We start from the raw sequence: 72,089 nt of genomic DNA on the forward strand, positions 1-72,089 counted from the left end.
TGGTAGCTGAAAGTGCATCTTCGGCGACCAAATCCGATTTTGGTCGACAAAAGTTAAGTTTTTTAGCAACTAAAAAATAATTAGTAGCCAAAAGTATAGAATTAGCGACTAAAAAATATTTTTAGTCGCCAAAAGTGGTCTTTTTTTTTATTTTGGTAGTAAATAGTTTATTTTACATAAATTATGTTCAATAAAATAATTATGTTTATACATATACTTTTATATTAATATGGATGTATGTACTATATAAATAATATATATTGCATATATAATCATGTGGTGCTATAGAGGTGTAGTGGGAAGAGTGTGGTGTATAAAGTTTATGGTGCTGAAGGTTGGCGGTTCGAGTCTCCGCAAGAGCGGATCAAATTGTTCTACAACAAATTATCGTCATGAATGACACTTGATAGCGTCACGAATAGTGCCTACCATGACATTAAAGTGTCACTGAAAGGTTTTAGTCTTGATGGTGTAGTGATACTTACAAGTGTCACTAACTCTTTTTTTAATGGCGCTTGATAGTGCCACAAATAATATCTACCATGACATTAAAATGTCATTGAAAGTTTTCAGCCATGATGGTGCAGTGGCACTTGCAAGTATCTACCATGGCACTCGTATCTACCGTGGCACCGATAGAAGTGGCACTTGTTCAAAATGCCACAAGACCAAAAAATGTCATTAGAAGAATAGTTTTGTAACACTTTCAAATGTCACTAAACTAAGAAAATGTTGTAGTGAGCACATTTTATTTTTTTGTTTAATTGAAGACATGAGATTAATAATTGTATATGTAAGAACATAAAACTCAATTCTTATAGCATTTATATTTTGGAACAAATATTCAGTTCTTCACTGTATCTCATATCTATTAATAAAAAAGATAACTACAACTAGTTTTACGGTAGTGATATTTAAGTTGAAATTCAATTCAAAATCAATTAACACATTCAATTTAGAGTGTGTAGGGTGTGTTTGATTGGACGGACTAGATAACGGGTGATTAGAATCCATCGGGCTTGAATCCTAAGACTGTGAATCCTTTGGGCTATTTGGTTGGATTGGATATGTATCCCGTGCTTGTTTTCTCATAGGATTAGAAATTTGGAAAGGACTATTATAGCGATTCCAGTTTTGACCCGACCTATCTTGTATTTTGGACTCGGGTTTTATGATTTCTGAATGTTGTTTAAGTCTTTTCCTCCTTATTCTTGCTTAAGTTTGGTTTTTGGATTTGTAGTGGTCGTGTTTGGAACAGGTTGGTTGCTTGGTTTTCAAACCTTATGTTGCCTAGATTTTTGCTCTTCCGCTCGAGCAACACTTCTTGCGCTCAAGCGGTGTAGCCCGACTTTCCGCGCTCCTTTCGGAAGGCGAATAACCCTACAGTTTGGACTCCACTTACGGTTCTGAATCTGATTTTACAAGTGCAACGTGAAATAGGGAAAACACAAAAAGAGTTTAAATTCGTCAATTCTTTTTTGAAAATCAATGTTTGAATCAAATGCCAAAAATAGACTTCTTTGCTAGATTACAGAGTTGCCACCTAAATATTTTTGAAAAATTTAGAAAACCCAAGACTCGCGCCAAAGGCCATTAGTCCGTCATCACCAAAGTGTCTCGGCTCGGGAACTTAGGTACGAGAGGGGAAGGTCATGAATTGAGCACCCCACTCGCTCGATCAAAGATCGGCCTCTACTAATCATGATGTATTTTTTATTTACATTATATGCTCTTGTTCTGATTTATTAGCCATTTTTACTATGTGATGCATACACAAGGTATAGACTAGTTTGCAAGATTTGGAATACTTGATTTCATGTTTTGTTTCGAAATTTTTTTGTGGATTTGCCACTTAAAAAAATGGGCGAAAATGGACATTAATGAAGCCATCCCAATTTAAGCAACTAACCTTCATCCATAAGTATTCAAACAATTATATCATTTAAACAATTAGTCTCATGGTATTCATGTTTTGACATGGCAACACAAACATTCAATGCAACATGCTAAAACAATAAAAGCTCACCTAGTACTCCGAGCCAAAATAGGTGAAAGAGTTAGAAAAAATATGCATGTTCCTAACTTATGCAATATGACGAACGCAACGCACATATTATGTATTTTATAGCCTCGGCTATGAGCATGGCATATGATTGCATTCAAGACATGCGAGAGAGCATGTATTCAAGTAATGAGTTTGAACATTTGTTATTGGGTTAGGATGATGAGCGAAACCTTGGATGTATGTAAGACAATGGATGCAACACATAAGAATGCTAATGAAACGTGATGTCCTATACTAACCATCATAAGCAAGTAAGTAAAAGGGAGAAAGACGTGGAGTTGGAAGACATACACATTATTACAACATCGCCCATGTGCAAGAGGGTGCGAATCAAAGTCCGAAAGTCCGAATTAAACTAATTATTACAAAACTGAATGAATAAATAAACAGGACTAATTAACTAGCTAACTATGCTATTACAACAAGGATAACCACGATAAATAAACTCGCAATTTAAACTAATTAACTACAACAATTACAAAGGGACAATAATAATTATTACAACATTAATAATTAATAAGACTAATTACAATAAAATAGTATCGAATAAATTAATTACAATGATGATCATGGTGTAAGCGAGGATGCATGCGCATGCATAATGTTCAAGAATAGCTCTGTCCGCTCCAGGCTTACTCTGTTTCATCTCAGCCACTACCCTCTGTTTTATGCAAAAATACACTGCTAACCAGACATTGAGGACCGGCTGGCCCTCAATGAAGCCCGATCGGGCCTAAAGAAGGCCAGTAGTGCCTCAATTTTGTGCAAAACTTTATTTTGTGTATTTAAATGAAAACAGTGCAGACAGAGTGTTCTGGACTTTGTTTGTCCCTCTCACACTTCTCTGTCATGGGAAAGCCTTGAGAGAATGTTGGAATTATTTCCAAAACCATCAATGAGCAAATTGATTGCTCGATGATTTCGATGCACAATTTTGGACAAAAATCAATAAATGGAATGAATAACAACCACCCCTCCCTCTTGTCATAGAGTGAACTCAAAGAGGGAGGTAGAGACACTTCAAGATCCATTAAAACATCATGAATTAATGTTAGAAAACTCTTGACACAACGGATTCGGCATAACGTCTGGCCGAACCCTGTAGCACTTGTGCCCTTCAAAACTTTTGGGAAGTGCATTTGAGTCCTTTATTTTATTTTGAAAATTTTTGGTGTTGTTGTACCTTAGTTTTGGAGGTGTATAAATTGATTTAAACTTGTTGGGATTGCTCGTCCACGCTTGTTCGCGTTGAAAAGTTGTTTGGAAACTTGAAAATCATGTTCTGGGGTCGACACTGGTCTTGGTGGTGTCGACACTTTCTCTTTAAGTTGGCCACAAGGGTCGACACCAATCTGAGAAGGGTCGACCCTTGTTCTGAATTTGCTCACTGCATTTTGGTGTTGACACCTGCCTGAGGAAGGGTCGACACTTGCTGTGCAGTCAAACTTAGTGTTCTAGTTTTTTTTTGGGGGTCGACGCCTGTGTTGCAAGGGTCGACACCTGCGACGTTTTTTCCAAAAAATTTTTTGTCGGTTTGGACCTACTTTTTGGGGGTTTTGACTAGATATTTTGGGTTGACTTTGGGGCTTATTTCTAATTTTACCTAGTGCTATAAATAGGCTCACACTTAACCCTTTTCTTTATTTTCTTCTTCTCTTTTCTCCCTTTAAACCGTGAGGCTCTTCCATTCTCTCCAAAATCACTTTTACTCATAGATCTTTAGATCTACTTTCTTGGAAGCATCTCCTTGCCTTGCTCCTTTGAGATTAAGTGTAGAGCGTGTCAAGAGTTTCGTTTTGATCCAAGTAGAAATTGGTTTCGACAACTTTGGAGTTTCAACCTTTTTGCTTATCATCTCTTCTAGGCTTGAGGTAGGGACATTCTTGAGTTATATATACAAGTTTTGCTATTTTGATGATGGTTTTAAGAGTTTTCTTCTAGTTCCTTGTTGATTTCAATCTTGTGTTTCAAAAATATAGAGAGTTTTAAATGTGGGTTGTAACTCAACTCTTTTATTAATCCTAGAGGGTTTTCTTTTGAGTTATATATATTTATGCAAGTTTTTAGTTGATTTTGTAACTCTCCTTGAAATTTTCGAAAATGGGTTTGGTGACTCAAGGGATTGATGATTTTTGTAAAACAAACTCTATCTTGTGTTCATTTAGAGATTTTCTTGAAATTTTGGACTACATGAGTTGAGATTGAAGTGTATGATTAGATTTTATAAAAGAGATGATCAATGTCAGGTTTTTTGTGAAAATCTAGAAAATTGGGGCTTTTTTGAAAACATGGACAATTCATGGAATAAACTTATTTTCTTGTGCTAAAATAGGTGAGTGAGTGTGGAATTCACGTCTTGATAAGAGAAGTGGTAATCTCCTTGATATAGGCAAATGGAGGATTTACTTTTAAGTAGTTGTTAGATGCATGAAAAATATTTAATTGTGAAATGATAATTGTTGTGCATTATGAATTGTGAGAATCAATGTTTGAAAAACATTACATGCAGTCTTGGTGAGACTATGTTGCTAAGAATTGTGAAAGGTGAAATTGTGGCTAAGTGTAGATAACATGTGGTTATCTTGGGAAAGAGCATTGAAGAGAGGTAATGGAAAATGTGATTGTTGACATTATTGTAGAGACTTTGGAAATGGGGAAATGTTATGAGTTATGGAAAAGCATTGCATTGCATATTCATTCAATCTTTATTTTTGCATCGTAAATTTTGATTGAAGATATTTATTTCATGAAAGGAAATAACGTTGTGATATGAATTATGGAAATGTGTATGGGGTAAATAAGGTGGTAAGTCTGCTTAGAGGGTGTAGATGAATTTGATAACTTGGCCTGAGTGTACATGGTGAAAGACCAGAAAATCGCGCGAATAGGTGTCGAGCCTTCCGGTTAATACCGGTAAAAATGACTGTTTGGTAGTACTCGTAGAGTCTACTTGCAGACACCAGCCTAAGGATTACTAGTGTCATATTTACCGCCCTTATTGATTAAAATGGGAAGTTTGAAATGTGTTGAGATTGCAAACTTTTATTGGAAAAATTGAAATCTTCAAAAAAGCATGAAATGAAATTTCTTTAAAAGAGCTTGGCATGGCATTGACATTGCATTTTCATTGAGAATTGCATAACTGTATATACTTTGTTAGAATTCTCTATTGGGCTTATGCTCACCCCTATGGGACATTGGTGCAGGTAAAGACGTGGTGATCCCGCCAAGCTGAGGGTGCGGATAATTGTAAAGAGTACATAGCTCTTATTTTGTTGTGATTTTTTTTTTTTTTTTGTGAGTCAAGGGCTAATGTCTTTGGGTTCGAGAGACCATTTTGTGTAACCGAGCTATTGCCTTAGAAGATGTAAGCCCTTAAGGGCATTTTATTGTTTTGAGACTAGAGGTTACACATGCTATAGATTCATGTGTTCTTTACTTTGTTGGATGTATACCGCCTGTGGAACTTTTGTATTAAACTCGTTTATTATATATGTATGAAGATGGAAGGATTATTGTTATTGTTTTAGTGAATGTTTATTAATGTGGGTAGTTCATGTTGAATTATTTTCGGGGCGTTACAACTTGGTATCAAAGCTACCGGGTTTGAATACTTGGGACTCACGGGAAGTGGTTGTTATACCACAATGGGTTTGTTTCGCATGATTAGGAAATGTTTTGTCTATGTGATTATGTGATAGCATGCTTATGTGACTATGTGGGTATGGGATTAGACTTTTCTGATGTTATTTGTGCCTATTAGATTCCTTGAGGTCTTATTAGAAGGGTACCTGATCAATACTCATTCTATTAAGAATTCTTGGTTTCTTGTGAGACGAATCTCATCACTAAAGGATAATTCGTATGTGTTTATGTGACTACGTGCTTATGTGGAATGAATTGAATTGTTTGTGTGTTAGAATGTATATAATTGTATTAGTTTAACGTGTGAGACAAGTTGCGAGGACATTTGGAATTATGTGCTAAGTTATCTATTTTGTTTTTTAATTAGGATGTCGGAAAGGATTCGAACACGAGGAAATAGAGGACGGATGGGTAATAGGAGTTTCGATGGGGGCATGACGGTTCCCTTAGCACCTGTCGTTACAACATCGACTGTCGGTGAAGAAGTTGCGCGCGAGGTTGTGAGAGCGATGCAAGATGCTTTAGCTCGCAATGAGAGGGACAACGGGCATACCCTCAAGCTTACCAAGGAGCTTCTTCGCTCCAATCCACCGGAGTTTTCGGGAGAGGCAAGACCACTGGAGGCGGAGAGTGTGTTGGAACAGATTACCAAGACTCTTGTCATACTCAGAGTCGAGGACGAGGGGTTGAGAGTTTCTTTGGCGACCTTCCAATTGAAGGGGGATGCGAATTATTGGTGAAAGTATGTGAAAGGTACCGTAGGTGCCACGTGGGTTGCATTTACTGAGGCCTTCTTGGCCAAGTATTTCCCTCCTTCTGCTCGGGAAAGGTTAGGGGAACAGTTTGTTGAGTTGCGTCAGGATGTTACTCCTTTGGCTCAGTTTGAGATGAGGTTCACTAGTTTGTCGAGATTTGCTTCAGAATTGGTGGCAACAGAGGAGCGCTGTTGTTATGAGTTTGAGAGGCGGTTACGTGATGATATCCGAGAGAAGGTGGTTGGATCAATGTGGAAGAATTATTTTGATCTGGTTGAAACCTCAAAGCATGATTTTTAGGCTTTTTTTAAACTCTGAAAATCAGTGTAAAGAACAAAGAAAAAGAGTGTAAGAGTAAAGGTTTGAGCTATAGGTAAAGGTGTAGAAAGAGAAAACTTTCTCTACCCTTTTGGTAGCTCTTCAAACCCAAACTTAGACACTTAAAATAGGATCAAAACAACACAAAACAATAAAAAGTAGATAGCAAATGAAAGAAATGAAAGCAAGAGAGAAGATAACAAGCTTATATCTTCAAGGGAGTAAGCTTTTTGTTTGTGATCAAACTAAGCTCCAACACACTCTGAAGCTTGAATTATGGGGTTCAAAGCTCAACCAAGGTTACTAGACTAAGGTATGAAGGTGTGTATGGTGTATGGATATGAGTTCAAGGTGGTAGGTTAACTCAAAGTGTTGCTTGCACAAGAAGAATGAGCTCTCAAGGTGGTATATAAGCTTTCTTGAAATTCTTCAACCCTCAAAAGAGAGGTATATGGTCATTTTTATAGAATTTGAGCCAGAAATATCATAAATATCTTCAAAAATGGACAGCTGGCAACCTCCTACCCAAAACAGTATTTCTCGTTACCAAGGCCCAATCGGCCCTCAATAGCCACGGCCGGCCCTCAATAAGGCACGGTCGGGCCTCAATGAATTCCCTTATTTTCTGTTTCAGTCTCAACACAGGGTAGCACAAGGTGTACAAATGAATTTCTTGGGTATAATCAGTGGGAATATAGAAGGTTTGAGGTTGTTTCGAAGCTTAAACAAGGCTTATTCGTTGACACCTAGAACCACGCACAATACCATTTTCATCATCGAGTGTACTGGACAAAGCGCTCAAGCCTTGCGGGCGGTCAAAAATGAGATGTTCACAAGCGGACTTTGCAACTCTCAGTACTTTTGTAGGTCTGCAAAACGACTGAGAGACTGTATTCTACGCACGAACGGCGCTTTCTACGCTCGAGCGGGCTCAGCTTGAGTGGCCATTCCTGCACTTGAGCGTCAGTTTATTATCTGCAAAACTACTAGATGTGTGTATTCTACGCTCAAGCGTCACTTCTTGCGCTCGAGAGGAATAACTTATTGTGTCTGGCGCTCGAGCATTAACTCTTGCGCTCGAGCGGACTGTGCGTATATCAGTTCGTAGCAGCACCCTTTTACTTTACTTTTTTTCACATCTTTTTCCCTTAAAACCCTAGATCTAGAGCCCCTCTCTCTCTAAAACTCACACTCTCTCTACTTTTTCACCTAGATTTAGTGGTTTCTACACCCTACTCTCCTTGATAAAAAGATAAAGCATCTTAAAGGCTTTATTCTCATCCGAATATAATTGGATTTCAGCATGTTTGAGGTGTCTTCTTTCTCTCTCGGCTTCTAAACTCTAGATAGAGATTTTTTTACACGCTCATATGGTTTTTAACTTTGTTATTCGTTGTTGTGTAAACAATGTTTGGATTTGGAGGATTTTAGACAAACCTAGGGTTTTGGTTTAAAATCAAAAGAGGGTTTTTTTTGAAGAGATGTAATGGAAATGGGTATGGAAGTAGATATGAGTTTGCTTTGTGCTAAAATAGTTGATTTTGGTATTTGGGATGAACTTGGGAAAAATGAGAGTTTTGTCCTAAAATGATCATATGATTATTTTGGATAAATAATGAAATTGGTGTTGAAAGTATGAAATTGAGAGGTTACCTATATGAATGGTGTAGTTAGATTTGTTTAATCTCTCACCTAGAGAAGTTTGGATAATTTATCTGTTGTGAAAATTGTGTATCTGTTTAGAAATATCTATCTTGGGCTATCGGTGGAGGATAACTATGATTGTTGTAGAAATTGCATGAGGATTAGGTGAATTGAAACTAATCTCTTAGCCATTATCATTGAATATGATTATGATTTATATACATTGTATATATATGATGTTTGAGATGAGAAATGGGATGGACTCCACTAAGCTAAGTTAGCTTGTGAGTTCAGGGTGAAAGTTCCGAAAACCGCGCGTATACATGGGTGTCGATTCTTGCTGACAAAATTTTTATAAAATGGCAAGTGAATGTATTTGTATGTCAATTATGCTAGTTGGAGACCTATGGGGTGTATCCTCTGTCGGGTTGACTAAATAAAGTGAATGTAACTAATGAACTGAGATAAAATGAATTGAGATGTAAGTTTGGCATAACATGGTTTTGGAAGAGATTTGTCATTAGGCATTGAACATATACCTTGTACTTATATCTTTGTTAATATCCATATATTGGGTTAGATTGTTTCTATTGGGCTTTGGCTCAGCCTATTTGGGAAAAACCATTTTCAGGTGTTGGAGATATGCCTCCTCCAAGACAGTAGTTTGGGAGGCCTAGAGCAAGAGCTTCTTTTTTATTGTACCTATTTTGTATAGACAATGGCTTAATTATACTGAGTTAGACTCATTTTGTTGTAACCAAGCAGTGACTTGGAAAGATGTAAGCCACCAAGGCATATGGCTAATTATAAAGCTTCCTTTTGTTATCATCTCGTAAATGTATACTAAACTCTGATGAATGCAAGCATGTCGTTTCACTTATACTATTGGTTATGAGATGGGCTGATTGTATTTATTTTGGGGCGTTACAATTTGGTATCAGAGCGTATCAGATTTGAATACTTTGGATACGTGAGAAGTGGTTAGTACCATAATGGGTTTGTCTCGCTTGCTAGAGACTTTAGTATGAACGATATGTGCTTATATGATAACATGCTTATGTGATTATATGAGTATGAAATTTGATTTCTAGGATGATGATTGAGTCTACAGGTTTCTAGGAGTCTTATTAGAAGAGCACTTGATCACTGTTGTTTTTAATTGAAACTCTAGTAACGCCACATGACGGTCATTATCTGAGAGTGAAATTCGTATGTGTTTACATGACTCTGTGCTTATATGGAGTGAATTATTGTTGCCCACCACATTAGGATGCAAATGAGTTAGCTTCGACATATTTGTAAATGTGCTAATCTCTTTTGTTACATTTATTAGGATGCCAGGGTGTGGACGTGGTGGTGGTAGGTGTAATAGGCCTAGGAGGCACAAAGTGCCTTTACCGGATGATATTCTGGCGCAGGAAGAAGGGGTTGGTCAGGCTTATGTGGCCGAACTAGTTGGTCAACAGGCCATGGGTGCCTTGGCTCGTGAAATGGCCGAAGCATTGAGGGAATCTATGGACATTCTCAGGGCTGAGAATCAAGTCCAGGCCCAAGTAGCAAAGGCAGGGCCATCTTTTCTGAAGCGAGAGTTTTTCCGGTCAAATTCAGATGAGTTTGTGGGTGATCCCAAAGAGCCACTGAAAGCAGGTTAGTGGTTAGAACAGATAGTGAAGACGTTCGAGATGCTTGGCATCGAGGACAACGGGCTGCGAGTGACCTTGGCATCCTTTCAGCTGAAGGAAGATACGGGTTAGTGGTGGAAGTATGCGCGTGGACGTATTGGGGTGACTTGGGAGGCTTTTGTCAGCGCCTTTCAGGACAAGTTTTTGCCTTCAACTGTTAGGGAGAAATTGAGGGATTAGTTTGCTCAGGTTAAGCAGTTGAACACACTGGTAGCCGAGTTTGAAGCAGCTTTTACTAGCCTCTCTAGGTTTGCACCAGAGTTGGTAGCGACTGAGGAGCGCCGTTGCTTGGAGTTGGAGAAGAGGTTAAAGACCGAGCTTCTTTTCAAAGTTGTTGGTTTGATGATTAGAGATTGTGGGCTACTTGTAGAGTCGACAGTTCATCTTGGGACCGTGATGCAGATGGAGGAAGAGAGGATGAGGGGCTCTAGGAGGAGTCAGGATGTTCAAGGGGACAACAAGAGGCAAAGGGGTTCTACCCCACAGCAATCCTAGGGAGCACAGTCGAGGTCTACCTTTCTAGTGCCGAGTTCGGGTTCTATGAGAGGTGGTCAAAGAGATTTCACTTGTTTCAAGTGTGGCTAGTTGGGCCACAAGTCTTCAGCTTACCGCAAAGAAGAGGAGGGCAACGATTTGCATCGTCTTTGGCTTGCTCTTAGAGCCAGAGTCAAAAGAGAGGGCAGTCGCTCAGTTGTTATGAGTGTGGGTAGGCAGGGCACCTGAAGAGATTTTTCCCACAATTGAGTGGCATACCCGGTGCTTTTGGTTCGAGACAAACACAGAGCCACCAGCTGACACAGTCAGTACAGGCCTCGAGGGTCAATTAGGGAGCCTTCATGGCTTAGTCAGTGCATTAGGCTTATGCTCCGAGGGGTGAGCAAGTTAAGCAGAGACCGGCAAGGCTTGTGTATGCTGTTACCGTGCCAGATTTAGTACAAGCACCTTCAGTAGTGAGAGGTACCTTTTTGTTTTGCAATTCAGTTGCTAATGTATTGATTGATACGGGTGCATCCCATTCATTTATCTCGTCTGCATTTGCATTGGTTTTGGGGTTAGAGTTGGCTTAGTTAGCATTTCCTATCTTTGTAAAGCCACGTATTGGGGGTGAAATTATTTTGAAGAAGGGATGTCAGGGTGAAATTAAATCGGTTTATGCAAGGCTTAAACCAAGAACCAACCCAATCTAATTTAATCCAAAAAGGTCGGTTTGGTTTGGTTCTTCAGCTCACTGGGTGATTTGAACACCTCTAACTTACACCTCTGACTAAAATTTAAATCTAAATATGATAATTTATTTTTTATGTTATGTGGCAGTTACCGTGACATTTTCTGTTTAATTTTAAACACAAATTAGGTTTAGAAGTAAATTAAAAAAAACTTAAAACATGAAAGGCTAAAGTGAGAAAAAATAAATTTTAAAAGGCAAAGTGAGAATGTCCAAATATAAATAGGGTAAAGTGTAATTTTACTCTTTTTTATTTGTAGGTATTTTTAATAATTTCATAGAGAACTTGGCATCATCCGTTTTGTATTAAAAGCTCATATGTGGTTCCAGTTTAATACGTTTCTGGATGATTAATTGATTAAACTAATGCCATCATTAATTTTTAATTTTTACTAACTAGAGAATAAAAAGTTTAATGAAAATTTCAAGTGTTTTAGAATTTAATAACTAAAATAATAATTAGGTCCATAATATTTGAAATTTTATTATTTTTTCAAATTCCTCAAAAAAAAAATCTCACCCTGCTCGTGACTTTTGTCAAAACCAAACACAACAAAAATAAAAAAAATAGACAAAACGAATTCCACTGCCGGGACTCGAACCCGGGGCTCTCAAATGAGAGAGTCGATTAGCCATATCTTGAAGTTTTTTGCTACAGTGAATTGATGTTTCAATTAAGCACATTTTATTTTTTATTTACTTGAAGACCTGAGATTAATAATTGTATATGTAAAAAAATAAAACTCAACTCTTATAGCATTTACATTTTGGAACAAATATTCAGTTCTTCACTGTATCTCATATCTATTAATAAAAAAAGAAGATAACTACAACTGGTTTTAGGATAGTGATATTTAAGTTGAAATTCAATTCAAAATTAAGTAGTACATTCAAGTTAGAGTGTATCGGGTGTGTTTGATTAGATAGACATGATATCGGGAGATTAGAATCCATCGGACTTGAATCCTGTGACTGTTAATCGTTCGGATTATTTGGTTGGATTGAATGTGTATCCCGTCTGGAAAAGATTATTTTTAGTGAATCCAATATTTGGTTAGACAAATTGGATAAAAATAAATGAGCAAAAGACTATTTTAACATTTTTTCAATTGTTTACTAAGTAATAGCAATATTAAACATATCTTTAATATTTTAATTATTTTTAGCTAGATTAAATAAAATTTTATTTTATTTTATTTTTTGCACAATTAAATAAATTTATTTTTTAATTAAAATTTTAAATCAATTTGTTTTTAAAAATAATAATAATTAAACAATGAAATTAAATAAAACATCTATTAAAATTTAAATAATGAAATTAAATAAAATATAAAAATAAAACATCAATAAAATATCTATAAAAAATTATTTAAAAATAAATAAATAAAACATCAATAAAAAGTTAAATAAAATTATTTTATTTTTAAATTGAGACATTTAAATTTTATTGAATTTTGCTAAATATAATACATAATTAAATAATAGCTGGTCAAAATGGTCATTTCACCACCTAATCCCAACAGTAAATAGTCCATCCAAAATTGTCCCACACCTCGCCCCCCGGGATAGTATAATTCCCCATATGAGGGATAAGGAGTCCAACCGGACTCCATGTCCGGCGGACTGAAAAAAAAAACAAACACCGGATTGGATGCTTCCCCTGAATTACAATCCGCACAGTAAATAGTCACCCCTTATCCCCCCAATCAAACACACCCTAAAGGTGTTCATGGGTCAATTTGGTTCGGTTTGACACTAAATTTGGAACCAACCCAATCATGACCGGTTCCAAGATTTTAGACCAAGAACCAAATTAATCATGCACTAGAACCAACCCAACCCAATCCAACTCAATGTAGCTTGGGTTGGTTCGGGTTGAAATCACGGTTTCACTATATTTAAAATCAACAAATCAATCAAAAATAAACAATTAAAATATACAAGTCTTTAAAATTTAAACTTAACACAAACAAAGAGCAAAAGATTGTTTAATGCAAATCAATATAAATTAAATCAAACTAAAGCTTAAATATAATTCAAATAAATTGAACCATTAATGCAACCGTTATAAATTAAATTAATTGCGAATGCACTTCTTGCTTTTACTTAATAATTATTGTATAGGGAAAATTGTGAGGTGTAATTAAGTCCATTGTAATGGAACAATAAAGTAACGAAATGTCAATATAAATAAAATTTTAAAATTTATTTATATATGTATATATAAATAGATTCGGTTTTCGGGTTTGTTTGGTTTATGCAAGGCTTAAATCAAGAACCAACCCAATCCAACTCAATCCAAAAAGGTCGGTTTGGTTTGGTTCTTCAGTTTACGGGATAATTTGAACACCTCTAACTTACACCTCTAACTCAAATCTAAATCCAAATATGATAATGTATTTTTTATGTTATATGGCAGTTACCGTGACATCTTCTAGTTAATTTTAAACACAAATTAGGTTTAGAAATAAATTGGAAAAAACTTAAAACATGAAAGGTTAAAGTGAGAAAAAATAAATTTTAAAAGGCAAAGTGAGAATGTCCAAACATAAATAGGGTAAAGTGTAATTTTACTCTTTTTTATTTGTAGATATTTTTAATAATTTCATAGAGAACTTGGCATCATCCGTTTTGTATTAAAAGCTCATATGTAGTTCCAGTTTAATACGTTTGAAGATGATTAATTGGCTAAACAAATGCCATCATCAATTTTTAATTCTTACTAACAAAAGTATAAAAAGTTTAATGAAAATTTCAAGTGTTTTAGAATTTAATATCTAAAATAATAATTAGGTCCATAATATTTGAAATTTTATTATTTTTTCAAATTCCTCAAAAAAAAAAAAAAAAAAAAAAAATCTCATCCTCCTCGTCACTTTTGTCAAAAACCAAATACAACAAAAATAAAAAATTGGACAAAATGAATTCTATTGCCAGGACTCGAACCCGGGGCTCTCAAGAGAGAGCCGATTAGCCATATCTTAAAGTTTTTTGCTACAGTAGATTGTTGTTTCAATTAAACACATTTTATTTTTTATTTAATTTAAGATTCGAGATTAATAATTGTATATAAAAAAATAAAGCTCAGCTCTTATAGCATTTACATTTTGGAACAAATATTCAGTTTTTCACTATATCTCATATCTATTAATAAAAAAAAGATAACTATTGGTTTCGATTTGAATTTTGACCTACAAACCTTTTTTTCAAATACATGTTTTAAAAAGGCATTTGCTTGAAAATTGAATTGTGCAAAAGTAAATCTCAAGTATCTAGCACTTGACAAGAAATGTCTCATCTATAAAGCCAACTATTAATCTCCAAATTTTAACAAGTTTACTTGACTCAACTAGTTGCACAAAAGGAACTGGCGGGACCACCACCTTTCTGATCATTAGAAAATTAATTTAGTACAGTTTTCAGAAATTATTTTTAGATGGCTTTTTGTTTAACTTTAATGATTTTTTTTTTTCATATTTTAGTCATATTTTATTTTACTTTTTAGACACATCAAGATTAGATGTATTTAAAAAGTAAAAAAAAATAATTAAAATATGAAAATAATTCACTAAAAATAAACGAAAATTCGAACAAAAATGCTCGCAGATTTTTGTTCGAATTTTTGTTTTTTTAGTGATTTCTTAAAAATATTTTTAGTCAATTTATTTTTTACTTTTTAGATTAATCTTGATTATGTGCATCTAAAAAGTGAAAAAAAAATTATTAAAATATGAAAAAAAAATCAATAAAAATAAATTTGAACTTATCTAAAAATAGTTTTTAAAAAATCAAACCAAACAGACACTTCCCATTAGTCCCATACTATTTTCAATATTAATAAAAATAAAATAGAGTTTTACTCTCCAAAATTTACAGAATTTTATAAATTTTCTCAATTTGCCACTATCCTCAACCCTCAACTTTTATTTTTTATTTATTTTTTATACCCTGTAATCCAATATTCTTATTTTGTTTGTATGTGTTCATCACATTGGAGAAGTTTCCAGCCCTACTGATGAGAAAGTACTTCTCCAAGCCTACTCGAGTAGTATTTTGTTTGCATGTGTTTATCACATTGCAGAAGTTTCCTGCCTCATGGAGAAAGTACTTCTCCAATCCTACAACTAGGAGAGACCTTCTTATGAGTCACCTTTGGCCACCATGACGAACCTAAAAAATTTATTTTAAGGAGGGTCATAATAGCGAATGGTAAGAATGCTTACGTAGTATAAGGACTAATAGAATATTTTTTTTAAAAATTTAGAAAATCTTTTATATACGATATAAAATAATTTATAAAATATAAGACTAATTAGCTAATTGCGAGAAGTTTTAGGAGGCCATGACCACCCCTAGCCACTCCCTATTTTTGTTTATGTTGGTTTTCAATCATGTTTTGAATCTAATATCTTTCATTTATGAAATTCTTTCCTTTTTTTTGAAGGCTTATTTATAACCAACAATTTTTTAGTCCTTTAGCGACTTCAATAGCTCCAGTATAATTCTTGTGAAGAGATTCAATTTCCTCACTCATGACCATATTTCACTATGCTGATTTTGTACTTGTGATGGCCTTACGAAATGTGATTGGCTCTTGATCCTCAATATTCATTGTCACACCAAGTGTATAATAAGCAAGAGTTGCATTGCATATCTTTGAGGCTAATTAATCTTCCTTCTCTCTTTGTTCCAATTGTGGTGTTGCACCATTTAGATCTTCCACTTCTTCTTCTTGCTCCATCAAGATGTCTTCTTGTGAACTTCCTACAAGTTCATTCATTTTTTTTTCTTTTTTCTTTTTATTATTATTATTTTTTATCTCAAGCTCTACCTAATAATTAATACCATGGTCTTTTGCAACATCAATACTCTTATCATATTCAAATATATTGGCATCAAGCGCATAAAACAAGAATGAATATATATAATTTTTAAGATCAAAAGATAGAACCAACGCAAAAAAAAAAAAAAAAAAAAAAAAAAAAAAAGGAAGAAGAAGAAGAAGAAGAAGAAGAAGAAGAAGAAGTAGTTAATATTTGTGGTTTCGAGTAAAAACAAGATCCCCAAAGTCATCACTTGTGGAGCCATCACAATTGAAGAAAAAAGTAATTCACTCTAAATGTGGTTACTTGATGCACTTTAATAACATGATGTATGAAACAACAATTTTCTAATCCACTAAGGTTGTATTTGGATAAAAAAAAAAATTGAGTAAGGGTTTGTGGAGGGAAAGAAAATAAGGCTTTTTCTTTCTTGTTTTCTTTTTCTACATAAATCTTTACTCAAATTTTTGATCCAAACAAAGCTTACGAGGATCTCAATTGTGATCATTTTTACCAAAATCATTATTAAGGTCATGCTTGAATATTGGATTTTGTTTTTGGTAGAAACAAGAGGAAAGAAAATAGAAAGGAGAATGAAACTGTAGATGAGAAGGTGCCTTATTTGATATTGTTTTCTTTTTAAATGTTTTTGCTTCTCATATGTATATATATATATATATATATATATATATTTAATGTTTTTAGACACCAACAAATTAAAAATTAAAATTAAAATAGTTAATTATGCCACAAGCCCTAAACTTTTTTTCATATCTTTTCAATTAAGCCCATAAACTAAACTTTTATTCAATTATCATTTTGATTTTGTTCAACAGAAATATCATTTCCGTTTTATTTAACAGAATTAGCTGAAAACATAAAATTCTTAACTACTCTCTTATACAATGATAAAATTAATTTGAATTATTAATTGAAATAAATTTCTAACATCCTTAAAAATTATTAATTGACTTGATAATTTATTAATAAAATAGACAATTTGTTATGAAATTAGAATTTTCAAGAGGCGAGTTGTAATTTTTAGAATCACATGGGGCAAATCGTATTTTGGAGCTATTTGTTGCAGCTTTTGGAGGTGATTATACCTTATTTTGATTTGGGAGTCTGTGCTAGACTGCTTGGTGTAACTTTTATTTATAGCTTATTACGCAAGAATAGCTTAAATAAGCTGAAAAATGCTGATTATTTGAAAGATGAGATAGGGGTGCTTTTAGCTTCTGTTTTTTTATTATTAGCTTTTAACTTAAAAAAATCTCCACCAAACAAGGTCTTTAAACTGTTAAGTCCCTTATTTTGTCAATTCCGCGAACAAACGCAGTCTAAATTGTATTGTTGAGTGTCATTGCACCTGTCAATTTTCATGGACCGCTCGAGCTGTGATTTGTGCGCTTGAGCGTAGAAAAGGATCATCCAGTTTAGACGTGGCGCTGAGATACTAGGAGGTCACTTTTGCTACTCGAGCATGCACTCTTGCATTAGAGCGAAGTGACAGGTGTTGAGTTTATTACAACCGCCTTACTGGACACACTGCTCGAGCAGTTTTTGCGACCCTGTTTGTTTTTAATTGCCTCAGTTTGCTCATTTTAGGATTTAACCTGTCTAGCATCTTCTCTGATGAGATAAGCTGTACTATTCTATATTGGAGGGTGTTTCATAGGTCGTTTACCTTGATGGATTGAGATTGATTGATGGATCAACAAGCGCGTTATTGAAGATCATCAAGGGATTTCATTCATTAAAATTCAAATGTTAAAAAGAGATGTTCATTGGTAGATTTCGAAGAGCTTGAGTTTGAAAGCGTTGGTGGATTCTGAAATAGCATTTCGTCACAGATTCAACGTTGGCGAATCAATTCTGAGGTGAAGACGGTGTTGGAAGAGGCACAATGAGTTTGGTTTAATTTGGGTGTAGATTCGTTAGGTAATTGAGGATTCTCTTGTGTAATTCCTTTAGTGGATTATTTTTTAGCTTCAGCTTGTGATTTTTTATTACAATTGGAGGTACTCCAATTGTGATTTTTTCACGTTACATCGTTGTGTCGCTTTTGATTGCTTTATTATAGATAATCTAAATCACTTTTGTATTGGTTCGATGATTTAGGTTATTGTCTAATTTGTTATTTGTCTGATTGATTTGAAATTGTTATATTCATTGATGCAATTGAATTTGAATGGCAAATCACAATCTCAAAGGTTTTTTAAGAATTACGTAAACTAATTTCAGGAGGTATGTTTATAATTTATCCTTATTTTTAATATAAAATTTAACAATAATTTATAACTTTAAAATTCCATGTGAATCCTTCTCTATGCTAAACTAATAAAATTGATAAAATTAAACTATAGCATGTAGCCGATTTTAGTTTTTCAACCAACAAAATTAAAATGTTGGGTTCCATACTAAGTTTTTCCTTAGCTGAAGCACTTATATTTTTATTCTTATGGTGGTCTTGCGTGTTTGATGGAAGTCTTTCATATGTTTTAGACTTGCACAAAAAAATTCTACTTCTAGTAAAATTATTTTAAAATTGTCCCGCTTATTTGTAATTTCTCTTAAAATTAATAATTGAGTTTTAAGATGAAAATGAGATTGATTGAAGCCTATCTAATCAACACTTCAAAGGGGGAAAAAGTAGACTACATATGACAGAGATCAACGCGTTTTTCAGAAATAATAATAATAATAAAAACAACAAAACATGGCCTAAATCTCCTCATGCAGGATAAGATTGGCCCTAGAAAACTAAATATGAATGAACATTTTATTCTCTTCTATATTGGTGATTGGAGAGAGAGGGACTTTCAAAGGACCCAATTAATATTGCCATCAAAAGTTTTTTAAAATGAGCAGGTAGTGGGTAGATGTTGAAGGAATATTTAATTAGTAGTACGTTAGTAACCAAGGAACATTTTATACAACAATAAAAAAAATAAAAAAATAGAATAAATACTTGCATATCCTCCGCCAAATACCTATATTTATCTAATTAAATACAAAGTTGCTTTCTTTGCAAATAAAGAATCACTTTATTAAAAGTGAAATGAAAAAGAGTCCAACAAAATCTGATTTCTTAAAATTTTTATTACTCATTGTTGGAACATCAATATTATAAACTTTTGGCTCTAGTTGATTTTGGGTCCCCCTCTATTATTTTCTTTTCTGTTCTTTTTCCAACACCTCTCTCTATTCACCATTGTTCAAATCCTCTATTTTCTCTCCCTTTTGAACAAACGAATAGAAGCAATAAAAAAAAAATAATAATAAAATAACATTAGGATGCATGACACTCACTTCCCTTGAGGTTTAGAAAAAGTATGGCCGGTTCTATAATTTTGATATAATAATGTCAATGTAAATAGATATTAAAATAAATAAAGATAAATACATATTTTTATTAAGAAATACTGTTAGCACCATAAAATTATAATTTTATTATTATTTATTTTTTATATAATTACCGGACATGTGGCATCCTCTTACTCATTTGGAGGATATGAGAAGTTATGAAATGTGAACAGATGATGGAGAATAAAGTGGAGAACATGGAGCATGAATTAGAGGTTAAAGGAAGTTATGAAGGCATTGAGGGATATGTGGCATTGTGGGAATGAAGATGAAAGAGTGGGTAGTTTTAGGTGGTTATTTGGTAGTTATTGCTAGAAGTTTTTTCCTACAAATATTTGCCTATAAATAGCCATTAATGACTACATTATAAAAAAGATCCAGAATTCAAATCAAAGACAATTGATTTCAATATTTCTTGTCATTTTTCTAATCTTAGGAGTAGTTTAATATAGATTTATGTTTCAAAGCATTTATTTTCAGCATTTCATTTTCAAAGCATAGGAGTAGAGGTAAGTAATTATTACTTTAATTGTTTATTCAATTATCTTTCTCCGTCTCCCTCATTCTTATTTTAATTTTTCTTTCTCTACACTTGGCAATTTTGAAGTCCTCTTTGTTGAGACAAAAGAATCGTCAACGCAATCGCTTGATAATTGGCTTGAATTTAATCTGTAAAGATTTTTCAATCCTTGCTGGCATGCTCGCATTTATAATATTTTCCTTCATAGGAAAAATAAGCCAACAATTTTTGGCACACCCAGTGGGACTGCCAAGTGTAAGAAATGACAAACGATTTGGATTTCGCCATTCGAACTTGTCAATATGAAATATATTAGCGTGAAAGAAAATTTTTGGATCTTCAAGAAACGATCCATTTTCTTGATGAAAAAAATTTCCAAGTTGTTTCTTCATTACCATATTATTTGGTAAAAGAAAAAATACACCACTTAATTAGAGTAACTCATCAACTTGATGTGGAAATTTGTCAATGGAGACATGAGTTATTAACCATTTTTGTCAAGTTTTTAATGACTAAATTTTGTGAGATTTTACAAAATGTTTTTAAGTCATTTGTGACTGAAATTAGTGAAAATATAATTTCATCAATGGCTCGGGGGGTCGAAAAACCCATTTTTAAAAGGCCAACTTATGAAAATAACTTTGATAAAAAGTATGTTGTTGAGCCAAGCATGGTTAAAAATGATGTTCCATATAGAGCTCAAGGGGTTAAAAAAATCATTCTTAGAGAGTCACACTATGGAAATAACATGTCTATGAAGGATTTTCATAAACCATTAATGGCTAAAATGGAACAACCCATTAAGCCAAAAAATGATGAAACTCACATGGAGGATTTTCATAAGCCGTTAGTGGCTAAAATAGAAAAATAGCCCCATTTGTCAATAAATGATGAAAGTTATTTGGATAGAGAACATGTTCTCAACCCAAACGTGGCCAAGAATGATGAAATTTTAATGTTCATGAATTTGAATTTTTTGAAATTGTTCAAAATGTCAAGTTGTTTGAATTTTTAAGGTCATCTTGTACTATGGTTCTTGGTGTTCAAAACTTGATTTCGATTTGTGGATCACATCAAAATATAATTATGATGATGTGGCTAATAAAATTAACAAATTGTTCTTATGAGTTCGAAGCACTAAGAACAGGGGACGACCATTTAAAATGCATGAACTTGGCTGGGAAAAGCCTATGCATTTAAATAAGTGGTTAAGAATGGCTTATCTTTTCAAATTGATGGCCAGTTGTTTGTATGTACACAATCAAATCATCGAAGATATATTCGAAACATCAAGAATTGTTTCGAAAGTTGATTACTTCACCTTCGAAGCTGTATAAAGCTTTGAAGATACATTCGAAGCATCAAGAGTTGTTTCGAAAGTTGATTACTTCACCTTCGAAACTGTATAAAGTTTCGAAGATACATTCAAAGCATCAAGCCTAACCTTGAAACTTCACTGTAAGTATCATCATCCTATATCAATGCTTTCAACCTTCGAGGGGTGATGTTGTTCCTTCAGAGTTGTGCCGCAAAACCTTCGAACGATGAATTTGGTCTTTTATACCACCTTGGCAGCTTGTTATTGATCATTTAGTCAAAATTTCATGCCCATTCAAAGTATTTTATTGGTGTTGTTATATCATTCGAAGTACTTTGTTACTTAAATTAGTCATGTACTTGGTTTGGCCCTTCAAAAATTCAAGTAAACATCATTTTTAAGGGCCGAATGGGGTAATGTTAGCACCATAAATCTACAATTTCATTATTATTTATTTATTATATAATTGCAGGACATGTGGCATCCTCCTATTCATTTGAAGGTTATGAGAAGTTATGAAATGTGAAAAGATGATGGAGAATAAAGTAGAGAACATGGAGCATGAATTGGAGGTTAAAGGAAGTTATGAAGACATGGAGGGATATGTGGCATTGTGAGAATGAAGATAGAAGAGTGGGTAGTTTTAGGTGGTTATTGGGTAGTTATTGCTGGAAGTTTTTTCTTACAAATATTTGCCTATAAATAGCCATTCACGGCTACATTGTAAAAAAGATTCAGAATTCAAATCAAAGACAATTGATTACAATAATTCTTGTCATTTTCCTTATCTTAAGAGTAGTTTAATATAGATTTATATTTCAAAGCATTTATTTTCATTTCCTTTTCAAAGCATTTTATGCACTTTCTTTTCGAAGCATAGGAGTAGAGGTAAGTAATTATTACTTTGATTGTTCACTCAATCATCTTTCTCCGTTTCCCTCATTCTTCTTTTAATTTTTTTTTCTACACTTGGCAATTTTGAAGTCCTCTTTGTTGAGGCAAAAGAATCGTCAATGCAATCGCTTGACAATTGGCTTGAATTTAATCTGTAAGGATTTTTCAATCCTTTCTGGCACGCTCGCATTTATGATATTTTCCTTCATAAGAAAAATAAGTCAACAAATACATAATAATATCATTTTTTTAAAATTATTTGTACGATTAACAGATTATTGATAAAAAGAGTTTAAGTATTATGTGAATTAAAATCTTGAACAATGTTAGTGTAATTATGTAAAAAAAAATGTGGAATTAACTATATTTTCTTCAAACAATAGGGAAATGAGTGTAATTTATCCAAAAAATTATCAATAAGTTTCTATTTTATTGTGAAGATCACTGTTGAGTTCTATAAGTTCATTATGGACAACTTAGTTCTATTTTTTTTATAAATTGTTCCTGAAATATTCAATTTGAATTTTATTTCAATTTTTCCCTTATCATTTAATAAAAACAATAATTTTATAAATAATTTTAATTTACTTAAAATTAAATTTATTAATTTAAAAAATTGTTAATATTGTATTGAACAATATCATAAACAACAATTGCATTACAAGAACCATGAAATTCATCATTTTTTATTGTTAAATACTATGAATTTTTAATGATAAACAATCCAAAAAAAGCAAAATTTTATTGAAATTTCATTAATAGAATTATGAAAAATAATACCTTTCTGAATTCATATATTTATCAGAGAGTGAGACAATAGATGACTCTTATATTTATGAAAAATTGAAAAAATTAACAATATTTTTTTTTATAAAAAATTAAAAAAAATTTATGAATTTTTGTTTCATATTCTAAGGAAGAGGGTTAAAATATGCTTTAAAAAATGGGTGAATTACACTAATAGTCCCTATAATTTGGGACTTATATCACTTTAATTCCTGACTTTTCAATTGTAACACATTTGATTCTGAATTTTGAATCTTGTTCCAAATAAGGACAATTGAAAATACCATTGCTCAATTTCAAAGGTAAAATCATCAATTTGAAAAAATATAAACTAATTTGACAAAAATAAATGTCAAAAAAATATTTTTTAATTTTTAAAAATTATTTCTACCTACTAAAGTTAAAATTATGTAAAATTGATAAATCGTTTATACATTTTTTCTCTTAACAAATTAATGTTTATTATGTGTTTGGATGACGATCATATAATGGGTGGTTGTTTTTGTTGATGCTTTTGATGGTTATAATGTAATAGAAGGTTGTATTTGTTATTAATAGATATTTTTGGATGATTATCATGTAATAGATGATTATTAGGTTTTTAATGTGTAATCGATATATTTAATATATGAAATATTTTTAATTTTGGATTTTTTGATTTATTGGATTAGTTTAATAATGATATCAAAATTGTCGTCATATTTGACTTATGGAAAAATAAAAACTAATTTAATGAAAATAAAAACAACCACCCATTACATGATCATCATTCAAATATATGCTAAAAATTAATTTGGTAAAAAAATAAAAAAAATAAAAATGTAAAAGATTTATCAATTTTACATAATTTTATCTTTGGTGGGTAAAAATAATTTTTAAAAACTTAAAAATATTTTTTGGCATTTGTTTTTTTTCAAATTAGTTTATATTTTATCAAATTGATGATTTTGTATCTTCAATTGTCCTTATTTGGATCAAGATTCAAAATTCAAGATCAAATGTATCACAATTGAAAAGTTAAAGATTAAAGCCATACGAGTCCTAAACTATAGAGACCGTTAATATAATTTATCTTTAAAAAAATTAAACTCTTTAAAAACAAAATATAAAAAATAAGATTTAATTATTTATATTAAAACTTAATAAGATTCAATAATAATAATTGACTAATATGGTGGAGTCATTTTATATATTTATATTACTATTTTACCTGACATGTGGTGGAGATAAGTAATTGGTAGAAAATGAATTCGGATCGTGATTGTGTGAGAAAAGAGAGCCCAATGACAAAGAGATTGGAGGTTCTATTTACACGAATATTTTCGCTACGCATTATTTAATTATTAAATTTATATATTAATAATATCTTTAAGTAAAACAATTATTAAGAACAATATAAGAGTATAGCTACTCATTCAAGTAATTCACATACGAAAATACAAATTGCTCATTACACACCATCATCATCTATATAAATTATATCTTTTGGAACAAATCTCTCTTCCAATACTGTTCACCTTCATTATTATAATTTAACACACTACACTCATCATCTTTGCCATTATAATATTTACCATTATTTTTCAAACTCAAAACATTTGCTCAATATAATAATTATATATTCTGTTTATCATACATACCATATTTAAAATCACCATACTTAGATTTCTTTCCTCCTATATAAAGGAGTTTTATATACACATTATTGAATATGTATATAATATAATATTTTCTTTCTCTCTCTCTTAGACGTAACATGCAATCAGAGTTAGGTTAAGTACCTAATAATTTTGCTTCACTGGTGGGTGGTAGCCTTGCATTGGCCACTTGCCAAACCTCAACTCAATCCACTACCAGATTGTCCTTTCAGTATCGTTTCATGGTGATCTCCATTTGTCTGTTGATTTCTCTATATTCCTTTATCACTAGCCAAAGTTTCGCTGCATCTCCCAACTCCAACAATTGCCGTCGTCTTACATCGCTACCTACAAACCTATTGCTGCCTACAAACTCATCGCCATCTTAATATCATACTACATATTTCATTATTTTTTCTTCATTACATTCAACAGTAAAACCAACAGAACTGTAGACGCCCCATTTTTTACCGCCCTTAAGACTTGGACGCGACTGCTGGTTTACATGGTGGAGAAAGGTGTGCAGGAGAAATGTTCAGTTTCTTCGGCAATGAGAGAGTCAAATCTCAACTTCATACCCTTTTTTGGACCAAAACAATCTTGATCAAAAGATTTTAGACCTCAAAACCCTCTCTTTCAAAACGTTTTTGAAATAAAGTTTTTACGATGTTCCGAGGCTCGCATTTTGTCAAATGTTGCGCGTTTCGGTAAACCGAGCAAGGACAAAGTAGAAATGAATGAAAGAGAGATGAAATCTTTGAAAAATCTTTCAAAACACTTTGTTTAGGGGTTTGGAGTTGAAGAAAAGAGGAAGGGAGAGAAGAAAACTAGTTTGGGAGAAGTTCGGCATGAATCCGGTTGGACTAAATCTGCGCGGTTTCACCAAAATAGGCATAACTTTTTTCACATGAGGAATTTTAATGCAAGGCTGGTGCCATTAGAAAGATAACTTCCGGGGCTTCAATTTGGACACAAGAATGACCTGAAAAGAAATTTATATGAAGGAGTTATGGCCATTTTAAGTTAGACCTGGAAAGTAGAATTTTCCCAAACTAGCTGGCCGACCCGAAAAGGTGGCTGGCCGACCACCCTCTCCTGAAAAAGTGGTCGGCCGACCAGGAAAAGTAACAGGCCGACCAGGAAAGGTGGCCGGCCGACCACTTATGCCCAGAAAGCTCAAAATTGATAGATATTTTCCCTCCAACTGTCTTCCACAACCCCCAACTGTCCTATAATCAGATATTTTCGAGCCAACTCTCCTTTTTGCTATATATGATGATATATCTCCCATTTTTCAAAGAAGAACTTCTTGGAGAAGCTTGGGAGCTTCTCACTCTAAAAAAAGTTTCTCTGTCTCTACAACTTCCAGACCTAAAACCTCTGTCCCTCTCTCATTCTCTTGCCCTTGTGTGCATAACAAGAGCTATACTTGGAGATATACCTCTCCTTTGCTTAGGCACCCTTGATCAAACTGAACTACCATTGGGCTGAGGTTCTTTGAGGATCATTTTGAGCTCCAAAATTTGGTTTTAGCTCAGAGTTTGAACCCCTTTTGCTGCTGTCTTCTTGAGCTTCAAGGGTAAGCACCTATTTCCCTTAAACTTGCATTTTTTTGCTCCATTGATTAGCCTTACTTGAAAGCATTTCTGGACTTTGTCATAAACTGAAAAGTGTCATATTTTGAGCCCCTCTTGAAGATTTTATAAGGACACTTTTCTGTTTGAGGCCTCCTACACCCTTGCATGCTTTACCCCTCTTTGTAGGCCTATTTTGCATCATATCTTAGTCCTACTTGTGAGCACTTTCGAGATTTTCTATAAACTGTAAAGTGACTTATTTTGAGCCCTTCTTCAACTTTTTTTAAGGGCACTTTACTGTTTGAAGTCATTTACTTCCTTGTTTGTTCAATCTCTCTTTTAGGGCTATTTTTGCATCCTATTTTAGCCTTACTTGTGAGCATTTTTGAGATTTTCTATAAATTGGAAAAAGTTTTTTTTTGACATCCTCTTCAAGTTTGGTTCAGGTCCCATTTATTTTTGGGGTCATCTTCCCCCTATGCATGCTTCATTCCTTCATGATTAGGGCTATGCATTAGAGCACTTGCATTGGCCATGGTTTGGCCTCTTATATATTTTTGAGGGCCAAAATTAGAGGGGGGTGACCCCCTCTCTCCTTGTCTTGTTTGGTGGTCTTTTGGGCCTTCCAAAGGGACCATATTTTGCATGCATTGAAGTCTTGTTTCAGGCCTCATTCTGTGAGTTTTAAGGTCTGCCTCGGCACTGTCCAAGGCCCTTTTGGCCATATTTTATGTCTACAATGCATGTGTAGAGCAATCACATCCAAAGCCTTTCAAAGGAGCCTTTCTTTGCATGTTTCCTAGACCCATTTCAGAGCCAATTTGATGAGTTTTAGGGCTGTCATATTTGATTTTCAGAGTTGGTTTTTCCATGCTAAGTGTCTATCTTGTATGTGCTTAACAACCCCTTACAAGACCCTCCAAAGAAGCCCCTCATTTTTGCATGCATTGGCTGTATTTCAGTGATTATTTGGGCATATTTTGGCATGTTTTATTCACTGTTTTTGGCTGGTTTGATGAGTTCTCATTTTCTTCATATACATGCCATGTAAACCATGCTTGCTAGCCAATGTTGCATGCTATTTTAGTCCATCATGTTAGCATCTTTTGGCCATGCTCTAAATTAGAAATGTGCATGTTTTGGGACTGCCTTGGCTCTGTCTTTTGACTTCATGATCAAATAATGCTTGCTTTGCATAGTTACAATTCAATACATGCGCCTAGCTTCGAGTTTCGGGGCTTATTTCATGTATCGGGTGCCATATTTCCATGTTTCGAGACCATTTAGCATCATGTTTCAGTGCTGGGAATTACATGTTTGTATGCCATCTTTCATCTCCTGCCATGCTTTGGTAGAGTGGCATTTTATGCCTTAGGTTCGGTCCTTGGTATTCGTGCATGTGTGCACGCATTTCGGTTGTCTCATTTTCATCTAATGGCCACTGATGTGAGTGTGGCTGAGGTCCACTCATGTTGGTGTAAGTCCATCGTGCATTGTGTATGCCATTTCGGTCCATAGCATTGTGTATGCTAAGTTGCATGTTAGAGCATTGTGTATGACATGTTACATCGAGCATTGTGTATGCCATTTCATAGTATTGCGTATGCTAGGTTGTATGTTAGTCGCATTGTGTATGCCATTTCATTTGCATTGTGTTTGGGATAGGAGTTAGCCCAAGCACGGGAAACGAGGGACGTTTCGTACTCCGAGTGACGGAACGTGTCTCAATTCCCGGTCGCCAACGCTCCGGATTACCCATGGTGGAGTTTAGGTCTTGTTGTGTTTATATATGCATTCATTTCACATCGAGTCGTGCAATTCGACTCCTCGGCCATCATGCATCGAGATGCGTGATTGGTGGCGCGAGGATCGAGGACTACACTCCCTGAAGAGTAGTCATGCATACATAGGTGAAAATACTTTGCTGTGCCCCTTTCTTGCTCTCTGTTGCAGCAACTCAGAAATCAACAGCCTTTCAGAGCCTGGCATAGCATTCCGGGATTAATTGCAAACAGAGGCGAATCGGAACATCACAATGCATTTCCGCGCAAGGCAACTCGAGCATGCATCTTTCATCATTTAGAACAGAGCTGAGGCGGTCCATGGATTTGCATGCTAATTTACTTGCTTTCCTAGTTAATTTGTTAATTAATTAGGACTTTGTAATATTTAATTAGCTAGAATAGTTAATTATTTATTCGGACTGTATTATTTATTCGGACCCTCCGAGCGAGGGCACAATTGTAATAAGTGTGCGTGCGTGTGATGTATGTCTTCCAACCCCACAGCTTTCTCCCTTTTATTTACCTGCTTATGATGGTTAGATTAGGGCATGTTTCAATTAGCATACTTATGCTTGCATGTTTGCATCATTCATCTGTCTTGCATGCACCGGGCTCGGCGCACCATACTAACTGCATTTGTATTTCAATTCCAAGTTGAATACTTGTTAGTTGTAGCATTTCACATGCCATCCTTAGAATAGCCGAGCCTACTATAATTGCATTTCGCATGCATTGCATTGAGCATTTCTGTATAGTTAGGATCATGCACAGATTTCTAACATAGCTTTTGTTTTGGCTTGGAGTAGTCGGTATGTACTTATGCTTTAGCATTCTTACATGTGTGTGAGTGACTGCCATGATAGCATGCTTACCATGAGGCTAATTGCTTATGTGATATAATTGCCTGAATGCCTGTGGGTGAAGGTTAGATTATTTGAATTGGAATAATTCATTAAAATGTGAGTTTTAAAGCCCACTTGAGAGTAGCAAATCATCTTGTTTTCTAAGCCCACCCGAGGGTGGCAAAATCTGTATTTTAAGCCTACTTGCGAGTAGCAAACCATTTTCAAAACAAACATGAAACGTTTTGTTCCAATTCAGGCGATCCGGTCTATATTTGCATGTTGTGCGCATCACATAGTAAATCTAGGCTTATAACCGGAATAAGAGCATATAACGTTTTCAATACTAGATATCATGGTTAGTATAGGCCGATCTTTGATCGAGCGAGCGGAGGTGCTCGCGAAGTGACCTTCCCCAATCGTACCCAAGTTCCCGAGCTGAGGCAACTTTGGTGGTGACGGACACGTGGCCTTAGGCAACGAGTCAAGGTTTCCTAAATTTCCCAAAATAAAATATTTAGGAGGCGACTCTGTATCTGGTAAAGCAGTCCATGTTGGCACTTCTTTCAAAAAAATCTGTTTTCAAAAACGATTTGCCGGATTTGGGCTCTTTGATGATTCATCGGTCTTGCATTGCACTCTGCGAGATTAGATACAGGACCGTGACATTGAGTCCTGAACTGTAGTGAGCCCAATGAACAAAACGGGAGAGAGGGGGATTTCCCTCCCAGGGCGTTTGGGGACGTCTACAGTTTCTGGCGGCTCTGCTGGGGATTTAGAGAACTTGACTCGAACTCATGATATCTTGTTTTGACTACATTTATGTGTTTCTTTGCATTGCATTTGCATTGGTGCGCCTAGGACACCGTGCTTGCCGTATGCTATTCCTGAACGGTTTGCCGGAGGCTCGCTTCGAGAAGCATGCCATAAGGCTGATCGGTTGCGGGCTTTGCCACGACGGGAACACAAACCCCGGTTTTACCGGGGCACCCTCTTTGACCATTCGGCCTAGTGCATATCGAAATCTGTAGTGACCATTCCAAACTAGGATAGGTTGCTTACCCGATTTTAGGTTGTTTGAAACTGCTGCGTGCATAGTGAAACCCTAGTTCCTGACAAGATAGGACAGGGAAACCCTACCCCTCCATAGGGGTGTTTTGGCTCTTATTTGCTTGATACGTGCTGTCAGAGTGTGTCTCTACAGGTTGTATGTGTCAGTTTGCAAGTCTGGGTATCAGGCCTGCGGGTATCAGTATTTGGAAGAATTAGTTTTTCCTGAGGGTATCAGTTCACCGGCAGAATTTTGGGCAGAATTCAGTAGAGAGCACACTCATTCAACTATGCTCATATCTGTTCAGGTGAAATCAGGCTGAGATGCTGTGTGTTTTCTCTTTTGCTAGGTAGTCTTGGAACCATAGCTTCAGAAGGCTCTAATATCCCCCGGGTACACCGAACTTGTGTTAATAGACTTTGTTGGGTCAAAAATTCAGTTCAAGGGCAATCAGTGTTCCTTTACCAGAGGCAGGGTGAAAAGGTCAGTCAGGCACAGACCATCAGTACAGCAGCTACCAGCTCAGTAGTCTTTGAACAGCCAGGTTGAGATTTCGAGTCTACTGTAGAGATAGATATACTGGTGGTTCAATCAGATCAGGACAGTATGTCAGGCTTAGAAGAGATGGTGCGCCAGCTCCAGGATAGTATGAAAGCCATGCAGCAAGACGCTGCCCGTCAAACGGAATTCGCCAAGCAACAGGCCGTGGTCATAGCCCAACAGGCAGAGACAATTGCCAGGTTAGAGCAGCAAACTGGTGTATCTACTTCACACTAGGCTCCTCCCCCACCAAGAGTTCCCATACTCGGAGAGGCAACCCACGTTCAGGATGATACAGACATTCCAGGTGGGCCAGCTCCCCCCTGGTTCTACCCCAGCTATCTAAAACACTCACCAACCTACCAAACTCCCCCTTTGAGTTCGAGACGGACCCCACAGCATTGAAAGTGAGCAAGCTTTAGAAATTGTTCAAAAAGTCTCAGGGGGCCCACTATATTCCTGATATAGAGGATGGTTATACCGACTCAGTGGTGACCTTGTCGGAGCGGTTTAAAATGCTGCATATCGATCGGTTCGATGGCTCTGAAGACCCAATGGTGCACCTCCAACTGTTTTCTGATATCTTGAGGCCAATGGGTTTGACCACAGCCCAGAAATTGTCACTATTCGGCCGAACCCTGTCTGGGATAGCCGCAATCTGGTATGCAAAATTAGAGAACTCTGTGAAATAGAATTGGGAAGAGCTGGCTGAGGCCTTTATTGCTCAATACTCCTACAACACACAGATTGAGGTCACAACTCGTGATCTTGAAGTCACCCGCCAAGAGCCAAAGGAGGGTTTCTCAGAGTTCGTGACGAGATGGAGAGCAAAGGCCTCAATGATGGCTACAAGGCTTTTCGACAAAGATCAGATCAGGATGATTGTTCGGAATCTGCATGGCAAGTTGCTGCAAAAGATGGTCGTTCTACCTCTGTTTACCTTTCCAGCCCTTCATGAAATGGGGGTTCAAATCGAGGATGCCATCAGACAAGGGATCTTTGTAGAAGATAATGAGCCTTTGAAGAGGAATGTTGCTCGTAGTTCCAATGCTACTATTGATGGCAGCACAGCTGCGAAATGCTCAGAAGTAGACACCATCACCACTTCCCTCAATGGCCAAAAACCAACCCCTTCAACTTGGCCCCAAGCCCGAAAATTCCATCCTCTTTACATGAGTCTCTCTCAAGCTTTGGAAAAGCTGCGAGAAGAAGGGCACCTAGAACTTCTAGAACCCCAACCCCTTCCAAACCCTCTTCCACCAAGATATGACCCAGCTAAATACTGTGCCTATCATCAGCAGCGCAGTCATGGCACCGACCGTTGCTACTGCCTTCGTCACGAGGTCCAAAATCTCATCGACAACCGGACAATAGCTCCACCTTTAGACCCTAATGACCAAGTACCTCATCCATATCTCAATCTAATCCATACACTGGTCGTCCCTTACGACCCCAGCATATACATCACCCCAGTCCATCTACCCAAGCCTGAGGTGTTTATCCCAGAAAGCATGGACTTATGCATGATGGGTGCATCTGAACCCCAATCATCTCAAACCTGTGAGCCCACCACTTCTGAGTTGATGAGAATGATCGAAGATCTTCAGAGAACTGTGGCAGACTTAGCCTTTAGAATTTTGGCTCCATCATTGACCACATCACAGGCTAGAAGTTTCAATCCAAAAGGCTCCTTAATCTTGGAGCAAGCTGCAACTGAAAAGGGCCAACCTAAAGCCATCTCAGATCTAGGTGTTGGCGTGTCGACAACAACTGGGCTCCGCTCGGATATAGCGACCCGATCCTTTGATAAAGTGGAGGCCAATGGTGAGAACAAGGTAGGGGTAGACATTGATCCCCATGAACACCTCATGTGGGCTGTTGAGGCTTTGAACGCCGAAGGACTGAACAAACAGCAAGTGATTGCAGTTGTTGCAAAGGCTGTGGATGACACTTTCGCTACTCAAGTTGGGGGCAGTCTGAATCAAAGGGAAAATTGGGAGAAGGGCCGTCATACTAGAGACGATCCTGTTAGCTCTAATCCTCCACTCGGAAGAGATCAGCAAGCCAGGCCAGCACCTACCAATCTCTTTTCTGGTGCGCCCAGCAAAAATCCACAAACCTTGAAGTACCAACCCCGAGGTCAGAAGGTCTTCCATGCCCTCTATATGCCTTTGTCCAAAGCTCTCCAAATCCTTGTTGGCCAAGGCCATCTCAAACCCCTTGAGCCCTGGCCTCTCCCGAACTCTCTTCCGGCTACACATGATGCTACCCAGTACTGCACGTACCATCAGCAAACTGGCCATACTACCGACAACTGCTTCCGTCTTCGCCATGAAGTACAGGATCTATTTGACAACGGGGTTGTCCTCCCGCCAAGCTTTGCAAAGTCTATTGGCACTGGATCGGTGAACTTGGGGGATAATGTGAGTATGTGATCAAGGGATGAACCACCTGCGGGCGGCGCTCGATTAACTCCAAACGTGGAAATAGCACGCACTGTTCTGAGCAATATGCAAACACCAGTTTTTGTGCTTTCTAACTTGGGTATTGAGTCAGTCTTGTTATTTTGTATAGAGTCAGTCTTTTCTTACTGAGTCAGTTGGGTCTATCTTGTTGTACTGAGTCAGTCCTATTTTGTTGGAGTCTGGTGATTTTGGGGGTGTTACCTCGGACATCACTTGCTTGTTTTGTGTTTGTCTTTTCATTTTCTTTCACTACAAGAATTAACACTTTTGGCAACAAAAAAATTGGTCGCTAAAAGTCCATTTTTGGTCGGCAAAAGTTATCCGCGACCAAATTTTTTGGTCGCTATTTTGGTCGCCAATTGAGGGTCGGCAAAAGTAATTCGCGACCAAAATTTTGGTTGGTCGGCAAAAGTTAGATTTGCCGACTAAATTTTTGGTCGCGAAATATATCATTACCGCGACTAATTCATTTAGTCGCTAAAACACTTTGGTCGCGAAAAGTGATGTTTTCCCGACCACAAAGTTTGGTCGCCAATTATCACATTCAACGACCAAAAAGTTTGGTCGCCAATTGTGCCATTCCGCGACCAAAAATTTTGGTCGCCAATCATGACATTCCGCGACCAAAAAGTTTGGTCGCCAATCGTGACATTCCGCGACCAAAAAGTTTGGTCGCCAATTGTGACATTCCACGACCAAAAAAGGTTTTGGTCGCCATTTGTTACTTTTCGCGACCAAATTTTTTGGTCGGCAAAAGTGAGTTTCCACGACCAAGAGCTATTTTGGTCGGCAATAGATGTATTTTTTGCGACCAAAACTCTTGGTCGGCAATTGTCATTTTTTGCGAAAAAAATTTATTTATTTGTCGCGACTAATAAATTGGTCGCCAAAGCAGGAAAACAATACACTTGTAACTCCTAATAATTTATTCAATCCATAATAAACCTATAATTTTAAAGCATCACTCAAATTAACTAAATCATTAACATTCGACACAATACATAATTCATTAACATTCGATTTATTAAATTTCTGTCAAACAACCAGACATTGTTCCAATTCAAACTAAAACAACCAGACATCCCCACCATGGTGTTCCACCAGACATTGTTCACACAAAATAATGACAACCAAAGAATCCAACAACACCTTTCTAAACTGTCAAACAACCTACTTCCAAAATTTCTTAAATTTCCCAAAACACTAGTGTACATTATATACATCCTATTTATAGAACTACATTCCAATTCAAACTGAAACACCCTAGTTTTAGAAAGAACAAAAAGAAACAATTCTACGAGTAAATAATATGTGGAAGCTTTGACTAAAACAAGAACTCTGTGTCAGAAACTTCAAGGACATTGTGGACGCCAATAGGGTTCACACCTGGCCGGAAAGCATTTCCTTCAATATAGCTGTGACAACATTTAATCAATTAGCATTTCACCTAGTGTTGGGTAATTGCAATTTGCTTGTACTGATTGAAGATAGAAACTCACATTTCTTTCAAGAAAGTATGCTTATAGAATGCATCCGGGATGCTCCCAGTAAATTGATTATGATCTAGGTACCTGCAATGAAAGAAAGCTTAAGATGCTGTCCCATGCCTACCCAAAAAAAAGATGCTGTCCCAGATACACAAAAGCACAAAGATGCAAAAAAAGGGGAAAAGCAAATTAAAGAAGGGAAAAAAAAGGCATTAATTGTGATAAAAACAACAGTTAACAAAGATGCTGTCCCAGTAATACTTTTTCCTTACTAATAACAAACAATGCTATGCTTCCTATAACAAAGATCTCATCCGTATGCTGTAGTATGCTAACAGTTTTTCATCAACAACAACAAATGAGTATATTTGCAGGTACATTAATAGGATTTTAATCAAATAATCGAAGTATTTGGTTGGTTACTACCCTTGTAGGGAAAAAACTTAAGAAATTTCATAGACAACACAAAGTCGAGTAAAGAATTACAATCTCTCTATCTTTCTGTTTTTCCTCTTTGACGTGCATGTTCAACACTTCATCAATGGCATCACAGGACAGAGACACATTTCAGTAGATCTATTGTGTAGTCAATAGCTTAAACATGCAATTAACAAATGATCTTCCTTGAAGAAAATTAACCTCATCAAATTTCTTTTCCCCTCACCTCTTAAAGTTTGAATGGTATCTTACTACAATACAAAAGAGGTACCAGGAACCATATATACAAACATCTCTCTGTTTGTTTCTCCAATAGCTGCTTAATTGTGTCACATCACTCTCTTTTTCATCTAATTCGTCCTTTGCTCTCATCATCTAATAAAATGCATGATAACTCTTTTCTCCTCACCAGGCAGATAGGTCGGATTTCAATATTTGATCTTTCACAACAACGAGACAAATATTTAATTTCAAAGAAACCAATTGAATGTGCTTAGGACATCTAACATGCATACCAATTGACGTTTCTACAATCAACAACAAAATTTTCCCAAAAAGAACACAAAAACAAGCTCCATCCTTGTTAGCTTTTCCCACATGATAATATTTCATAAGGTCAGGAGCCTTTGCAAAGTTTGATCAATTCAAAAACTCTTTGGCCAGCCTAACCAAGAGAGGCTTGTGAATATCTGAACATTTTTGGTCCACACAAAGATCTAGAACTGAGTTTGCTTATGGCCATACAAACATTAATTTGCAAGGAATGCTAAAACTCGAAAATTTGAAAAGATCTCTACTAGAACCATACGTGACAGTTTCAGCAGATCTATCAAATTCAATCTGTTGATTACAGAAGAGATGAATTCCCTTAGCTCTTTCATATGCAAGCAACAAATTACTTACAAGATGACGAGTTAGGATGAATAAACGATTAGCTATTCATGGAAAAGGATTGAGCTTTAAATGATGGGGACATGGAAGAGGGAACGTATTTGTTTATAGAAATAACAATGATGAGAAGGAGGAGACAGTGATTGTGGTAGTAGTGGTGGTGGTGGTGATATCATGATCTAATGAACTAAGCCATCGAAGGTAATGATTCAACAAAAATGTCACCCTTCTCAAAAAGTGGATGGATGTTAAGTAACTAATATTCACTAGAAATGTCATCTTTGTTCTATTAATTTAAAAGCCAATCTAATTGGCCAATAGACAATTCCTCAGTAATTCATAGAATGTCTAGAATAATTTGAAGAACCAAAAAAGTGGACCAATTTATTTATCAAAAGCAGCTCATATTCTATAGGCTTTCTATTCTATGAAACTCATGACGAAAGAATCGTAATAACTTTAAGTTACAGCGATTGAGTTTGTTGTGTACTCTAAATCAAGTATATTTGGGTTTCAAATTACTCAAGTTGCCACCTTGTTACACAGCAACATGCAGACCACTAACAATCCCCAGACAAGGCAAGTTTTTTTCTTTTGAATTGGTATTGATTATTAAAAACATTTATGAAGCATTTGGACTACTAACAATCCCCAGACATCTATCCCTACAAACGTCAACAAGACTTAATGATCACAAGTATTTTATGCTTCACTGTTATATTATAAGAATCAAGACATTTGATTCTTCATTGTTAATGCCATAAAATCTAAACTCGACCATTCACAACTTTGTAGGGATACAGAAATGGCCATTAATGGATGAAATTATGCCTGACATGGTAACCAACCTGCGAGGATCGTAGACGGTAACAGTACAATCAGCTCCTCCCACTGCAATACTAGTTGAAGAACTACAGACTGCATAGAAGATATCTCCAACAGAACCATATATCCTATGCACACAACCACCATTTTCTTTCATTCTCAAGTCCCATATGGAAAGCTGCAGTAATTCAAAAAGATGGAAAAATGCCAAAATGGGTAAACAAAGAAATAAGCTCAAATGTTAATTTTTTTAAAAAAATGTATACAAAATGAAAAGGCAAAACCTGGCAGCCTTCTGTGACGGCTAATATAGAACTATCATTTCCACTACACAAACTCTGCATAAAGCTTAATGAAGATGGATACCATAATCTGCAACACAGCTACATCAATGGCAATCAATGTTCTGAAAAAACTTACATATTCAAGCAATTCATAGGCAATTCAATGACAAGGTTTTTAGAGAATCAGAAGCTTTGAGATTGACTAGTGTCAAGACAAACATATAATTAGGATTATATATTTAGGACAATTATTTAGGATTCAATAAAGTTGACAATTTTTTAATCATACAATTAATAACACAAAACAAACATATAATTAGGATTATATATTTTTATATCTATTGCAAAACAAATGTGACAAGAGTGAGTTATTTACCCCACTAATTCAACTGGATAATTATTCCTACACTAATCATATGGATTATTAATCTTCTCACTATTAATCTCACTAATCAAATAAGACCTAAAAATTCATTTGAAATTTTGATTTATTAGGTTGAAAGTTAAGTTTGAACATATTTTAACATCCATGATACATTGTTTGATCCAATTTTTGAGTTTAGAGTTAGAAGAAGACATCAATTGTAGAGGAACAAGACCTCAATTCAAGAGATCTTAATCAATGCATGAAAATTCAAAGGTTAAAAAGGAAACAAACCTTTTGTTTAGGAATGGAAGGAGAAGTTTATGCCATTGCCCTTTTTTTTTTTATAGGCAATGGACAAATTCTTTGTGCCTAACAATTTTGAGTTATAAGCTAAGATAGATTCAACTCTTCACATTCTTACTTAAAAGGGTGGTCAAAAGATTGATATCTAAAAAGGAAAATTTTATTCCAGTGGAAAGATGTCATTACTACAGACACCTTATTATAGAAAGATTTCTCTGATGTTAAAACAAATGTTAGTTTGACAGTTTAGTGTAACAATTGACTCATCCCACTACAAGAGTTAGTTTGACAGTTTCCTTCAACAGAAAAATGTGAAAACAATAGTTATGATCTGCTGGCAGTGTTACTAAAAGTCCGAAAGCAAGGTTCCAATACTGGTTGCCCATGCTGTAACAAAAATCTATAAGCTGAGGAACAGCCCAATAAGGAGCTAATTGATATTGTCTTGTAAATGAACCAGTGAACCAACTAGACGATAAAAGTACAGATACCTAACTCGAAAAAACTCATGAATCCAAATGATGTGAGCATGTGCATGCTTGCAAGTTACTCTAGAATACATAATTAAGATTGTGAATTACAAAAACTGTTTTCTCAGGAGGCCAATCAAAAAACTGAGCACATAAGAAATGAGTATTGGTGCGTTGAAACGGATGCAGTGCAAGAACCCTACAAGATTTAGGTAGTTAATGTTAGAATGTTTCATTACTTCCAAAGATGTCAAAAAATTTGTTTGGTTGACAAGAAGATAATATATACAGATTCAGTTATAACTGCTGGTTGGATAGGCAATAACAATGTTCAAACAATTCATCTCTTAGCTTCATCAATTTTGCAAATCAATGAAGCATAAGATTTCACTAAAAACTATTGCTCAAAGAAGAGAGCAAGGGAGAGGGAGAAATATCACCTTTAAGAAAATAAGGTGGCGATATAACTCTGGATCCAGGGAAGGTAAGTCATTCAAATAGTTGTACCTGCTCAACAAAATTTTGGATGCATCAAAATAGATTTCAAAACTAGAATTCAAAACTAAAAAATATAACACCTGCTATGAGGCAATTTGGGACCCCAAAAGACTCATCTTTTATATGCAGAGATGGTCCTGAAATTCAAAACTATTTCCATAGGACCATAATGTGTACGCAGATACATATAAAGCATGTGTGGATTTTTTCCACAATTTTTAGAAGGGCAGTGGAAGTGGGAGTGGAAGTGGAAGTAGAAGTGGGAGTGGGAGTGGGAGTGGGAGTGTGGAGGAGAGAGAAAGAAAAGTGATATAAGGTTGATCATCTGCAAGAAATTCTTTTTCCTTTTATTTCTTGTGTTTTTGATAAATAAGAATATACATTGTGAATGCCACATGGGTGCAACCCTACTTTTGCTTTAATTTGCTCAAGAAGAACGTTGCAAATGGTATATCAACAAGAATCCCTTCAAATATCGCCTGCAGTGATTACAAAGATATATAATGTCCCACTGTAAAGCACCATAAGAGAACAAATATAGACAGCACAGAGAACAATTCCACTGTCATTGTTTCTATATAATGTCCCACTGTAAAGCACCATAAGAGAACAAATGTCATTTTTAATATAGACAGCACAGAGAACAAATATAGAAACAAACTCAATAGTTTAATTTATCTCATTTGCTTTCAACCATGTTCAGTGGTTCTTCTACCTATTCTTTTCCATTGTAGATGTTTGTCCTGTCTGTGCTTATTAGAGTAAAGGAATCATAATGAAGATTATCCAATGAACATATACACAAAATACTTAAAATCACAAAACTTAAAGAGTAAGTCCATCTGACTATCAACAAATAAAATGTGATCACAAATACGAAGCAAACAATAGGAACCAAAGGGTGTAGAATCCTGTTCGCATCCTGTTCTTCCACCTTGTTTTTATGCAGCAATTCTCATCTTAGTAATTTATTTGCTTCTTCTAATTAATTCTTTATTTTCTTTTTATATTATTTCCTAAACCTACTTGAGTAATACACCATTGATAGGTTAAACAAGTGCATTGTAAAGTAATTTAAAGCAAAGAAACACTTCAAACACTTCAAAAGAACAAGAACAAATAAAAAAAACTCCATCATATTCCCTCTTTGCCTGAAACATTTTCTTGTTTGCCTAAAACAACCCATCTTCAAATTTATTATTAATTTCTCATAATAGTGTAAAATAAGAAAAATAAAAAAACTAATGTGACTATATAATTAACTTGCCTGTAATGACTTGTGGAGTCTACTTCCAGGTATGAACGGGGCTCCCAGCTGTAAAGGTAGAGACAGACTGATTAGAATATCCAGTGGTGAATACTTAAAACAATGAAAATCCATTCTCTGTTTGATCTTTTCAAGCCAAAATACCTAAAGACAGAAAATAATACTTGAGTTATGTATGGTTAACATTTGCTAAATACCTAAAGATAGAAAACAATGAAAATCCATTCTCTGTTTGGGGATAAGTCCTTCAAAAGTACCAAGCAGAAAATACCTAACATGAGTTGACCATTTCAAGGTCACAACACAATTTGCTTCCTGTTTGCACTATTCTCTTGAGTTTCTTGAGTTATGTATGGTTAACATTTTTCCCAAAATTTAAAGTCTAAATGTTCAGTTTGTCATTTTTTATATTAGCAACATAGAGTGAAAGAAACAATAACTCTCATCACCAATTTAGTGCAGGCCCCATATTTCGGATTGTGCAAACTGGATCACAAATCGCTTGCTAGCAGATGATAACACGGATAAACCTTTTAGAATGGACAATTATGTATCTTATCTTCCTAACCTCTCAGTTTGTTTTTATATAATTCATAACTAATCTTCATTCATTAAGCAACATTACAGGGCAAACTTACACATTTTAGCTAACAAGAGTCAATATTGATTAAATATGAAGAAAAAAAAATCAAGTTATAAAAATTCATCCTACCTGTTCTGTAGCTTTGCTCTTGAAAGGCCCATATAAAGCTGAGACCATCTTACAAGATTCAGTAATATGAGATTGAAGATCGGTAATAGAACGCATAAACACTGAATGATCAGTTTCTCGATGCTTCCTATAAGGAGGTTGATTCTGATTTGATGAGTGAATGATATGCAGAAGCACATGAGCCTGTAATTCAAGGTAAAATCATCTTACACAACTATACTAAATTACTGGCAATATAACACAAAGAATTGAATGAGAAAATATTTTTAGCATATAATAAGAAACAAGCACTTTATGGACAAAGTCAAAGACTCCACAAAAAGACTCCACAAAAAGAAAGAAACAAGTTCCTCAATGAGAAAATATATATCAGCCAAGGAAAAATATTGCTGTAATTTAATAAATGACCAGAAATGAGAATAATAATTAGTTCCAAACAAAAATAATTCAACAATACTCATAAGAGAGAGAGAGAGAGAGAGAGAGAGAGAGTTCAATGATAAAAGAAAAAAGCATCAAGAGCTCTACACAGACAAAATGACCACGGTTTACTAAAGCTATTTCCAAAGTTCACAATGATTTGGGGAAGCAGACACAAAAAATACGTGTCACTAACCATATTTGCAAACTGACCCCTGACCTATTACTTAATGGACAAAGTCAGACCAGAAAGTTTATTGAACATCAAATATGTAATACTGACAAGGGGCCATTGTTGGGTGCAATGGTAGAAGTTTGGGCTGCCAAGTGTGAGATTGCAGGTTTAAGTTTGAGGGCAGCCACTTTCTTTTTTTTTTTTTTTTTTTTTTTTTTTTTGCAAATTATAACTAAGGTTAGGAGGTATGTACTTCTACCCCTTGTTGTTTGCCCTTTAAGCACTTCATGTTCCTGATTCTTAAATAAAGTTACCCTCATACTCTTGGATTAAATTGTAGATGTTATACTTTCTATCCAAATTGACAGGAAGGCAAGTGACATGCCTATTGTTCACATCATTTTAACTTAGTGCTCCCAAAGTCAGCCATAGAAAAGGGTAAATCTTCAAGAGAACCAAGAGCATTCCAGAAAATTCAACTTTTAAGAAACTTCATAGTTCATACCTCACTATGTAGAGCAGAAGCTGCAGAACCACGATCAGCAGGATCTATGGAAAGTAGGGTCTCCATAAGCTCTAAGGCTTGTGCAGGGAAGTCCTTAAATGTATCTGCAACACAGCGTCTATAAGGCTGTTGGGGCTTGAAAATGGTAGCATGAGGCAACTTTGACTTTCTCCAGTATTCCTCAGAGGGTGAGCCACAAAGCTTAAAAATTTTATGCAACTGCTCAACCTACAAGGCAGAAACTACAAACTTACAAACAACATTCAATTCATATAAATGACAGAAAAGAAAAGACGTAATAAACAAAAAGGAGCACATAGGTAATGCATCCAATGGTGTTTAAACACATTGTAGGACACCTTTACAAGCCCAAGTCACCATGAGGCCAAGAGTCCGACCTTAATAATATTGCCAAGTATCAGTTAAGAAGATGATATGTAAGTTAATTCCATGCCCAATGATCATATTAAAAATTATATTTCTTCAAAACAAGTTAAAGCTTCCAATGCTTTTGAAACTATGGCTCATTAACACGCAAAGATTTTTTGTTGCCCTGTAACAATAGATACACAAAAAATATCATGTAATATACCTTATGATGATGAATAAACTCATTATTCAATGATGAACAGATTTGTGATTCCAAAGGGGTGGTCTCATCACCCACCCATAGAATCGTGATGTTGCCAAGGAAGTTTCCTTTGTTTGGGAAGGATAACGAAGGCTAAAGTATCTTCTAGTGAATAGAATATTGTGTACTCCCACAAAAATTAGGAGGTATAGGAGAGATGTTTAGCCACCACAAACAAAAACCAATTGTGAAAATAATTATGAAGAAGTAGCACATTGAAAGTCTCAAGGGATCGCTAATTGAAGCCAAATAAGGTGCTTTTCTTTGAGCTTCAACACAATATGCAAGAGGACCTCATGGGAGGCGTATGTCAATTTCAATGATATAATCACAAAAAGAGTCAAACTTTAGGCACAGTCACAAAATTCAAATATGCTACAGTCTACAGATGAATTCTTTCCCTGGAGATAAACTGCTCAAAATGGTCTTAGTTAACCCACTCCTGGTGACAATGGAGTAGACAGAACTCTTTGCCAAACAAAACTTTTTTTTTGCTTCCAGGTTTTAGTATTAGGCTTAACTCAATTGATAGAATGGTTTCATGACATGGCAAATTGATAGAACTATTCTTAGTTGTTGGGTTGTTACATGACATGGCAAATGGAGAAAAGACAAACTAGAGGTATTTATCAACCGAAAAAAGAAAAAGAAAAAACCCTACTAGAAGTATAACCAACTGGCAGTTAATTAGCTATGAATTGTAATGTGAGACAAAATCTGCTATAAAAAGGGGTGTGAGAGAGATGAGAAAATCAAGAAATATATTATGTGAAGTTGTGATGTATTGAATCTGCAGAAAATAAGAATTATTTCTCATCTTCTTCTTTGAAGCTCTGTTTTCTTTCTTTTTCTTCACTTGATCTGCTCATATATACACATTCCACTACTCAACCATTTCTTCTTTATTTCTCAGCAAATTCTCATTGTTACATAATACACAGTGTGCATCAGTTTCAAGTCCAACAAATTATATAAATTTCACCTTGGCATTTTATCAAACACTTTGTGTGAAAGAAAGAGACAGTGAGGAAAAACAAATAATCACAAAGAAAAGTATAAAGAATTAGATGATCACCAAATTACAAGTTGAAGAACAAACACTGTCAAAATTCACCAATTTGTGTCTATACAAAAAAATAAAAAAATAAAATAAACACATATATACATATACACTTAATCAAGGAACACAAATTCAGATGTGGAAATCATCAGTAACCCATTGAACTCTACTTTAATAACATCTCATATTCTACATGGTAAGCTGTAAGACTAAAGATCAACATAATCAACAAATACATATACAGATACATGGACATATCTAAGTAAAGAGAGAGAGAGAGGACTCACCGAAAGTGTACCGAGTCGAGCGGCTTGGGAAAGGAAGAATTGGGTCGAAATGTGCATATTACTTGAAATGCGAGTAATCGAGGGGTCAGAGTTCAGATCTGGAGCTTCGATGGAGCTTCGAAATCGGTTCGATCTGGAGCTTCGATCTGGAGCTTCGAAACTGCAGTGGTGGTGCGTACGATTGGAAGTGAGGGCACTGGAGGACGCGGGTTAAGGAGGGTAAGGCGGTTGGGTTAGGGTTTGGTGGCGGCGGAGCTGGAGGGGCGGCGAGGCAACTGATGAGAGAGGTCGATGGCCGACCTGAGACTGAGAGGAACGAAAGAGCCATTCCCGTATGGCAGTGGTGGGAATGGATAATCTCATTTCTTACGAATTGGTATTCATTTCCCCCCTCCGTGTTTCAAATCCCCCCCCCCACTTTTGGCGACCAAAAGACCATATTAGTCGCAGAAAAGGTACTTTCGCCGACAAACTTTTTTAGTCGCCAAATCTCAATCAACGGCGACTAAAATATTAGTCGCTAAAAGTACTAATTTGGCGACTAATTTTTTTTGGTTGCTGAAAATAAGTTTTTGGCGACCAAATTTTTGGTCGCCAAAAAATATATGACCTTCCGCGACCAAATTTGTAGTTGGTCGGCAAAAGTATACCACTTTCTGCGACCAACTCATTTTTTGGTCGCCAAAATATAACCTTCTGCGACCAATAATATTTGGTCGCCAAAAATAACGATCATTCGCGACTAATTAATATTTGGTCGCCAAATGTCATTTTTTTGCGACCAAAAAATTTTTGGTCGGCAAAAGTGGTCGGCAATTGTGTAAATTCTTGTAGTGTTTTGAGTCTGTTTCTGTCTTGGAGCCAGTTGTGCCAACAGATTCTGATTGAAATAGCAGTGTTTTTTCACCTACTTTTCTGTGCCTTGAAATCATTGCATTGACCTAAGTTTTTCAAAACTTTTTCTAACATTGCGGTGAAAACAAAGAGGGAAGAATTCCTCGGGTTTTGCAAAATTTGATCAACTGAGAGGAAGAGAGACATGTTAAGCCCTTAATGATTGAGATCATGTTTGTTAGTGTGAGTACTGAGAAGGATCCTGGCTTGATCCAGATTGATTCTGTACTGTCTTCAGCGCGAGCGATTTGTCGCTTTCTTAAAAGATTTCAAAAAATATTTTGCGCCGTCCTGCGAAGACCTGTGCGGAATCGCTCTTGAGATTGTGCAGCTTAGGATCGCTCTCAGCCTCGAGACTTGACCCCTCTTGATTTCAAACCTTGAACCTTAATTCAGAATGTTCAACGGCCAACCGCAATGTGAGGCCTGTGTGGCCAGATTCGAAGCAGCCCTCGACCTAGAGGCAGAAAAATGTCCGATTGTGCTCGAAGAGCCGAAGGTGGATCATTCCGCAAATCAATGAAGATCGGCAAGAATGCCAAATCCCAGAAGGGACGAAAGAAGAAAGTATTGCTGAAGGACAACCGAGTTCCTATCCACAACGCTAGGGGCAAATTCAGCCCCCCATTGGATGGACTCCTGCATCATCAGCGAACAGCGGCCATTCTCCTGGATTCAGATGACTTCAGGATCTTAAAACCAATTGACATGGACAAAGCTACACTTTTACCCTTGAGAGGCTCACTGGGCCGAAAACCCGAAAGGGCGACCCAGGCAAAAGTTAGAGCAAGAAAAAAAGAAAAGAGAAAAGAAAAGAAAAAATGCAAAGAATGAAAAAAAGAAAAGAAAAAAAAAAGAGAGAGAAAAAGAAAAGAAAAGAAATGAAACAAAAAAGAATCGAAAAGAAAAGAAAAGGAAAACATAGCTCGCAAGGTTGAAAACCCAGAAGGGCGGCCTTGACAAAAGTTAGAGCGTAAAAGGAGAGGTTAATACCCGAGTGTACCTTAACCCCGAACTACGTAAGGCTTGATTCCCATCTTTGGGATACGTAGGCAACTTCATTCCGAAGTCCAGCCATAAAACACTTCAAATTCGACTGTGTCCATGTAGTGGTTTTGATCATCTTTTCGTTCTCTGTATCCGAGAGTTCAGTTGTGATCGTCACTCTGAGGACTGATTACAATGCGTTGTGGCACCATTCAAGAAAGGGGCAACTTTCTGTTGCCATACAGTGCGCTGCGGCACTATTCAAACAAGGGGCAACTTTCGTTGCCATACAGTGTGCTGCGGTGCTGTTCAAACAAGGGGCAATTTCCCATTTCCATACGGTGCCGTTCAGACAAAGGGCAATTTTCCTTCATATCTGAGGTTGTGCATCTCAAGAGTAGGTTCTGTGCTCGTTGAGCAATGACCATTTGCAAATATAGTTTTTGAGAATTTTTAATGAGGTTGACTAATTCTTTCGAAAATTATTCCATTCTTCTAAAACTGGACCATTTCTTGGACCCAAAAAAAGAAAATTTTCAGTGCTCATAGCCTGACTTGCATGATTTTAAATCAGAAAATTGAACAAGCATGTTAATCTAACTCTTATTTTGGTCAAAATTATTTTAACAGAAAGCCAAAAACAAAAAATGGTCAAAATGATGAACTAGGGGCACAGTTGAGTCAGGTGTTCTGTCTTTTTCCCATTGTCAACACACTTGCTAGAAAGGGCACTCTATTTTCCAGAAAGGGCATTCTACCTGCCAAAAAGGGGCACCACTGAAGCTGACCACAAAAGGGCAGAAAGCTCTCACATCCTCCAAGCAACGAGGTATCAAGCCAAGTGCGAAGCACGAACTGGAATGGGGCAAGATGTTCCACTCCCTCATCTGGACAGATCTGATCACGTCCAAACTCCCTAGCAGAGCATCGTCAACCAATGTCAGCTGCAGATTTGCTACACACCCAGTTGTAGCGCAATTCCTCTGTGGAAGGAATTCACTAGCTGTGCGCAGAAGAAAGAGAATCTAGCAGAATGCTAGGGGCAAGAGCCCGTAACTTCTTGTTTATCCATCAACCACCCAGGGAAGGGATAAAAAATGAGAGATTAAAGAATAGAGAGATGTGCGTTGAGAGAAAAAGTGAGGAAAAGGGTTTTGTGAGAAAAGCCGAGCCTGAGAGCCGAATGATGTGAGAATCACAAATAAGAAAGGGTGGGAAATAATACCCGGAAAAACTGGCTCCTCGTGCACCAAGAGGTATCTTGCCTTTGTAACACAGCTGAGTGTTGTGTCTGTGTGTTTTGTTTGTTTCGATTCTTGTTTTGAGTCATTTGAGTGTCATAAATGTGTTTAGGTTGTTTTACCTTGTTTTTCCTTTATTGAGTTGTGTTTAGGTTGTTCTACCTTTGTTTTCCGTTGTTGAGTCATTTTGGCTGTGGTCAGTTGTAGGCTCAATACCCGGTTAAGAATTCATTTCTCAATTTCAAAATGAATCGTTTTGTGCTTAGGAATGTCGTGTCGTTCTCCACATTTGTGCAAAACAAGATTTTGTTCTTTAAAAAAAACCGCAGGGTTCTACCCAGGTCATGTAAGAATAGTAAAACTAGGACCTATCTGAAGCTATATGGGTTCCAGACTGCAAAACAAAAGAAAAGATGGAAAATTTGGAGCATCTGAGTTTGTTTCAACTTCTACAGGTTTTGTTTTTGCATCCCGTCTTTTCAAATTGGACTGTCTGTTCAGACTGAGCTGTGTACTGAGTAAACCGAATACTGTGTTTTGAGCTGCGTGTTCAGAATGAGCAGTGTGCTGATACAAGCTATGTGTTCAAAGTGAACAGAATACTGTGTTGACTGTTTCACTGTTTCAAGCCAGAATGGCGATCAGAAGTACTCTCCTTGAATACCATTCCCCGTCAGAGTAAAGCAGTTTACCGCCACTCACTCCATGAGGTGCTTTCTAAAGTGCCACTTTGTTTGTTTATTGCATTCCCTAAATGTCATGCTCTACATCGCTTGTAACATGTACTGTATCATCGCACTTATTGCATTCATTTGCATCTTGTATTATCTCTTTTTGTTTATCCTTTTACGTCGGGCAGCGTTTAGGATCGTGGTCCCCCGGGACTTAACTTAGGATGCGTGGAACGCGCTCCTGAGTTACCTGACCTCTTGTCACGATTTCAGCGTGGTTAGAGTGTTCCTTTCCTTACGCGATTCCAGCGTGTTTGGAATTTATCTCAGGTTGCGTTGTGTACGCACCTAGGCGGTTGTTTACCTGACCTCTTCTCACGATTTCAGCGTGGTTAGAGTTTGTTTCTTCCTCACACGATTTCAGCGTGTTTGGAATTTGTTTACCTCTTCTCACGATTTTAGCGTGGTTTGAGTGTCCCGTTCCTTACGCGATTTCAGCGTGTTTGGAATTTATCTCGAAACGCGTGAAGCACGAGCCCGAGCGGTTGTTTTCAGGCCTCGTCTCATTATTTTAGCGTGGGTTGAGTGCCCGTTTCCTCACACGATTCTAGTGTGTTTGGAATTTATCTCAGGTTGCGTTGTGTACGCACCTGGGCGGTTCTTTTCAGGCCTCCTCTCACGATTTCAGCGTGGTTTGAGTGCCTGTTTCCTCACACGATTCCAGCGTGTTTAGAATTTATCTCAGGTTGCGTTGTGTACGCACCTGGGCGGTTCTTTTCAGGCCTCCTCTCACGATTTCAGCGTGGTTAGAGTGTTCCTTTCCTTACACGATTTCAACGTGTTTGGAATTTATCTCAGGTCGCGTTGTGTATGCACCTGGGCGATTCTTTTCAGGCCTCCTCTTACGATTTCAGCGTGGTCTAAGCATCCCGTTCCTTACGTGATTCCAGCGTGTTTGGAATTTATCTCGAGACGCGTGAAGCGCGAGCCCGAGCGATTGCTTTCGTACCTCTTCTCACGATTTCAGCGTGGTTAGAGTGTCTCATTTCCTCACACGATTTCAGCTTGTTTGGAATTTGTTTACCTCTTCTCATGATTTCAGCGTGATTGGAGCCTCCCCTTCCTCACACGATTTTCAGCGTGTTTGGAATTTATCTTAGGTTGCGTGGAACGTGCTCCTAATTAATTTTCTTTGTTCTTCCTCCACTCACGAGTCCAGCGTGGTTGGAGTGTGTTCACCCTTTGTATCTATTGTACTCTCTGTTGCATCGCATATATTATCTATTGCATCATATCTGTTTTATCGTCTGGTCTAGAAGACCTTAAATCCCGCATCTTTATTCTCACTGTCTTGTACACTCTCTGGTCTAGGAGACCTTAAATCCTCTAATGGTGCAATTCCTTTGGTGTTTGTAGTGCCCGAACGACTTTTGGTGGCCTGGTATAGCCACCTGCCTGTGTTTGCGGTGAGTTCCTAGGAGACCAACTGAGATGGTGGAAACTAGAGTTTGAATGGCTCTTGCCTAGAACGCAAAGGTTTGGAATTTTCGAGACTAAAGTCTGGTTTAAATACCCAGGGGTATATCCTCGGCTTGAAATCTGTATGGCAGCCCCATAGATTGAGATAGCATATGTATGCGCCTCAATTCTGGATACCGAATCAACCTAGTCTGTCACCCTGTTGGAGAATAGGGAAAGCTGCAACCATAGTTAGGAAGAAAAGTAGTACCTGTGGTTCAACTGAGAAGAAGAGGAAGATTCCCACATCAGCATGAGGTAGGACATTGCCGAGGTAAGTCATTGCCAATTGCCCCTGTAAGGTACCTCCCTTTTCCTAGCTATCACATTGCATTTTAGTCATTACAGTGCATTGCATAAATCCTGAATTTTCAAACCGACTTCGCGTAGCGTATAAGTCCAATTTTCGAAACCGGCTTCGCGTAGCGTATAAGCCTAATTTTCAAACTAGCTTCGCAAGTCCAAGTTTCAAACCGGCTTCGCGTAGCGTATAAGTCCAATTATCAAACCAGCTTCGCGCAGCGTATAAGTCCAATTATCAAACCGGCTTCGCATAGCGTATAAGTCCAATTTTCAAACCGGCTTCGCGTAGCGTATAAGTCCAATTATCAAAATCTTTCTGCATATCATTTTGCATCCTGCCCCTGAACTACGTTGGTTTGATTCCTTGCAGAGGGATACGTAAGCAGCCTGCGGGCGCAACCATTTATTTGCCTGTGCTTTGGTTGTTTGTCCAAGTCTTCGGCCTTGTCAAAAATCGGTCGTCTCTGGGCTTTGACATTCACTCCCGTCACTTCTTGACTTCCGAGTTCTGTCAAAAAGGGGCAACTGTAGACACCCCATTTTTGACCGCCCTTAAGACTTGGACGCGACTGATGGTTTACATGATGGAGAAAGGTGTGCAGGGGAAAGGTTCAGTTTCTTCGGCAAGGAGAGAGTCAAATCTCAACTTCATACCCCTTTTTGGAACAAAACAATCTTGATCAAAAGATTTTAGACCTCAAAACCCTCTCTTTCAAAACATTTTTGAAATAAAGTTTTTACGATGTTCCGAGGCTCGCATTTTGTCAAATGTTGCGCTTTTCGGTAAACCAAGCAAGGACAAAGTAGAAATGAATGAAAGAGAGATGAAATATTTGAAAAATCTTTCAAAATACTTTTTTTAGGGGTTTGGAGTTGAAGAAAAGAGGAAGGGAGAGAAGAAAACTAGTTTGGGAGAAGTTTGGCATGAATCCGGTTGGACTGAATCTGTGCAGCTTCACCAAAACAGGAATAACTTTTTTCAAAGGAGGAATTTTAATGCAAAGCTGGTGCCATTAGAAAGATAACTTCCGGGGCTTCAATTTGGACACAAGAATGACCTGAAAAGGAATTCATATGAAGGAGTTATGGCCATTTTAAGTTGGACCTGGAAAGCAGAATTTTTCTAAACTAGCTGGCCGACCCGAAAAGGTGGCTGGCCGACCACCCTCTCCTGAAAAAGTGGTCGGCCGACCAGGAAAGGTGGCCGGCCGACCACTTATGCCTAGAAAGCTCAAAATTGATAGATATTTTCCCTCCAGCTGTCTTCCATAACCCCCAGCTGTCCTATAATCAGATATTTTTTAGCCAACTCTCCTTTTTGCTATATATGATGATATAACTCCCATTTTTCAAAGAAGAACTTCTTGGAGAAGCTTGGGAGCTTCTCACTCTAAAAAAATTCTCTCTCTCTCTACAACTTCCAGACCTAAAACCTCTGCCTCTCTCTCATTCTCTTGCCCTTGTGTGCATAACAAGAGCTATACTTGGAGATATACCTCTCCTTTGCCTCGGCACCCTTAACCAAACTCAACTACTATTGGCTTGAGGTTCTTTGATGATCATTTTGAGATCCAAAATTTGGTTTTGGCTCAGAGTTTGGACCCCTTTTGCTGCTGTCTTCTTGAGTTTCAAGGGTAAGCACCTATTTCCCTTAAACTTGCATTTTTTTGCTCCATTGATTAGCCTTACTTGCAAGCATTTCTGGACTTTGTCATAAACTGAAAAGTATCATATTTTGAGCTCCTCTTTAAGATTGTATAAGGACACTTTTCAGTTTGAGGCCTCCTACACCCTTGCATGCTTTACCCCTCTTTGTAGGCCTATTTTGCATCATATCTTAGTCCTACTTGTGAGCACTTTCAACATTTTCTATAAACTGTAAAGTGACTTATTTTGAGCACCTCTTCAACTTTGTTTAAGGTAACTTTACTGTTTGAAGTCATTTACTTCCTTGTTTGTTCAATCTCTCTTTTAGGGCTATTTTGCATCCTATTTTAGCCTTACTTGTGAGCATTTTAGAGATTTTCTATAAACTGGAAAAAGTCTTGTTTTGACATCCTCTTCAAGTTTGGTTAAGGTCCCATTTCTGATTGGAGTCATCTTCCCCCTATGCATGCTTCATTCTTTCATGATTAGGGCTATGCATTAGAGCACTTGCATTGGCCATGGTTTGGCCTCTTAGCCACTGTTTTTGAGGGCCAAAATTAGATGGGGGTGACCCCCTCTCTCCTTGTCTTGTTTGGTGGTCTTTTGGGCCTTCCAAAGGGACCCTATTTTGCATGCATTGAAATCTTGTTTCAGGCCTCATTCTGTGAGTTTTAAAGTCTGCCTTGGCGCTGTCCAAGGCCTTTTTGGCCATATTTTATGTCTACAATGCATGTGTAGAGCAATCCCATCCAAGGCCTTTCAAAAGAGCCTTTCTTTGCATGTTTCCTAGACCCATTTCAGAGCCAATTTGATGAGTTTTAGGGCTGTCATATTTGATTTCTAGAGTTGGTTTTGCCATGCTAAGTGTCTATCTTGTATGTGCTTAACAACCCCTTGCAAGGCCCTCCAAAGAAGCCCCTCATTTTTGCATGCATTGGCTGCATTTCAGTGATTATTTGGGCATATTTTGGCATGTTTTATTCACTGTTTTTGGCTAGTTTGATGAGTTCTCATTTGCTTCATATACATGCCACGTAAACCATGCTTGCTAGCCAATGTTGCATGCTATTTTATTCCATCATGTTAGCATCTTTTGGCCATGCTCTAAACTAGAAATGTGCATGTTTTGGGACTGCCTTGGCTTTGTCTTTTGACTTCATGATCAAATAATGCTTGCTTTGCATAGTTACAATTCAATACATACGCCTAGCTTCGAGTTTCGGGGCTTATTTCATGCATCGGGTGCCATATTTCCATGTTTCGGGACCATTTAGCATCATGTTTCAGTGCTGGGAATTACATGTTTGTATGCCATCTTTCATCCCCTGCCATGCTTTAGTAGAGTGGCATTTTATGCCTTAGGTTCGGTCCTTGGTATTCGTGCATGTGTGCACGCATTTCGGTTGTCTCATTTTCATCTAATGGCCACTGATGTGAGTGTGGCTGAGGTCCACTCATGTTGGTGTAAGTCCATCGCGCATTGTGTATGCCATTTCGGTCCATAGCATTGTGTATACTGAGTTACATGTTAGAGCATTGTGTATGACATATTACATCGAGCATTGTGTATGCCATTTCATAGCATTGTGTATGCTAGGTTGTATGTTAGTCGCATTGTGTATGTCATCTCATTTGCATTGTATTTGGGATAGGGGTTAGCCCAAGCACGGAAAATGAGGGACGTTTCGTACTCCGAGTGACGAAACGTGTCTCAATTCCCGGTCGCCGACACTCCGGATTACCAATGGTGGAGTTTAGGTCTTGTTGTGTTTATATGTGCATTCATTTCACATCGAGTCGTGCAATTCGACTCCTCGGCCATCATGCATCGAGATGCGTGATTGGTGGCGTGAGGATCAAGGACTACACTCCCTGAAGAGTAGTCATGCATACATAGGTGAAAATACTTTGCTGTGCCCCTTTCTTGCTCTCTGTTGCAGCAAATCAGAAATCAACAGCCTTTCAGAGCCTAGCATAGCATTCCGGGATTAATTGTAAACAGAGGCGAATCGGGGCATCACAATGGATTTCCGCGCAAGGCAACTCGAGCATGCATCTTTCATCATTCGGAACAGAGCTGAGGCGGTCCATGGATTTGCATGCTAATTTACTTGCTTTCCTAGTTAATTTGTTAATTAATTAGGGCTTTGTAATATTTAATTAGCTAGAATAGTTAATTATTTATTCGGACTGTATTATTTATTCGGACCCTTCGAGCGAGGGCACAATTGCAATAAGTGTGCGCGCGTGTGATGTATGTCTTCCAACCCCACGGCTTTCTCCCTTTTATTTACCTGCTTATGATGGTTAGATTAGGGCATGTTTCAATTAGCATACTTATGCTTGCATGTTTGCATCATTCATCTGTCTTGTATACACCGGGCTCGGCACACCATACTAACTGCATTTGTATTTCAATTCCAAGTTGAATACTTGTTAGTTGTAGCATTTCACATGTCATCCTTAGAATAGCCGAGCTACTATAATTGCATTTCGCATGCATTGCATTGAGCATTTCTATATAGTTAGGATCATGCATGGATTTCTAACATAGCTTTTGTTTTGGCTTGGAGTACTCGGTAAGTACTTATGCTTTAGCATCCTTGCATGTGTGTGAGTGACTGCCATGATAGCATGCTTACCATGAGGCTAATTGCTTATGTGATATAACTGCCTGAATGCCTGTGGGTGAAGGTTAGATTATTTGAATTAGAATAATTCATTAAAATGTGAGTTTTAAAGCCCACTTGAGAGTAGCAAATCATCTTGTTTTCTAAGCCCACCCAAGGGTGGCAAAATCTGCATTTTAAGCCTACTTGCGAGTAGCAAACCATTTTCAAAACAAATATGGAACGTTTTGTTCCAATTCAGGCGATCCAGTCTATATTTGCATGCTATGCGCATCACATAGTAAATCTAGGCTTATAACCGAAATAAGAGCACATAACGTTTTCAAAACTAGATATCATGGTTAGTAGAGGCCGATCTTTGATCGGGCGAGCGGGGGTGCTCACGAAGTGACCTTCCCCAATCGTACCCAAGTTCCCGAGCCGAGGCAACTTTGGTGATGACGGACACGTGGCCTTAGGCAACGAGTCAGGGTTTCCTAAATTTTCCAAAATAAAATATTTAGGTGGCGACTCTATATCTGGCAAAGCAGTCCATGTTTGGCACTTCTTTCAAAAAAATCTGTTTTCAAAAACGATTTGCCAGATTTGGACTCTTTGATGATTCATCGGTCTTGCATTGCACTCTGCGAGATTAGATACAGGACCGTGACATTGAGTCCTGAACTGTAGTGAGCCTAATGAATAAATGGAGGAGGGGAGGGATTTCCCTCCCGGGGCGTTCGGGGACGTCTACAAGAACCACCAATTTTCTATTTTCCTCCTTACTTTATCACATAAACTTTGTTCTCTACTTTCATCTTTCGACACATTTTTTATTTATATTTTTTTCTTCTCACCATTACATGGGCTTGCTGCCACCAACCCATTTGAATTTTTTTTTCTTTCTTTTTAGAAAAAAACAAATTTATTTTTTATATAACATGAAAAAAAATCTCTTTTTCGCTTCACTTTATCTTTCCCTCTGTTTCAATCTAAAATAAGTTTTTATATTTAAACCTATTTGAGCTTAAGGAATGGTATTATATCTATATCATGGTGAGCATGGTTATACACCATGCAAACCACCCAAGTTTCCTCTTTGGCGCATGCAAACCACCATAAGTCGCCTTTTTGGCGCACCAACCACCCCCTTGGCGCACTACCTAAGTTGCCTCCTTGGCGCACCACCGAAGTTGCCCCCTTGGCGCACTACCTAAGTTGCTTCCTTGGTACACTACCTAAATCATGCACTCCTTAAACTACCCCCTTGGCGCATTACCTAAGTCAGCCCCTTGGCGTACTCCCTAAGCCGCCCCCTTGGCAAACTCCCTAAGCCGCCCCCTTGGTGTATTTTTTGTTCTTTTCTAAGTTGCCTCCTGGAGCATATGGTTCCTTTTCAAGCGGCCCTCGTACATGGTTCCTTTCCAAATTGTCTATTGGCACACTTCTTCATCTGTTACCATCATTATTTAGCACCATGTCATAAGTTATGCGTGTGCCATGTTTGCTGATTCAACATCTAGTTCTTTTTCAACGGTCTGACATGACCCTAAAAACTATTATCCGGTTGAGATTTCTCTACTCCCCGTTTCTTCTATGACGGTTTGGCACGACCTTATCAAAAACTGTCTTCCGAGCACACATTCGCTTCTCCTGGACAGTCCGACAAGACCTCACCAAAAACTGTCTTCCAAGCACGCCTTCACTGCTCTTGGATAGTCCGACATAACCTCCTCAAAAACTATCTCTCGACATTACCTCTGGCCTTTGACTTATCTCAAGTACCGCTATACTTCCATCCGGACTTTGCAATCTATATACCTCATATCTATCCATATTTTTAGTTTCTCTCTTCAAATTCAAGTTGGTATCCCTAATTGAGTTTGAGAAGGAGGTGTTAAATATAGTAATTATATATTATGTCTATCATACCTACCATACTTAGGATTATCATATTTAGATTTCTCTTCTCCTATATAAAGGAGTCATGTATACACAATCTAGAATTAATGTAAACAGAATATAATATTCTCTCTCTCTCTCTCTCTCTCTCTCTCTCTCTCTCTCTCTCTCTCTCTCATATTGTAACAACATTATTTCCTTTGAAAATTTAGGATTTTAAGAATATTGACATCAATTGGTTTTGAAAATTTGTACACCATGGATGACACTCATATTGTTGATTTGGAATAGCACAACAATGAATATGTCAATTTATTTTTTTTAATTTTTTTTTAATATTATTTGTATAGGAGGTGGCCTGTTCGTTCATCACATATTTGGACAACCAGAGTTAAACATTTATAAATGGCTTAATTATTTATATTTGAACAAAATTATTAAGGTTGATCAAATATTTAATGTTCATAAATAAAAAATTGAACATTTTGGTTGTGTTGTGTACCAGTTTATTAGCTTAGGTTAAAAAGGGAAAGCTATGGTATGAACTGAGATATTCACAATTTAAAAATTATTATGTATGTGTGTTAAGAGGATCAATGGTATGCATGTGACACCCTGAACGTTTAACTAAATACCACATAAATATTTATAGTTATATATAATTGTGAGTGTATGTGATAATATATTATTAAATAAATAATAATAAATACAGAATCTAATTTGGCATTGAGTTATCAAATATGAGATTAATTAGAGATTATTATTTGGGCCAAATTAACAAAAATATGGAATTATAATACTAGTTGGGCCAAATTAAAATTAAAGATAGTAGATAAATAAATATAAAAGTAAGAGTAAATAAATAATAATATTGATAATAATAATAATAATAATAATAATAATAATAATAATAATAATGGGTGTGGTAGTAAAATAAATAATTAATTTTCTGTGGGTATACGATAAAGTATAATTTAATTAAGGATTAATTTGTTTATATAGTTATATTAGGAAACTAGGCCAAAGTGTAATTATCTTAAACATTCATTAAGATAAGTATAAATCTATGAGCAAATCCAGATGAGTTATGAAGCAAATCCAAAGGAGGATTTGAGATCGGTCAGGTGTTGGCCTCGGGACGTTTTTGCTTCCCTATAAATGGGGAAGAATTGATCAATATCCGTGGACTTGCTGAGATCATTGGGAAGAAAAGAAAGAGAAAAGAAAAGAGAGGGAGAGGCGCATAAGTTACTGAAGTAGGTACTTATAGTTGGAAGGTTATGATAGTGAAAGAAAGGCTAAGGGTCAATAGTAAGATGAGTTATATTATACCTTGAGTTACCATAATATATTTTACGTATGTTTTGACTCACCATAATTTATTTTATACAAGTTATATTTTATAAGTTATATTAATTCAAGTTATGTTTTAGAAATATTTCAGTTACGTGGATTAATTTCTAAACTCTATTTGTTTAAATGAAACCCATGGATATGTTTATTTAAATTTTAAAGAATATTTGTCTATAACCTTATAAACAATTATGTTTTGTAGGTACCACCATAGAAGTCTCACGCCTTGGGGGACTTAAATAAGCATTGGCCTCTGTTTGGCCACTTCGTGGTCCTCTGTTTGTCATGAATCCATTGACCTCTGTTCTAATTGTCACTTTTGTGACCTCTGCTCCGTTCTGTTCTGTACCGTGGTTATAGTTATTTATTTACATAATTTCTATATTTCAGTTTCTGCCACTTAAAAGATTTATTTACCAAATTGAGTTATGAAAGTGTTTTGGCTTAACTAACTATCTATGGTTATTTTGTATTCCCTATACTCTTGGCATAATATTTCTCACTTTCTTGTGTGCTTATAGCTGTTACCATTTCAGGTGACGAGATGTAAGGGAAACCCATAACCTCACGTAATGGAACCCGCACGAGGATTGATGTTAAACCACTATTTTGTCTTTATTTTTTTTTATATATATTTTTGCTCCATTTTGTTTCTACTTGGGGTCGGTCATTGAGTAATAAAATAATACAAGCCCTATAAATGCAATTTCTCTTATTAAAATAGTAAAATAGAGTAATTTCCTATTTAATTATTTTTATTTCCGCTTGTACAGTTTAATTCTCATAAGTAGAATAAGTTAGTAAATTGCGATTCTAACCCTACGCCCTGGGGTTGGGTCGTGACAAAGGTGGCATCAGAGCAATGGTTCAAAAAAAAAAAAAAAAAAAAACTATTCTAATTTGATCAGGAAGTTCGAAAAGTTATAAATAAATCTATAAATAAAACTATATAGCTAAATAAACATAACAAAATAAAATAAAATAAGATAAAATAAAATAAAATAATAAAAATATTTACCTGCAACGTTAGTCCTTTTGTGTAAAATCTCACGCTTATTCTGGTGTTGTAGGAATGTCAGAGATTAATCTTGATGATGCGTTTTGGGCTGAGCTCGAGGCCATTAATTTAGATGAGATTTTAGTCGAGCACCCCGCCCCCGCCCCCGCCCCCGTCTCACTTGAGGATTGGGGAGATTCAGAGGACATACTCAGAGGACTGCATCCTCGCCTTGCCCAATTAATGGGTCGGCCAGTTTATATCCTGGCTGACCCTACCGATGTCCCACATTTAGTGTGGAGGCAAAGCCGTACCGATACACAGACGTTTCTTGGACCCACTCGTGTCCTTGGCATTGCCCCGAGACATGACCGCCCGCATTATATTATAGGCCCTCTACCCCCAGATTTTGTGGCCAGAAGGGTGAACATGTACCTTGAGGACTATATTTTCACCACAGTCCCTAACCCGCTAGAGATAATTAATATTCAAAATGTTGACTTTAATAATGACTTATCATATATTGAGACACCTGGCTGGATTGTCAACCGAGCATTCTTGGGATACATACAGTCCGTCCCCATTTTCACAGTCTAGACAGCGTGGATGTGTTTTGGTGTAGTCTAGTTGGGATGGGAATTTGGGCTTTTTATGCAACACTATTTCCCATGATTTTTCGGCCCATTTGACCCACCACTCTAGATTTGGTAGAAGACAACATTTTTGTATGCTGACCATGATGTGTTCTGATGCCCTTTTTTTTTTTTTTTTTTTGTTTACCACAAGGATGAGACACTAACATATTCTGACTTTTGAACAAAGATGTAATATTAATTGTAAAAATAGTAAAGTTGACATTTTATATAGATATAGATTACGCTACACATGCTTACATATACGCTGCGTTGTGAATGTAATGCCTCGTTTATTACTTTGTAGAATGGCCAATAATGGTAACGGAAGTGAGTCATCAGTTAGTGGCACTGAATCGATGGAAAGAATAATGAAAAGAGCGGTTACTAGCTTTTTGCAAGCCTTGCAGACTAACATTAACAACGGGATGCCAGAACAGCGAGAAGAGCCGGTTACCATAAAACAGTTCCAGGATCTGAAACCACCACATTTACCGGCGGCCCAGACCCAATGGTAGTAGAAGCTTGGGTAAAAGACGTGGAAAAGATTTTTCGCGCCCTACCCTGCACCGAAAGACAAAAGGTAACTTTCGCCACTTTCACTTTCAAAGACAATGCACAAGAATGATGGCTTCTCACTCTGGCCAAAGAAGAAATTACGACTTGGGCAAGATTCTTGGAAGTATTCTATGAAAAATACTTCCCAGATTCATTGCGAGAACAGAAGGCATTCGAATTCATACATCTAAAGCAATGAACCATGACGGTGGTCGAATACGAGAGCAAGTTCACACAACTCGCTCGGTTTGCAACATACATCATCCCCACCGAAACTCGAAAAGTAAGAAAATTTGAAGCAAGATTGGATACTTAAATTAAAGACAGGCTCAAGGTCTTGAAACTGCCAACCTATGCAGAAGTGGTAGACCGGGTGTACATTACAGAAAATGGTATTAAAGCCTCGCGTTCCGGGAAACCAAGCCACAAGAAGCGATTTTGGGAAAAAGACAACAGAAGACCCGATGTTGCGTCTTCTAAAAAGGTGAATACAGGTATAACTAGGTCAGGCCATCAAGGTCTTACCAACCCCCGAGGTGGCACTGTTCCAATTTGTCCCACTTGTGGGAAGGCTCATTGGGGACAATGCCATCGAGACACAGGAGCATGTTTTAAATGCGGTCAAGTTGGCCACTTGCTGAGGGATTGTCCAAAGCTAACTAATCCTACAACCAACCCCTCTAGCCCAGTCAAGAAACCCGCAAGACCTGAAGGAGAGAGGAAGGACCAAAAACGTCAAGGACGGGCTTTCGCCTTGGTACCTAGAAAACCAGAAGTTACCGAAAATATTGTGTCAGGTACACTTTCTATCTGTGGTCATTTAGCTCATGTCCTCATTGACTCTGGGTTAACTCATTCTTCTGTTGCACCACACTTTGCTGCCAAGTTGGCATCAACACCCGAATCATTAGGATATATATTGTCTCTGTCTTTCCTTTCTGGTAAGTCTGCTTGTAGTACAGATGCGTACAGATCTTGTGCTATATTCTTAAAAGGCAAAACCTTATATGTGGACTTGATTCCCTTCCGCATTGGAAACTTTGATGTGATCATAGGTATGGATTGGCTGGCTGCCAACCACGCCTCTATCGATTGTAAAGCCAAAAAGGTCTTCATTAGGTTACCAAACCAACCCGAACTTGTCTTTGATGGGACTGAAGTTTCTAACCCTCCCTGTATTATATCCTCCATGATAGCCCAACGACTTCTAAGAAAGGGTTGTGGTAGTTATATTTGTTATGTAATCGATACACAAAAAGAGGCCCCCGCCGTTAATGCAATCCCCGTGGTTCGATAATTTTCGGATGTTTTTCTTGAAGATCTACCCAGTATTCCGGTTGATCGGGAAATTGAATTCGCCATTGAAACCCAACCTGGCACACAACCAATATCAAAAGCACCTTATCGCATGTCGATGACAGAAATAAAAGAGCTGAAGACTCAACTCTAGGAACTGCTGGACAAAGGTTTCATTCGACCAAGTACCTCACCCTGGGGAGCTCCAGTATTGTTCGTGAAGAAAAAGGATGGCACGATGAAATTATGCATCGATTATCGGGAGCTGAACAAGTTCACCATCAAGAATCGATACCCTTTGCCGCGAATCGATGACTTGTTCGATCAACTTCAAGGCGCCCAAGTATTCTCCAAAATCGACTTGCGTTCTGGCTACTATCAGCTAAAAGTCAAAATGGAAAGCATCGAAAAAACTGCCTTCAGAACCCGTTACGGGCATTACGAGTTTCTTGTCATACCTTTTGGCGTCACAAATGCCCCAGCAGCCTTCATGGACCTCATAAACCGAGTGTTCAAACCCTATCTTGATGAGTTCGTCATCGTCTTCATTGACGACATCCTCATATACTCCAAGTCACCAGAGGCCCATGAGCAGCACTTGCGAACGGTTCTACAAACACTACGTGATCACAAACTTTATGCCAAGTTGAAGAAATACGAATTCTGGATCACTAGTGTACACTTTCTCGGTCACGTCATTAACAAAGATGGCGTCTCGGTTGACCTCCAAAAAGTTGCAGCAATCGTGGACTGGCCACGACCTACTAATGTATCAGAAATCCGAAGTTTCTTGGGTCTAGCTGGCTATTATCGACGCGTCGTGCAAGATTTCTCAAAGTTAGCATTACTTTTGATCCAGCTAACTTAGAAGAATACACCTTTCGAATGGACTGATAAACAGGAGCATTGCTTTTAAGAATTAAAAAGTCGACTTGTGTCAGCCCCTATACTAGCACTCCCTACAGGAGGAGATGGGTTCATAATCTATAGTGATGCCTCATACAATGGTTTGGGTTGCGTTCTCATGCAAAACAGAAAAGTCATTGCTTATGCGTCGCGACAATTAAAGACTTATGAGAAGAACTACCCGACTCATGATTTGGAATTGGCTGCGGTGATCTTTGCCCTCAAAATCTAGAGTCATTATCTCTACGGTGCAACCTACGAGATTTACACTGATCACAATAGTCTTAAATATCTGTTCACACAGAAGGAACTGAATATGAGGCAACGATGGTGGCTAGAATTTATGAAAGACTATGATGTAGAAATCCATCACCATCTAGGCAAAGCTAACGTGGTGGCAGACGCACTGAGCCGAAAGACGACCAGAGGTTTGGCATGTACTCTCATTTCCCGCAATATCAATGGACTGCTCGCCAACATAACTGTGGAACCTACCTTGATTGAAGAAATTAGAGCATGCCAACATGAAGATAAACTTTTGAAGCAAAAGTACGAGGAACAAAGGAATACGCCTGACCCTGATTTCACTATAAGCAATGGGATACTGAAATTTCGAAATCAAATTTGCGTACCCGACGTTCCAGAACTCAAGAAGAAGATACTGGTAAAAGCTCATAGCTCGAGATTTGCAGTCCACCCTGGTAACACAAAGATGTATCGGGATCTAAAAGAACACTACTGGTGGACAGGAATGAAAAGAGACATAGCAAGCCATGTCTCCAAATGTCTGCATTTTCAGCGTGTTAAAGTAGAACATCAGAGACCTGCAGGACTGCTGCAACCACTCCACATTCCTGAATGGAAATAGGAGCACATTATTATGGACTTCGTGGTCGGGCTACCATAGTTATTTTCGAAGAATGAGGCAATATGGGTTATAGTAGACTGATTGACGAAGTCGGTGTATTTTCTACCAATCAAAATCATGTACTCCTTTAATAAGTTTGCCACTTTATATATCAAGAAAATTATTCGTTTGCATGGAATCCCAGTTTCGATCGTGTCTGACTGAGACCCCCGCTTCGTGTCTCATTTCTGAAACAAATTACAGGAAACTTTGGGAACCACACTGAAATTTAGCACTGCTTATCACCCACAAACCGATGGACAATCCAAAAGAACAATCCAGACGTTGGAAGACATGTTACGTGTATGCGTGTTAAACCTCAAAGGTAACTGGGATGAGCACCTACCTTTAGTGGAATTTGCCTATAACGACAGCTACTAAGCAAGCATTGGAATGACACCATACGAAGCTCTGTATGGAAGGAGATATCGATCACCTCTGTGTTGGATGGAAGTCGGGGACAGGAAATTTTTAGGCCCCGAGATCGTGCAAGTCACAAGTCATCCAACAGCAAATTCGCACTGCACAGAGCCGCCAAAAAAGTTATGCAGATACTCGGAGACAGGAGTTGGAATTTCAAGTAGGGGATCATGTGTTCCTCAAGATCTCACCAACAAGAGGAGTGATCCAATTTGGAAAGCGAGGAAAGCTAAACCTATGTTACATTGGGCCATTCGAGATACTGAAAAGAATTAGTCCTGTAGCTTATTGCCTTGCACTACCACCTGAACTATCCAATGTCCACAATGTGTTTCACATTTCAATGCTTCGATGGTACCTTCGAGATCCAGAACATGTTGTTGATTACGAGGATCTGGAAGTTCAGGAAGATCTCTCTTATGAAAGTAGCCAATGCAGATTCTCGATCGTCGTGATCAAGTTCTTCGAAACAAAACCATACCACTGGTAAAGGTCTTATGGCAAAATCATCGTATCGAAGAAGCTACGTGGGAAACAAAAAGTCAAATGCGAGTCAAACACTCACACCTCTTCGAAAATTAAGGTATGTCAAGTTTGGAGACAAACTTCTATTTAGAAGGAGAGAAATGTGACACCCTGAACGTTTAATTAAATACCACATAAATATTTATAGTTATATATAATTGTGAGTGTATGTGATAATATATTATTAAATAAATAATAATAAATACAGAATCTAATTTGGCATTGGATTATCAAATATGAGATTAATTAGGGATTATTATTTGGGGTCAAATTAACAGAAATATGAAATTATAATACTAGTTGGGCCAAATTAAAGTTAAAGATAGTAGATAAATAAATATAAAAGTAAGAGTAAATAAATAATAATATTGATAATAATAATAATAATAATAATAATAATAATAATGGGTGTGGTAGTAAAATAAATAATTAATTTTCTATGGATATACGATAAAGTATAATTTAATTAGGGATTAATTTGTTTATATAGTTATATTAGGAAACTGGGCCAAAGTGTAATTATCTTAAACATTCACTAAGATAAGTATAAATCTATGAGCAAATCCAAAGGAGGATTCGAGATCGGCCACGTGTTGGCCTCAGGACGTTTTTGCTTCCCTATAAATGGGGAAGAATTGATCAATATCCGTGGAGTTGCTGAGATCATTGGGAAGTAAAGAAAAAGAAAAGAAAGAAAAGAAAAGAGAGGGAGAGGCATATAAGTTACTAAAGTAGGTACTTATAGTAGGAAGGTTGTAATAGTGAAAGAAAGGCTAAGGGTCAATATTAAGGTGAGTTATAATATAACTTGAGTTACCATAATATATTTTACTTATGTTTTAACTTACCATAATTTATTTTATACAAGTTATATTTTATAAGTTATATTAATTCAAGTTATGTTTTAGAAATATTTCAGTTACGTGGATTAATTTCTAAACTCTATTTGTTTAAATGAAACCCATGAATATGTTTGTTTAAATTTTAAAGAATATTTTTCTATAACCTTATAAACAATTATGTTTTGTAAGTACCACCATAGGAGTCCCACGCCTTGGGGGACTTAAATAAGCATTGGCCTCTGTTTGGCCACTTCGTGGTCCTATGTTTATCATGAATCCATTGACCTCTGTTTTAATTGTCACTTCTGTGACCTCTGCTCTGTTCTGTTCTGTACCGTGGTTATGGTTATTTATTTACATAATTTCTGTATTTCAGTTTCTGCCACTTAAAAGATTTATTTACCAAATTGAGTTATGAAAGTGTTTTGGCTTAACTAACTATCCATGGTTATTTTGTATTCCCTATACTCTTGGCATAATATTTCTCACTCTCTTGTGTGCTTATAGCTGTTACCATTTCAGGTGACGAGATGTAGAGGAAACCCATAATCTCACGTAATGGAACCCGCATAAGAATTGATGTTGAACCACTATTTTGTCTTTCTTTTTTTTATATCTATTTTTGCTCCCTTTTGTTTCTACTCGGGGCCGGTCACTGAATAATAAAATAATACAAGCCTTATAAATGTAATTTCTCTTATTAAAATAGTAAAATAGAGTAATTTCCTATTTAATTATTTTTATTTTCACTTGCGCAGTTTAATTCACTACAAGTAGAATAAGTTAGTAAGTTGCGATTCTAACCCTAAGCCCTGGGGTTGGGTCGTGACAGTGCAAATAGAATTACCCTAAAGGAATATATAGAAGATTTGGGCAAAAATCTCCAACCTTTTTAGTCACTCTCAGATTAATGATTTTAACCTTTTGTTTTTTTAATTAGAAAAGTGAAAATTTCATTAAAAACACAAAATTAAAGATAGAGGAAATAAAATACACCAAGAGAGATTTAGAAAGTACAAACTCCCCCTAATACTGCGGCTCGCATCTACACAACCAACGCCTCGACCTCACAATTTTTATAATTATAAAAAAAAAAAGGAAAAAAAAAAAGGCATAAAAAAAATTGAATAGATTTTAACTACGCCCAAATGCTTTGAATCCCCAACACCTTCAATTCCTCATACTACTTCTTGTCTCCCACACCTAATGGGTCCACTAATTCTGATGCATCACAACCAATTGGGTGTCCTCCACGCCCATAACTATTCCCAAAACAATTTGTTGAAGTTCCCAAGCGCCTTCTGTAACCATGCGCATCTCTATCTCTAGTTGTTTAAACTCCATCTCCGACCCTATAACACTCCGAGCATGACCACTATACAATCTTAATCTTTTGCTTGAAGGCAACCTGCTCCTACACTGCTCCTTTATCATTGTTAACGTTAGTAGACAACCGACTTTTTCTTTGTTGTTCTATTACTTCTCTTCATTCTGACACTACATCGTACCTTACTATCGTCTCTAGCAAAAGACCTCCAGCTTTGCTACTACCTTTTATTACCGCCACTACATTGCTCCACATCTCCCTTTTGTTGTGAATCCACGCCATGTGAATGAAAGCTCCTAGAAGTCAAGATTGGAGGCTAATCGGGTGCTGGAAGGAGCTGGAATGGAAGCTTCATGAAAGATCAAGAATGGTGGCTGCTAACCGATCAGCCATAAGAAGAAATGGCTACCAACCCGAGGTTTCACACCTCTCAACGTTGTGTATAAATAAAGAGGGAGAGGGAAGCTCATTTGTATCAGAAATTAGAGAGAGAAAGAAAGAAAGAGAGAGAGAGATAGAGAGTTGTGAGTTGAGAGAGAAACATCTACTCTTTCATTTTTCTATTTGCTATATTTTTAGTGAAATTCTCGTTTATGCTCCATAGACGTAAGCACTGGGCCGAACCACGTAAATATTTGTATTCCTTGTACGTGTGTGATTGAGTTTTGGGTGTCCATAATCCTAATAAGTGGTATCATAAGTTGGGCTTATTTTTAGTGAAGCATAGGGCATTTTTCAAAATTGTTCAGTTTTCAAAGTGGTCAAAATTCACTTTTGATCACCCCAGGTTGAAGCTCTTAACGAGACGAGCACACAAAAAAAAAACCGCATTGGAAAATGACGTCGGATGGAGCCACACACGTTACACGTGCAATGATGCCGTACCCACACACATGCGACTGGTTCCACGTGCCTCACGCACTAAACCAAGGAAGATGATGAAGTTGATGTCATTCTGATGACATCATCTTGCTGGTGTCACGCGACCCCTGCCCCGGTTTGACTTGTGTTGACCGCCCCCACTTGCGTTAATCACACCGACTTGGAGCTGACCCGTTTTGATTGAGTCGCACCGCTATGTCGCTACACCCCTGTGCCGCTGACGTCAGCCTGATGCTAGGTGAATTGCAGAAATTATCTGGTGCTTCTCAGCCGGTCCAGATTCCGCTAATTTGGACCGTTCAACTGTTTGGTGATCCAATAGTGTTTTTTAACTATTTGGCATATTTCAGACACATTCGTACAGTCATATTTTTCAAATCATATTTCAAAAATTTACAATTTTTATTTTGGCGATTCGATGTTCTTTTTCGACTAATTTGACCAACCCAGACTCAACGGTGAAGTCTAATTTTTTTAGACAGAGATCATTTTCTGTAGGGACAACTATTGATGGAGGAATCAACGTCAACTTCAGGATCTATGATAAAGCTGAATGCTTCTAACTATGTAATTTGGAAGCCTGGAATGGAGGATGTCATGTGCTGCCGAGATTTGTTTAACCCCATTAAGCTTAAAGAAGTCAAACCAGCAACGAAAAAGGATGAAGACTAGAAGCAGAAGAACCGGAAGACCATTGGTCAGATTAGACAATGGATTGATCATAGTGTCTTCCACCATGTCACCCAAGAAACTGATGCCTATTCTTTACGGAGAAAATTAGAAGGCATGTACCAGTCGAAGACTACTCGAAATAAAGCCCTCTTAATGAGGAGGCTTGTAAATTTGAAGTTGAAAGGCGATGTCTCCATTGCTGAACACATGTAGACACCCCATTTTTGACCGACCTTAAGACTCAGACGTCACCAACTGAGCGCTCGGTGATGTTGCATAGTGTGCTCGTTCTGAGGTTGTGGAGTCTCGGCTGCGAGCCTTGCCCCCGGACTTCGGGGCCCTTTTGTGCTTTGCCTCGGTTTACGAACCAGGTCCTGTTTTCTCTGTTTTCTCTTCCCGAAGGGAGGGAGAGGTCTCGTAGACCATCTCTCAGTGGCCGTAGGCTATGTTTCGTGGTCGTAGGCCATTTTTTCCGTTTGGAGCCCAGTTTTTGATTTTCGGAGCCGTCGGCCGTGTGCCTCGGTTCGGGACCGCTTAACTACCTCCGTATGCTTCGGTTTTTGGCACACACCTCGTTTCCTCCTTTTAGAGGGACACTGTGGCCCGGGAGACCACTTTCGTGATCATACGCCACTTCCGGTGCCTAACAGCTTGTTTTCGGGGCCCTAGACTGCGCGTTTTGGCCCCCAAACCTTCGTTTTGCATCCGTCTTGGTCCATTTCTGGTAGGGACCCTATTTTCATTGCTAGGGAGGTGGTAGTATGGTGGGAGGCCACCTTTTTCCCTTGGAAACCAGCTTTCTCTTTTTCTCTCTCCTCCAGCCGATTTTTCTGACAAAAAGTTGGTTTTTCTCACTTTTGAGCCACAATTTCTGGTTTTTCATACCACCATTGTATTGTGCTCATCTGGGAGGCCACCAATATGGGTAGGCCGACCAGTAATTCTTCTTGACCCTTTTGAACCTTGCTAAAAAATTGGTTTTTCTCTCTCCAGGATCACTTTTTCTGGCTTTCCACCATACAGCTGTGTTGCACTCATCTGGGAGGCCATCTTTCTGGGGTGGCCAGCCAGCACTTCTCCTTGAACCTTTTGACCCCTAGTCGGTCGACCAGGAGGAGTGGCCGGCCGACCACTTGAACTGGTCGACCTGCTTCTTGCTTTTTGCTCTCTCTGAATGTATCACAGTTGTGCCAGCTGGGAGGCATTTGGACCATCCTCCATACACGTGTATGGAGGATATTTGAAGCTTCCAAGAGAAGCTTTAGAACCTCTCCTCTATAAAGGAGAGGCTTGTCTTCATTTGCAAGGATTAGAAAAAAACCAGCTGAGGCATATACATACAACTCTCCATATCTCTCTCATCCAAGCTCAAAACACCCTTGTTCTTGGTCATTTACACTACACCTTATAGCCTACCACCTCCACCATCCATTCCAGCACTTTGGGACTGATTTTCAGGGGTTGAAGGTTCACCAACTTGGTCCAGAAGTTGCTGCATTGCTGTGCTACAAGGGTAAGTCTCCATTTCCCCTTTTCTTGCATTATTTTGCTCCATAGCTTAGCCCTATTTGAAAGCATTTTTGGGTTTTGTTATAAACTGTAAACTGTCTTATTTTGATCTCCTCTTGAAGTTTGATTAAGGATACTTTTCTGTTTGAGGTCTCCTACATCCTTGTATGTTTCATCTCTCTTTTAGGGCTTATTTTGCATGATATCTTAGCCTTACTTGCAAGCATTTTAGAGATTTTCTATAAACTAGAAAAAGCCTTGTTTTGATCTTATAAACATGTTTGTTTAAGGACTCTTTTCTGTTTGGGGTCATCTTCCCCCTTCCATGCTTCATTTCCTCATGTTTTGAGCATTTGCATTGGCCTTGATTTGGCCTTTTAGCCACTGAAATCCAGTGGATTTTCAGTGGCTTAGATGTGCTTTGGAGCTTCAAAATCAAAGAGGGGTGACCCTCTCACCCCTTGTTCTCTTTACTAGCATTGTTGGCCTTCCAAAGGGGCTCCATCTTGCATGCTTTGAAGTCTTATTTTAGGCCATATTTTGTGAGTTTTAAGGTCTGCCTTGACTCTGTCTGGAGCCCCTTTGACCATATTTTATGTCTTTGATGCATGTGTAGAACAATCCCATTCAAGGTCTTTCAAAGGGACCTTTCATTGCATGCTTCCTAGACCAATTTCAGGCTCTTTTTGGTGGGTTTTAGGGCTGTCATAACTCATTTCCAGAGGTGGTTTTTCCCTTTTGTTTGTCTATCATGTATGTGTAGAACAACCCCTTGCATGGCTTTCCAAAGGGGCTCATCATTCTTGCTTGTGTTGACTGAGTTTCAGTGATTATTTGGGTATATTTTGGCACGAAATACTTCTGTTTTTGGTTGGTTGGGTGAGCCCTCATATGCTTCATGTAGTTGTAGAACAACTCATGGTTCACTAGCTTTCTTTGCATGCTTTATAGGCCATTGATTCTAGCGTATTTTGGCCACGCCTTAAACTGATAATGTGCTTATTTTGGACTGTCCTAGCTCTGTTTTGGGTCTTGTGGTTGAATGATGTTAGTTTTGCATGCTTGTAGTTCAAGGTCCATGCTTAGCTTTGAGTTTTTGAGATATATTCCATACATATACTGAGGTGTGTTCATGTTTTGAGCCTATTATTCATCACATTTCAGAGCTTGTTTGAATGCCATGTTGCCATGTTTTCATCTCTTTAAATGCATTTGAGAGTTGGGCTTGTATGCCCCATTTACCGACCATTGAATGAGCTCCATTTCGTTGCATTCCGAGTCATCATTTTAGGCCAATTTCCCACTGTTTCAGACCTGCCTAGGGTCTTTTTGGGGTTGGTTTCGCCTTTGGTGCATTGCTTTGGGTACCTCTAGTGTAACGCACTTCACTAGTTTCGGTACCCAGGCCCCCTAGCTTGCATTGTGCGCCATATTTGTATGTTTCGGGGCCATATTTCATGCTATTTCAGAGCTGTAATTTATGCTATCCCATGTCATGTTTCATCCTTTGCTATGCCTTGTTAGAGTTGCATGTCATGCCTTAGGTTCGGTCCTTGGTATTTGTGCACGTATGCACGCATTTCGGTTGTCTCATTTTCATCTGATGGCCACTGATGTGAGTGTGGTTGAGGTCCACTCATGTTGGTGTAAGTCCATCATGCATTGTGTATGCCATTTCGGTCCATAGCATTGTGTATGATGAGTTGCATGTTAGAACATTGTGTATGCCATGTTACATCGAGCATTGTGTATGCCATTTCATAGCATCGCGTATGCTAGGTTGTATGTTAGTCACATTGTGTATGCCATCTCATTTGCATTGTGTTTGGGATAGAAGTTAGCCTAAGCACGGGAAACGAGGGACGTTTCGTACTCCGAGTGACGGAACGTGTCTCAATTCCCGGTCGCCGACACTCCGGATTACCCATGATGGAGTTTAGGTCTTGTTGTGTTTATATGTGCATTCTTTTCACATCGAGTCGTGCAATTCGACTCCTCGGCCATCATGTATCGAGATGCGTGATTGGTGGCACGAGGATCGAGGACTACATTCCCTGAAGAGTAGTCATGCATACATATGTGAAAAATACTTTGTTGTGCCCCTTTGTTGCTCTCTGTTGCAGCAAATTAGAAATCAGCAGCTTTCTAAAGCCTTGCACAGCATTCCGGCATTAATTGCAAACAGAGGCGAATCGGGGCATCGCAATGAATTCCCGCGCAAGGCAACTCGAGCATGCATCTTTCATCATTCGGAACAGAGCTGAGGTGGTCTATGGATTTGCATGCTAATTTACTTGTTTTCCTAGTTAAATTGTTATTTAATTAGGGTTTTGTACTTATTCGAACTATAATTATTATTCGGACTGTATTATTTATTCGGACCCTTCGAGCGAGGGCACAATGTTGTAATAAGTGTGCGTGTGTGTGATGTATGTTTTCCAACCCCACGTCTTTCTCCATTTTATTTATCTGCTTATGATGGTTAGATTAGGGCATGTTTCAATTAGCATACTTATGTTTGCATATTTGCATCATTCATCTGCATTGCATGCACCGGGCTCGGCGCATCATACTAACTGCATTTGTATTTCAATTCCAAATTAAATACGTGTTAGTTGTAGCATCATCACATGCCATCTTTAGAATAGCCGAGCCTATTGTAATTGCATTCCTGCATGTGTTGCATTAGGCATTTCCAGCATAGTTAGGATTCATGCATGATTTCTAATCAGCTTCTGTTTTGGCTTGGAGTACTCGGTAAGTTTTATGCTTTAGCATCCTTGCATGCGTGTGAGTGGCTGCCATGATAGCATGCTTACCATGAGGCTACGTGCTTACGTGGTATACCTGCCTGAATGCCTGTGAGTGAAGGTTGGGTTATTTGGATTGGAACAATTCATCAATTGTGAGTTTTAAGCCCACTTGAGAGTGGCAAATCATCTTGTTTTCTAAGCCCACCCGAGGGTGGCAAAGTCTGCATTTTAAGCCTACTTGCGAGTAGCAAACCATTTTCAAAACAAACATTAGATGTGTTGTTCCAATTCAGGCGATCCGGTTTATATTTGTATGCTGTGCGTATCACATAGTAAATCTAGGCTAATAACCGGAATAAGAACGCATAATGTTTTCAAAACTAGATATCATGGTTAGTAGAGGCCGATCTTTGATCGGGCAAGCGGGGGTGCTCACGAAGTGACCTTCTCCAATCGTACCCAAGTTCCCGAGCCGAGGCAACTTTGGTGATGACGGACACGTGGCCTTAGGCAACGAGTCAGGGTTTCCTAAATTCTCCAAAATAAATATTTAGGTGGCGACTCTGTATCTGGCAAAGCAGTCCATGTTTAGCACTTCTTTCAAAAAATCTGTTTTCAAAAACGATTTGCCGAATTTGGACTCTTTGATGATTTCATCGGTCTTGCATTGCACTCAGCGAGATTAGATATAGGACCGTGTCATTGAGTCCTGAACTGTAGTGAGCCCATACGAACAAAATGGGGGGGATTTCCCGCCCGGGACGTTCAGGGATGTCTATAGTTTCTGGCGACTCGGCTGGGGAGTTTGGAGAATTTGACTCGAACTCATGATACTGGTTTTGACTACACTTACGTGTTTCTTTGCATTGCATTTGCATTGGTGTGCCTAGGATACCGTGTTTGTCGTATGCTATTCCTGAACGGTTTGTCGGAGGCTCGCTTTGCGAAGCGTGCCATAAGGCTGACCAATTGCGGGCTCTGCCACGACGGGAACACAAACCCCGGTTTTACCAGGGCAGCCTTTTTGACCATTCGACCTAGTGCATATTTGGAACCCATAGTGACCATTCCAAATTAGGACAGGTTACTTACTGGTTTATAGGTTGTTTGAAACCGCTGCGTGCGTAGTGAAACCTTAGCTCCTAACAAAATAGGACAAGGAAACCTTACCCCAACATAAG

The 72,089-nt window shown here is 37.5% G+C and overlaps 2 protein-coding genes across 2 annotated transcripts; both read right to left on the reverse strand.

Annotated features, from left to right (window-relative positions):
* Window positions 1-34,096: 34,096 nt before the first annotated feature.
* Window positions 34,097-37,069, reverse strand: LOC145820150 (uncharacterized). The gene is made up of 4 exons (XM_082914942.1): window positions 36,863-37,069; window positions 36,602-36,756; window positions 34,437-34,508; window positions 34,097-34,352 (listed from the first exon to the last, which is right to left on the reverse strand). Exons 1-4 carry the CDS (start codon window positions 36,920-36,922, stop codon window positions 34,262-34,264), a joined length of 378 nt encoding a protein of 125 aa, XP_082771068.1. The 5' UTR covers window positions 36,923-37,069; the 3' UTR covers window positions 34,097-34,261.
* A 2,635-nt stretch (window positions 37,070-39,704) lies between these two features.
* LOC145820151 (putative serine/threonine-protein kinase At1g09600) lies at window positions 39,705-43,952 on the reverse strand. Its single transcript, XM_082914943.1, has 4 exons — window positions 43,558-43,952; window positions 41,580-41,807; window positions 40,480-40,662; window positions 39,705-39,815 (listed from the first exon to the last, which is right to left on the reverse strand). The coding sequence occupies exons 1-4, from the start codon at window positions 43,612-43,614 to the stop codon at window positions 39,759-39,761; spliced, it is 525 nt and encodes a 174-aa protein (XP_082771069.1). The 5' UTR covers window positions 43,615-43,952; the 3' UTR covers window positions 39,705-39,758.
* Window positions 43,953-72,089: the final 28,137 nt, after the last annotated feature.

This window comes from Camellia sinensis, chromosome 2, assembly GCF_055761805.1.
Source record: "Camellia sinensis isolate YWXY chromosome 2, ASM5576180v1, whole genome shotgun sequence".
NCBI classification, from domain to species: Eukaryota; Viridiplantae; Streptophyta; class Magnoliopsida; order Ericales; family Theaceae; genus Camellia; species Camellia sinensis.

Excerpts from the sequence above, each read along its gene's own strand:
- LOC145820150 (XM_082914942.1), bottom strand. The coding sequence starts at position 36,922 with ATGCAGAGTTTGTGTAGTGGAAATGATAGTTCTATATTAGCCGTCACA. Across the intron at positions 34,509-36,601 it reads ACCGTCTACGATCCTCGCAG|GTACCTAGATCATAATCAAT; the intron begins GTTGGTTACCAT and ends CTTTCATTGCAG. Across the intron at positions 34,353-34,436 it reads CATACTTTCTTGAAAGAAAT|CTATATTGAAGGAAATGCTT; the intron begins GTGAGTTTCTAT and ends ATGTTGTCACAG.
- LOC145820151 (XM_082914943.1), bottom strand. The coding sequence starts at position 43,614 with ATGCACATTTCGACCCAATTCTTCCTTTCCCAAGCCGCTCGACTCGGT. Across the intron at positions 41,808-43,557 it reads CTCGACTCGGTACACTTTCG|GTTGAGCAGTTGCATAAAAT; the intron begins GTGAGTCCTCTC and ends TCTGCCTTGTAG. Across the intron at positions 39,816-40,479 it reads AGAGCAAAGCTACAGAACAG|CTGGGAGCCCCGTTCATACC; the intron begins GTAGGATGAATT and ends CTACCTTTACAG.